The 72089-nt window shown below is 41.7% G+C and overlaps 1 protein-coding gene across 8 annotated transcripts; it reads right to left on the bottom strand.

Annotated features, from left to right (window-relative positions):
- Positions 1-17853: 17853 nt before the first annotated feature.
- On the bottom strand, positions 17854-47516 carry SLITRK2 (SLIT and NTRK like family member 2). Of its 8 annotated transcripts, XR_010838589.1 has the most exons (6): positions 43588-43939; positions 43321-43493; positions 40150-40190; positions 38161-38367; positions 37476-37576; positions 35550-36139 (listed from the first exon to the last, which is right to left on the bottom strand). XR_010838589.1 is itself a non-coding variant. In XM_067023276.1 (3 exons), exon 3 carries the CDS (start codon positions 43055-43057, stop codon positions 40520-40522), a length of 2538 nt encoding a protein of 845 aa, XP_066879377.1. In that variant the 5' UTR covers positions 43058-43493; positions 43588-43641; positions 47426-47516; the 3' UTR covers positions 39646-40519. The 8 variants fall into 8 exon arrangements, 6 of the variants coding, with proteins under 6 accessions (XP_066879377.1, XP_066879380.1, XP_058905850.1 ...); XR_010838590.1 differs by lacking the exons at positions 40150-40190; positions 43321-43493; positions 43588-43939 and adding exons at positions 17854-18125; positions 32103-32206 and having other exon boundaries at positions 35948-36139; XM_067023276.1 differs by lacking the exons at positions 35550-36139; positions 37476-37576; positions 38161-38367 and adding an exon at positions 47426-47516 and having other exon boundaries at positions 39646-43493; positions 43588-43641.
- Positions 47517-72089: the final 24573 nt, after the last annotated feature.

Genomic DNA, 72089 nt, shown 5'->3' on the forward strand with positions numbered 1-72089 from the left:
TTCTTTTTATTTTTAAAAATTGTGGTACAATATACATAACATTTAACATCTTACACTTTTAAGTGTACAGCTCGCTGGCATCAAGTACATTCACATTGTTGTCCCGTCATCAGCACCATCCATCACAGAACTCTCTTCATCTTGCATAACTGAAACTTTGTACCCATAAACAACAATTCCCCGTTACCCACTCTCCCTGGTAAGCACCATTCTATTTTCCATCTCTATGAATTTGATGACTCTAGGCACTTCATATAAGCGAAAGTATACAGTATTTGTCTTTTTGTTATTGTCTCATTTTACTTAGCAAAATGCACTCAAGGTTCATCCATGTTTTGGCATGGGTCAGAATTTCCTTCCTTTTTAAGGCTGAATAATACTTCATTGTATGGCTGTACCATATTTTGTTTATCCATTCATTCATCAGTGGACCCTTGGGTTGCAATGGCATATTTCCAAATTAAAATCAGATGATTCCTGGGCACTCTCTGGTACTAGGTTATCAAAATTGTATGCTAGAGAAGTTTCTGGGTTACCATGAAAGTCCTTTCATGACGGTTTAGCTTTCTGAGCAGATAACAAAAGAGACAAGACAAGCCTTGTGGTATAATTGCTCTTTGGTGGGAAGCAGTAACAGCACTCATTTAATGCATTTCCTTGGCTACTTGTGGTTTTGATAATATATTTTTTTATCAGAGCACTAATCATTAATTTAAAATGAATAAAATTCCAATAGCACAAGCTCTCAAAAACCTGACACGCCTAATAACTTCGTGCTTTTGATGGTATAAATTCCATAGGGTCACGTGGAAGTTTGCCTTGTAAAGATGTAGGCATTTGGTGTATTATGGGTGAAAAGTGGTGTTTTAATAGCATTACAATGAATGTTGCATACTTTACAAAACAGCTTATGCTTTAAATTTTTTTTTCCAAAATGATCTTTTGGAAACTTTGGAAATACCCCAAAAAAGTTCATAGTAGGCTAGCACAAGGATTTTCAGCTTGCTGTAACGTCATGTCCTGGCATTTGATGTCCTTTCTTAATCCCCTTCTTGTTTTCTCTTTCTTCTCTATTTCTCACTCTCCTTTCAGAGTCAATTTCCCCCCTTTCCATCTTCCTTACTCTTTTTTAGCCTTGCCCTACCTCAGCCTGCCCTGGACCTCCAGGTGTCTTCTTTTCTTTTTTTTAAACATTTTTATTGGAGTATAACTGTTTTACAATGGTGTGTTTGTTTCTGCTTTACAACAAAGTGAATCAGTTATACATATACATATGTTCCCATATCTCTTCCCTCTTGCGTCTCCATAAGCATTGCTCAGCGCTGCTGATGGCTCTGAGAGAAAGAGCAGCTGTCAGTGGATTGTGACACGCAGCTAAAGATCATTAGACTCCCTCACCCATGCAAATGGATACGTCAGAGTTACCCTAGACTATATTAAGTTACGATGAAGTATTATAGACATTCTTGCTCATAAAAGCAAATTTCAGGGCTTCCCTGGTGGCGCAGTGGTTGAGAGTCCGCCTGCCGATGCAGGGGACGCGGGTTCGTGCCCCGGTCTGGGAAGATCCCACGTGCCGCGGAGCGGCTGGGCCCGTGAGCCATGGCCGCTGAGCCTGCGCGTCCGGAGCCTGTGCTCCGCAACGGGAGGGGCCACAACAATGAGAGGCCCGCGTACCGCAAAAAAAAAAAAAAAAAAAGCAAATTTCAAATAGTTATTTTGTTCTTAAGAAGATTAATTGCTAGTTTGGATCTTCAAGGAATTTACATACTAAAGAAAGCAAACAGTTAGTGACAATTTAAATTCTACCCTATTACAGATATATGTCTGAAAAAGCACATGTTTTCAGTGAGGGTTTTCCTTGGATTCTTTTCTCCTTTGAGTCTCCTGGATCTTTGGATTTCTCCATGATCTTAATTGCAGTGAACACTGAAATTTGGATCATTCTGCATCTATGCCGATTCTGATGTGAAAATGCATGCAAATAACATAACAGCATTTGCCCACATTTTTAATAGCTATAGACTTTGGTTATAGCAAACAGATTTTGTTATATTCATTGAAGCCCTAAGTCACAAAAATACTAGCTTCTCAGTTGAAAGGAAAGGCTATGACTGGATTAATCTCTCTATCCCTCTGACTCTGTTTCTCTCTCTCCACATACACAGGGCTTCTTTCCACTTAAGCTGGGCAATTTTTTTAACATTTTATTGGAGTATAATTTCTTTATAATATTGTGTTAGTTTCTGCTGTATAACAAAGTGAAGCTGGGCAATCTTAAGCAATGCACTCTTTCTCCTCTCTTGCTCTCACTTTTTTCCCTCCGTAAAATGGAGAAGACTAAATGATCTCTAAGACGCCTTCCCACTCTAAGTGTCTTTATTTCAAAGTCTATGAATAACCATGACATTAATATCCACATTGCTACTTCCCTTTTAAATGACCTATACTCTGGGAAAGAGAGTTTGATGAATGTTGTAAAAATCACTTCCTGGAAATGCGACTATCCATTTTCATAATGGATCTGATTTCATGCACCTAGCTTTAAAAGAAGCAATTTGCTTGCCGGATTGCTAAATTGAAAATTATCGTTGTGATAAGGAAATTAATGGTTAACATTTATGACCATTTAAAAAATTCGCTCCACATTGATAAGTTCTCAAGCATAGCCTAGAGAATTCCATTAAAGTGTTAGATTTCTGTTGTACAAATGACTATCTTAAGGTACAAGTGAATTGAGATATAGGGCCATAGCTGATGTGTTTAAATTTAAATGTCATATGCCAGTATGTACTGAGCACACCATAAAGCTAGCTGCAAATGTTTCATTTACTTTTAAAGAGTGACATGGAAATTATATTTTTGAGCAAAAAGGGTTTATTTAAATGGTTGATGATGATACTCACCTCCCTAAAGTGAAGCACATCTAAAATATGTTTATCTTTCTGAGTCCAAACCAATAAAAGGACATGCTTATTTACTTGCTACATCAAGTATAGCCCATAGCTTTATAAACAGACCAAGATTAATGGTAGGAGTATCTGTAACCAAGATATTAAACTATTGATTTGGGAAGACATGTCATGCTTCTGACTTTATTATTTTCAATATATCTCTGAGTATAAGCACCATTAAACAAATAAAATGCAATGAAATGTGGGCTATGCTAAGTTATCTCTTCCTCAAACCTCCATTCATTATAGAGACTGGAAAACATAGAAAGCTCCAGACACTGGAAAAGAGAATCTCCACGATTGTGGATGGCTCCCATTTGGTGGTCTTCAAAGGGCATTGCTACCCAGGAAGAAAAATACACTGTAAAATGAGTCTGTTCAGTGAGTCTGAAGTGGCATGATAGATGCCTCATTGGCCTTTCTTATAAGTCATAATATTGCTCTTGATGTTTAAAATATAATGCCAATAAGAGCATTTTTAAAATGCACTTTTGTATTGTAGGAGTTAGCCTTGTGGGTAAATACTGATGTATATAGCATCTCTGGATTGAGTTTTGAAGGACTGAGAAAGTCTTTTTTATATTTATCTTTCTTCTTTCCTTTTCTCCTTCCTCTCTTACATAGTCAGATATTAAATATTGAAAAGAAACAAAAATGCATAAAATATGCCTTGGTATGAAAGATGAAAGGGGAAAAAGTATAGAAACAAAATGATCTGGTTCTGAACTAAAATTGCAGACCATGGTATTCTACACCTGTGCTAAGGATATAACCACACAATTTTCTCTAAGAGTCATAGCAGCCATTAAGAAAAGGGAGAATCTGTATGATGTAAAACCACAATATCCGTGGCACAAATATATCAATGATACAATGGATGTATAATTCTTGGTAGAGAGGCCAGGAAGTTTTCCCAGGCATCCACAGAAACAGTACTGGTAGTATAATGACTAAGGTCTCTAACACCATATATGTAACAATGACTTTCATTGGGTTGTTTCTTAACATGACTCTTAATAGAAGTTAATGGTACAGTATCATACCAAAGCATAATTTGGGAAAAGCCATTCTGCTGGAGAGCCAGTATAATTAAACTTATGTGGCTAAGGAGTGGGATTGCTGAGTCATGTGGTGACTCTATTTTTATTTTTCCATAGTGGCTGCACCAATTTACATTCCCACCAACAGTGTAGGAGGGTTCCCTTTTCTCCACACCCTCTCCAGAATTTATTGTTTGTAGACTTTTTGATGATGACCATTCTGACTGGTGGGAGGTGATACCTTATTGGAGTTTTGATTTGCATTTCTCTAATAATTATCAATGCCGAGCATCTTTTCATGATTTCACATTTTTAACCACCATAGCATATTGCCTCCTCATGAGAGAGCTTTTCTCATTATCCCAAAATGGTATTTCAGAAAGGAGCAGAGGGCCACTAGACAGCAAAGCATTTCATAAAGACAACTCAGCTACGATGCTGACCTTGGCTTACCCAAATAGAACAAGGTAGCACTCCCAAAGACCTGAATCCACTTTGGCCTGGCAGGCAGGGAAAAGAGAGCTGTAGTTGAAATCAGGTGACCTAGATTTTAGTCCTTCTGATGCCACCTTGACTAAATTTCTACTCCTCTTTGGCTCAGTTTCCCCAACTATACAATGAGGGTTTTGAACTCGAATGTGTGGGGTCTCAACCAGGGGAGCATAGTAATATCACCTGAAAAGCTTGCAAAGCACATTGCTCAGGCCCTGTGCCAAATTTACTGAGCAGTCAGTGTGGGCTAGATGCTGTGGAAGTTAGAGAGTTAAGCTGTCTTTCTTTTTAAAATTTATTTATTTTTATTCAAAAAATTTTTATTTTATATTGGAGCATAGTTGATTAACAGTGTTGTGTTAGTTTCAGGTGTACAGCAAAGTGATTCAGTTATACACATACATGTATTTATTCTTTTTCCTTATAGGTTATTACAGAATATTGAGCAGAGTTCCCTGTGCTCTACAGTAGGTCCTTGTTGGTTATCTATTTTAAATACAGCAGTGTGAAGAGTTAAGCTTTCTAAGACCAGCTTCTCCTTTGCAAAACGTCTTTATGGCTTGATGCATAAAGAAACAATTCTACCTGTACAGGGGTTTTGCTGTGTTAGAAGCTAGAGGTGCATATGTGGATCCAGCTACATCTATAAAAGCAGCAACACTGTCGCTCTTTCACGCTGGAGGACACTTGAAAAGGGGCCATGGGGAAAAGCTGAGGATTAGAGGCCAAACCATACCTATAAGGACCCAGGACAGGCTGCTGAAGTGAACAAACCCCCAGTATTGACTACTGGAAGCAGATCTAGCCACATTAGGAATCCCAATAAAGCAATGAGGAGGAAGGACAAGGCCACCGACTTTGCAGTCATGTGTGGTCACTGGAAATCACAGATTTGTGATTTACCAGCTCTGTCACCTTGGACAAATTGATTTGACTTCCCTGAGCTTCCATTTCTGCAATTGGAAGATGGAGATGAATAGTACTGGACTCATGGGGTTTTATTCTTGTTGTGCTGTGTGGTGTTATTGTTAACATTTATTGTATCCTTTCAACTTGCCAGGTGTTCTTCTAAGTGCTTCACATGTGTGATTTCATTTCATCTTGACCAAACCCTAAAGAATGTGTCCAAATCACCCACCTGGTAATCAGTCAGCCTGGATCCAGTTCGTCTGATTCCAGAGGACACGCCGTCTCTGAAAGAAGGTAGATGCTCCAGTATTACTCGTTCTGCTCTCCCTTCTTTCCGTTTAGCATGGACAACAGCTCCAAATGGACAGAAGCTACTAAATTGCCTCTTTATAAGCTGAGTCCATTAACTCCTCTCCATTATGAAAATGGCTCCTCTAATTCCAGAAATTGCTTTTTACAAGATTCATTAAACTTCCTTTCCCCACGTACATACATGTCATTTTATCAGGGTGTCAGAAGTATAGCTATTAGTGCCGTGGGATTTCATGGACTCATAAAATAACAGTGTTAAGCTAGAAAAGCCCTGAGGCATTGTTTTGTCTATTCCTCTCATTTTACACATGGGGAAACTGAGGCTCGGAGTGATTTAACCATGAAAACCCACCAAGCTTGTGACTGAATCAGAATAAAAGCCCAAGTTCTCTGTCACCTAAGTCAATGCTCATTTTACTTTATCACTCATTAATATCAGCGAGCAACCTTGCAAGCAGCTACCACTGGTGCCTCATTCATTCATTCATTTATGCAAGAGATATTTATTGAGCGTTTACCATGTGCCAAGCACCATGCAAAACCCTGGGGTGAGGAGAGTAAGCAGTGCTTGGCTCAAGCAACCCACAGTCTCTCTTACTGGAACAGGTGGGAGGGTGGGGGAAAGCAAGGGGAAACCTGTAAATCAGCAGTTCTTTACTCTGGCCTCATACTAGAATCACCTTGTAATCTTTAAAGAGTGATAATGCCAAAAATGTCTAGGGACACACCCTAGACAAGTTGAATAAGAATCTCTGCAGGTGGGGCCTGGGCATCTGTTGTGCCTGAGTGATAGTAATGAGCCCCTAAATTTGGTAACCTCTGCTCTAAGTGCATGATCTTCAGAAAGTGGTCAAGAAAAGTATAGAAAGGAGAGTGCTTACGCTAAGGCTTAGCAGGAAATTGCCTTTTGCAAGTTAAAGAAAACCTGGCTGGAGGGTCAGTGGCTCTAGGAACAACCAAAATATATTAAAGTGGAGCTCATAGCTTAGCACACTCAGGAGTGGGTCAAATCACACAGCATAATACTGGCTACTTTGTCATTCCTTATACTGACAGATTTTTTTTTTTAATTTATGAGTCAACAATTGGGTACCAAGCCCTATAAGAGACACTTTCACATATACGGGTGCAGTTAATCCTTATATCACTGTGAGGTAGGTGCTATCATTATGCCCATTTTGCAGTTGAGGAAACTGAGACTCAAGGAGATGAACTTGCTCGAGATCACAGAGAAAGTGGCAGAAGAAGGTTTAAATACATGCTTTCTAGGAGGAGCTTCAAGATGGCGGAAGAGTAAGACGTGGAGATCACCTTCCTCCCCACAAATACATCAGAAATACATCTACCTGTGGAACAACGCCTACAAAACACCCACTGAACGCTGACAGAAGACCTCAGACCTCCCAAAAGGCAAGAAACTCCCCCACGTACCGGGGTAGGGCAAAAGAAAAAAGAAAAAACAGAGACAAAAGAATAGGGACGGGACCTGCACCAGTGGGAGGGAGCTGTGAAGGAGGAAAGGCTTTGACACACTAGAAGCCCCTTCACGGGCGGAGACTGCAGGTGGCAGAGGGGGGAAGCTTTGGAGCCACGGAGGAGAGCGCAGTAACAGGGGTGCGGAGGGCAAAGCGGAGAGATTCCCACACAGAGGATCGGTGCCGACCAGCACTCACCAGCCCGAGAGGCTTGTCTGCTCACCCGCCGGGGTGGGCGGGGGCTGGGAGCTGAGGCTCGGGCTTCAGTCGGATCACAGGGAGAGGACTGGGGTTGGCGGTGTGAACACAGCCTGAAGGGGCTAGTGCACCACGGCGAGCCGGGATGGAGTCCGGGAAAAAGTCTGGAGCTGCCGAAGAGGCAAGAGACTTTTTCTTCCCTCTTTGTTTCCTGGTGCATGAGGAGAGGGGATTAAGAGCGCCACTTAAAGGAGCTCCAGAGACAGGCGCGAGCCGCTGCTAGCAGCACGGACCCCAGAGACGGGCATGAGACGCTAAGACTGCTGCTGCTGCCACCAAGAAGCCTGTGTGTGAGCACAGGTCACTATCCACACCTCCCCTCCCGGGAGCCTGTGTAGCTCACCACTGCCAGGGTCCCATGATCCAGGGACAACTTCCCCAAGAGAACACACGGCGCGCCTCAGGCTGGTGCAACATCACGCCGGCCTCTGCCACCACAGGCTTGCCCCGCATCCGTACCCCTCCCTCTCCCCCGGCCTGAGCCAGAGCCCCTGAATCAGCTGCTCCGTAAACCCCGTCCTCTCTGAGCAAAGAACAGATACCCTCAGGCGAACTACACGCAGAGGCGAGTCCAAATCTAAAGCTGAACCCTGGGAACTGTGCGAACAAAGAAGAGAAAGGGAAATCTCTCCCAGCAGCCTCAGGAGCAAAGGATTAAATCTCCACAATCAACTTGATGTACCCTGCATCTGTGGAATACATGAATAGACAATGAATCATCCCAAATTGAAGAGGTGGACGTTGGGAGAAACGATATATATGTTTTTCCCTATTTCTCTTTTTCTGTGTGGAGGACAGGCTCTTGGTGCTCCAGTCAGGCATCAGGGCTGTGCCACTGAGGTGGGAGAGCCAAGTTCAGGACACTGGTCCACAAGAGACCTCCCAGCTCCATGTAATATCACACAGTGAAAATCTACCAGAGATCTCCATGTCAATGCCAAGACCCAGCTCCACTCAACAACCAGCAAGCTACAGTGCAGGGCACCCTATGCCAAACAACTAGCAAAACAGGAACACAACACCATCCATTAGCACAGAGGCTGCCTAAAATCATAATAAGGCCACAGACACTCCAAACACACCACCAGACGTGGACCTGCCCAACAGAAAGACAAGATCCAGCTTCATCCACCAGAAGACAGGCACTAGTCCCCTCCACCAGGAAGTCTACACAACCCACTGAACCAACCTTAGCCACTGGGGACAGACACCGAAAACAACGGGAAGTATGAACCTGTAGCCTGCAAAAAGGAAACACCAAAAACAGTAAGTTAAGCAAAATGAGAAAACAGAGAAACACACAGAAGAAACACACAGACCTAACAAATGAATAGGAAATAGGAAGGGTACCTGAAAAAGAATTGAGAATAATGATAGTAAAGTTGTTCGAAATCTTGGAAATAGAGTGGACAAAATGCAGGAAACGTTTAACAAGGACCTAGAAGAACTAAAGAGCAAACAGAGACGAACAACACAATAAATGAAATTAAAAATTCTGTAGAAGGAATCCATAGCAGAATAACTGAGGCAGAAGGATGGATAAGTGACCTGGAAGATAAAATAGTGGAAATAACTACAGCAGAGCAGAATAAAGAAAAAAGAATGAAAAGAATTGAGGACAGACTCGGAGACTTCTGGGACAACATTAAACGCACCAACATTCGAATTATAGGGGTTCCAGAAGAAGAAGAGAAAAAGTAAGGGACTGAGAATATATTGGAAGAGATTATAGTTGAAAACTTCCCTAATATGGGAAAGGAAATAGCTAATAAATCCAGGAAGCACAGAGAGACCCATACAGGATAAATCCATGTAGAAACATGCAAAGACACATGTTAATCAAACTATCAAAAATTAAATACAAAGTAAAAATATTAAAAGCAGCAAGGGACAAACAATAAGTAACACAGAAGGGAATCCCCATAAGGTTAACAGCTGATCTTTCAGCAGAAACTCCGCAAGCCAAAAGGGAGTGGCAGGATATATTTATGATGATGAAAGAGAAAAACCTACAACCAAGATTACTCTACCCAGAAAGAATCTCATTCAGATTTGACAGAGAAATTAAAAGCTTTAGAGGCAAGCAAAAGCTAAGAGAATTCAGCAGCACCAAACAAGCTTTACAACGTATGCTAAAGGAACTTCTCTGGGAAGAAAACACAAGAGAAGGAAAAGACCTACAAAAACAAACCCCAAACAATTAAGAAAATGGTAATAGGAACATACATATCGATAATTACCTTAAATGTAAATGGATTACATAGTCCAACCAAATGACATAGACTGGCTGAATGGATAAAAAACAAGATCCGAATATACGCTGTCTGCAGGAGACACACTTCAGACCTAGGGACACATACAGACTGAAAGTGAGGGGATGGAAAAAGATATTCCATGCAAATAGAAATCAAAAGAAAGCAGGAGTAGCAATTCTCATATCAGACAAAATACACTTTAAAACAAAGACTATTACAAGAGACAAAGAAGGACACTACATAATGATCAAGGGATCAACCAAGAAGATATAACAATTGTAAATATTTATGCACCCAATATATGCGCACCTCAATACATAAGGCAAATACTAACAGCCATAAAAGGGGAAATCAACAGTAAAACAATCATAGCAGGGGACTTTAAATTCCCACTTTCACCAATGGACAGATCATCCAAAATGAAAATAAATAAGGAAACACAAGCTTTAAATGATACATTAAATAAGATGTACTTAATTGATATTTATAGGACATGCCATCCAAAAACAACAGAATATACATTCTTCTCAAGTGCTCATAGAACATTCTGCAGGATTGATCATATCTTGGGTCACAAATCAATCCTTGGTAAATTTAACAAACTGAAATCATATCAAGTATCTTTTCTGACCACAATGCTATGAGACTAGATATCAATTACAGGAAAAATGTGTAAAAAATACAAAAACATGGAGGCTGAACCATACACTACTAAATAACCAAGAGATGACTGAAGAAATCAAAGAGGAAATCAAAAAATACCTAGAAATAGATGACAATGAAAACACGATGACCCAAAACTTATGGGATGCAGCAAAAGCAGTTCTAATATGGAAGTTTATAGCTATACAAGTGTACCTTAAGAAACAAGAAACATCTCAAATAAACAACATAACTTTACACCTAAAGCAAGTAGAGAAAGAAGAACCAAAAAACCCGAGTTAGCAGAAAGAAAGAAATCATAGAAATCATATCAGAAATAAATGAAAAAGAAATGAAGGAAACAATAGCAAAGATCAATAAATCTAAAAGCTGGTTCATTGAGAAGATAAACAAAATTGATAAACCATTAGTCAGACTCATCAAGGAAAAAAGGGAGAAGAGTCAAATCAATAGAATTAGAAATGAAAAAGGAGAAGTAACATCTGATACTGCAGAAATACAAAGGATCATGAGAGATTACTACAAGCAACTCTACGCCAATAAAATGGACAACCTGGAAGAAATGGAAAAATTCTGAGGAATACACAACCTTCCGAGACTGAACCAAGAAGAAATAGAAAATATGAACAGACCAATCACAAGCAATGAAATTAAAACTGTGATTAAAAATCTTCCAACAAACAAAAGCCCAGGACCAGATGGCTTCACAGGCGAATTCTATCAAACATTTAGAGAAGAGCTAACACCTATCCTTCTCAAACTCTTCCAAAAGATAGCAGAGGGAGGAACACTCCCAAACTCATTCTATGAGGCCACTATCACCCTGAGACCAAAACCAGACAAAGTTGTCACAGAGAAAAAAAACAAACTACAGGCCAATATCACTGATGAACATAGATACAAAAATCCTCAACAAAATAATAGCAAACAGAATCCAACAGCACATTAAAAGGATCATACACCATGATCAAGTGGGGTTTATCCCAGGAATGCAAGGATTCTTCAATATAAGCAAATCAATCAATGTGATACGCCATAATAACAAATTGAAGGGTAAATACCATATGAACATCTCAATAGATGCAGAAAAAGCTTTCGACAAAGTTCAACACCCATTTATTTTTTTTTTATTTTTTATTTTTTTTGCTGTACGCGGGCCTCTCACTGTTGTGGCCTCTCCCGCCATGGAGCACAGGCTCCGGACGCGTAGGCTCAGCGGCCATGGCTCACGGGCCCAGTCGCTCCGCGGCACGTGGGATCCTCCCGGACCGGGGCACGAACCCATGTCCCCTGCATCGGCAGGCGGACTCTCAACCACTGCGCCACCAGGGAAGCCCCCCATTTATGATAAATACCCTCTAAAAAGTAGGCATAGAGGGAACTTTCCTCAACATAATAAAGGACATATATGACAAACCCACAGCCAACATCGTCCTCATTGGTGAAAAACTGAAACCATTTCCTCTAAGATCAGGAAATAGACACGGTTGCCCACTCTCCCCACTATTATTCAACATAATTTTAGAAGTTTCAGCCACAGCAATCAGAGAAGAAAAAGAATAAAAGGAATCCAAATCGGAAAAGAAGAAATAAAGCTGTCACTGTTTGCAGATGACATGATACTATGCATAGAGAATCCTAAATATGCTACCAGAAATCTACTAGAGCTAAGCAATGAATTTGATAAAGTAGCAGGATACAAAATTAATGCTCAGAAATCTCTTGCATTCCTATACACTAATAATGAAAAATCTGAAAGTGAAATTGAGAAAAAACTCCCATTTACCATTGCAACACAAAGAATAAAATATCTAGGAATAAACCTACCAAAGGAGACAAAAGACCTATATGTAGAAAATTATAAGACACCGATGAAAGAAATTAATGATGATACAAATAGATGGAGAGATAGACCATGTTCTTGGATTGGAAGAATCAACATTGTGAAAATGACTCTACTATCCAAAGCAATCTACAGATTCAATGCAATTCCTATCAAAATACCACTGGCATTTTTTACAGAACTAGAACCAAAAATTTCACAATTTGTATGGAAACACAAAAGACCCCGAATAGCTAAAGCAATCTTGAGAACGAAAAATGGAGCTGGAGAAATCAGGCTCCCTGGCTTCAGACTATACTACAAAGCTACAGTAATCAAGACAGTATGGTACTGGCACAAAAACAGAAATATAGATCAATGGAACAGGATCGAAAGCCCAGAGAAAAACCCACGCACATATGGTCACCTTATCTTTGATAAAGGAGGCAAGCATATACAGTGGAGAAAGGACAGCCTCTTCAGTAAGTGGTGCTTGGAAAACTGGACAGCTACATATAAAAGAATGAAATTAGAACACTCGCTAACCCCAAACACAAAAATAAACTCAAAATGGATTAAAGACCTAAATGTAAGGCTAGACACCATCAAACTCTTAGAGGAAAACATAGGCAGAACACTCTATGATATAAATCACAGCAAGGCCCTTTTTGACCCACCTCCTAGAGAAATGGAAATAAAAACAAAAGTAAACAAATGGGACCTAATGAAACTTTAAAGCTTTTGCACAGCAAAGGAAACCATAAACAAGACCAAAAGACAACCCTCAGAATGGGAGAAAATATTTGCAAATGAAGCAACTGACAAAGGATTAATCTCCAAAACATATAAGCACCTCATGCAGCTCTGTATCCAAAAAACAAGCAACCCAATCCAAAAATGGGCAGAAGACCTAAATAGACATTTCTCCAAAGAAGATATACAGATTGCCAACAAACACATGAAAGAATGCTCAACATCATTAATCATTAGAGAAATGCAAATCAAAACTACAATGAGATATCATCTCACACCGGTCAGAATGGCCATCATCAAAAAATCTACAAACATAAATGCTGGAGAGGGTGTGGAGGAAAGGGAACCCTCTTGCACTCTTCGTGGGAATGTAAATTGATACAGCCACTATGGAGAACAGTATGGAAGGTCCTTAAAAAACTAAAATATAACTACCATGTGACCCAGCAGTCCCACTACTGGGCATATACCCTGAGAAAACCATAACTCACAAAGAGTCATGTACCACAATGTTCATTGCAGCTCTATTTACAATAGCCAGGACATGGAAGCAACCTAAGTGTCCATCAACAGACGGATGGATAGAGAAGATGTGGCACTTATATACAATGGAATATTACTCAGCTATAAAAAGAAACAAAACTGAGTTATTTGTAGTGAGGTGGATGGACCTAGAGACTGTCATACACAGTGAAGTAAATCAGAAAGAGAAAAACAAATACCATGTGCTAACACATATATATGGAATCTAAACACCAGAAACAACCCCAAAAAAGAAAATGGTCAGAAGAACCTAGGGGCAAGTTGGGAATAAATATGCAGACCTACTAGAGAATGGACTTGAACATACGGGGAGGGGGAAGGTAATCTGTGACAAAGTGAGAGAGTGGCATGGACATATACACACTACCAAACGTAAAATAGCTAGCTAGTGGGAAGCAGCCGCATAGCACAGGGAGATCAGCTCGGTGCTTTGTGACCACCTAGAGGGGTGGGATAGGGAGGATGGGAGGGAGGGAGATGCAAGAGGGAAGATATATGGGGACATATGTATATGTATACTTGATTTACTTTGTTAGAAAGCAGAAACTACACACCATTGTAAAGCAATTATACTCTAATAAAGATGTAAAAAAATAATAAAAATATAAATATACGCTTTCTGACTTTGAGACCCTTTTCCATGACATCGTGTTGCAAAGGAAATGCCCTCTTATCAAATAGACAGGATATGCTCTTGGGTCCTGTGTGATTGAAACTGTACCCTCAGGATGCTGATCAATAGCGTGTTAGGCTGGTCTCCCCCCTGATTCTGTTTTCCCTCATCTTCCCTGCCTGCTTCCAGTCTGTCCTCTTGCCACACCAGCCAAAGGCGCTGTCCTGAAAAATAGAGCAAGGGAACACACTTGCCATTCAGCCTTCCCTCTTCCAGGAGGCACGAACACGTCATCTCTCATGACTTTGGGATCACTCCTTATGAGCTTTGCCATACAACAGGCACAAAGAATTGTGTCTTATTCTTAGCAAACATTCTCAGCAAGCCTTTTAATGATTCCCGTGGAACCAGTTCCATGCATGCTGTGTCTCTGTCTATACTGAACATTAGCAAGCACAAACAAACATTTCTCTAAAACGCTTTGAAATTAGCAGGGCAATGTTAAGCACATTCCTGCTCTTTTGTTGTTTTGAGAACTAAAATATGTATTTATTCTCTTCTGAAGTAACCAAAATTCTCAGACTACACTATGCTTGTCTGTTTTGGCTGCATTTAAGATTGAAAGGAAAGCACATCAGTTTGACAAACTATGTACTATGTACATACTATGTAGATTTGAGCCCTGGTCTGCAAGTATTTTCATCTGCTTCTCCGGGGTGGTGGGTAGAATGATGGAAGTATTTTTATTTCATCTGTTGGCAGCCCATTCCAACGTCCAACACGTTCAAGAGAAGTGTCTGCAATGCAAAGCCAGCATAGGGTGTCAGAAGAAATAAAAGGCAAACCAAATTTAAGCTTGGTATTTTTATGGGTACCGCGAGGGAAAAGTAAATGTCACAATGCTGCCTGCAAGATGCTACCATTGCATGCCAGCTTCCCTTTCCAGTATGACTTAACAACAAAGTTTAGCAGCCACTGACTGAGAAGCTTTCTAGAATAAAAACATGCTCACATACACAGCGCTCCCAAGACATTCACACGCAAGCGAGCACGGAGCCAATCTCCCAGCATCTGGAGTTTATACTGCAGTGTGGACTTTGGGGGGCAGGGGCATATGTAAAACCCACCGTACCCTCCAAAGTTATTGATGTTTAGGCCGGGGGTAGGGTGGGTGAGATGTAATCATAGTCATAAAATCAACTCATTACAACCAACAACTGCTATCGTTTCATGAGGCTCCTTAGAAGAAGGAGGAGGCCTCTGTGCTCAGGTTGCCAAATCTCTCACTCAAGCCCCAGAAGATAGGGGAACGTTAGTGTCTCACACAGTAATGTTGAGTTTCCTTTCACTTTCTTAGTGACTGTTCAGACCTGGTTTTAATACTGTATTCTGTTCACGAATTTCAAACATCATCTAGCATGTGGGCTTCCACAAGTGTTGTGTTGATACAAGCGCTTTTTAAAAGTGCTCAGGAAGACCAGGACAAGGGTGGCACAATAGCTGTGCTCTGTGGCTGCCTTGGAGCAGCATGTCACTATGTCGCCACCCTCACACGCTCCGGGTGAGCATCCGAGCTGTGGCCCGGCTTTCACAAAGAACCTGCTCTCGGGCAGAGGCTCTCCCTCTGTCGTACATCTCCCTAAGCAAGATGAAAATAGGAACAGCAAGCGCTCTGTGCCAGGCGAGGCCTGCCGGAGCCTGCACATCAGGCAAAGCGGTGCTCCCAGCGGAACACGGCAGCACAGCCGCCGGGGCTCTTGGCACCAACAAAATATTTCTTGGGCATGAAAGGCTGCCAGGCTGGGGCTGAGTGCCATGGTAAGAGAGGAGAGAAATGAACCAATCAAGGGAATTTCTTTTTCCTTTTCTCAGAACCTCAAACTAAAAATAAAACACAGGACACTATGAAGTACTAAAAATACAAGCCAGCACACCCACAGCCATGCACACACACACACAGGCACACACTCGCTCAGGGTGGGTGGGAACGTGGTCTGAATTAATACACGCAGAGCACTGCGAATATCGTATGACACAGATTAAGTTCTATGTAATTGTTATCATTATTACTTGTATGACGATGGGCCTATGTCCATATTGGACCACAGGAATAAAGCACCTTGAGATGCTCAAGATATTTGCTTCACAATCCAGTCTCGACAAGAATAGACCAAGTTGTATGGACCTAGAGTCTGTCATACAGAGTGAAGTTAAGTCAGAAAGAGAAAAACAAATACCGTATGCTAACACATGTATATGGAATCTGAAAAAAAAAAAAAAAAAAGGTCATGAAGAACCTAGGGGCAGAATGGGAATAAAGACACAGACCCACTAGGGAATGGACTTGAGGACACGGGGAAGGGGAAGGGGAAGCTGGGACGAAGTGAGAGAGTGGCAGGGACATATATACACTACCAAACGTAAAATAGGTAGCTGGTTGGAAGCAGCCACATAGCATCGGGAGATCAGCTCGGTGCTCTGTGACCACCTAGAGGGGTGGGGTAGGGAGGGTGGGAGGGAGACACAAGAGGGAGGGGATATGGGGATATATGTATACGTATAGCTGATTCCCTTTGTTATACAGCAGAAACTAACACACTATTGTAAAGCAATTATACTCCAATAACGATGTTAAAAAAAAAAAAGAATAGATCAAGTTGTAAAAGGACTCACCTTTGCACATTAAAATTAATACAGAAAGAGAAATGCAAGAAATAATGGGAGCAATTAGGATCATGCTGTGCACTGAAAACAAAAAGTCTAAGAATATCATAAGCAGAATCCCAGAGAAAAGCAGGTATCAGTTGACCCAATAAGAGCACCCGACTTTGGAAAACCTTTTTAGAACCTCCCTCCTCTTCCTGAGTATTAGGAGTCTTCTGAGCAGCCATGTGATTACAGAGGTTAAAGGTTCCCAGACTTACAGAACCCGAACACTGAAATTATCTTCCTATCTGCTTACCTTCTCCTGGAGGTCAGAAATGCCCTGCTTTAGTCAGTATGGTAGTCAGGCTGTCTATGTTTCTTTAACACAACTCAAACTGAACCTTCCGTGTTCGACATCTGAGTTCAGGAGAGGCTGTCTATAGTGGTAATTTGTGAATGGGCCCATCCACCGGGGTACTTCTCACACATAAGCCTAACTCATCACCCTATTCAATTTCCTCTTCAAGTTATCACCCTTGAGAAATATTTAGAATCCTGGAATGTGAGAGCTGGAAGGGGCCTTTGAGATCAACTGGTCCAACCTCCTCATTTTACACTCACCACTGATAACTGCATTCCAGTTTGTCACCAGTGTGGCTTCTGGCACGATGAGGGGTGCTAACACTGAGAAAATAGTAAGCGTTCCTCTTCCCCACATTCTCAGGAAGGCAAAGGTCATAGTCACCCCTCCCCCAGCCAGCCTCACACACAGGTTTCACTGTTTTCTTTCTGTTGCTGTGTGAGGCAGCTCACAAAGCAACAGCCCTTTGTTGCTGAGGGAAGAACAAAACCCTGGCCTCCCAGCAGTGGAGAGATTTATCAGAGCTCAAGTAAGGGCTAAAGGGTGAATTACCCTGTGACTTGTATGTAATCAGCATCTTTTCTAGCATACTACAGGATGACACTGATTACAGGGAAGGCAAAGGTGGGCAAGAAGGAGCGTAAATCATCACAGAAGATGAAGCTTGAACAAGTTATGGTCTTCATTTTTTATCAGTCTTTACACCGCATTCTGCTCAATCTTTTTTTGGAAAAGCATTTAAGAAGAACAAACATTAAAGAGTCTTTCCGGATTTATTTAAAAGTAGGAATAGGGAAAAAATAAAAGTAGGAACAGGAAATAACTTGATATTCTGTGCGATATTCTTTAGTTTTAGTCAAGAAAGAATACACCCATAATTGGAGAGAGTGGTCCAGAATTGAGAGCTGTAATTATTGAAGAATCACTTCCATTTGGAGGAAGCAGCAAAGGCTTCATGGAGGAGGTGGGACTTTCACATTTCTTTCTCCTCTTCCTGTTTCATTCTTTATTGTTTCCTTTCACAGATTTCTGAAAGAGTGTTGTTATATTTAGGAAAAATTAGGATAAGCATGCCTTAACTTCTGTCTCTCTCTCTCTCTCAATCCTATACATCATCCACAGAAATCTCAAGTGCCCATTGCATCCTGGGAACTTTCAGTGTCAAGTTAACCCCACCTTAGCACTCAGAGCACAGCACTGCAAGTGCTCCCTAGGACAGTAAGCTCCATGAGGGCAGAAACCTTGTCTGTGTTATTTACCACAGTGTGCCCAGCACAGAGAAAGTGCCCAATCAGTTGACTGAATGAATGATTACGGAACCAGCTCTTCGGAGAGCTATGTGGCTGTGATCTCAAATGCAACTGAGAAGAATATATTCCTAGGCAGAGTTTTCCCACATCCCCTTGACCTTTATAAGGGCCATTGCCCATCTGCCCCATCCATGCAGGATTCTGGTACCTAGCATGCAGCAGGCACTTGAATATTGGTGTACTGGCATACTGAATACATTATAGAAATCATTTAGTAAAGCCATCATCGTAGACCTAGACGTTTTAGGATAGCCCCTTTCAATATAAAATATGCAAGCCCTTTTAAGTAACAAAATTGAGGATCAAATGTAAGTAATAACTCAGTTATAATTCTTTACTTGAATGTTTTCTGATTGCTGTGTGTAATACATGACTGACATCCAAATTATATTGACCTTCCACCTAAAAATCATCCGAGTTTTACAATAAATTCACATGTTACCGGGTTCCCACAGTCCATACAGAATTTATATGCTCATCTAATCACCACATACATACATCTCCATTCTAAAGAATAGATACCAGCTAATGTTCATGATTCAGAGGAACTGTTAAAACATTCATTAATCGGGGCACTTATACATGTTTCTGATGGAAGTACAGCCATTTATTTGAAGCAAGTCATTTATCTACAAAAGGCCTTCAGTACATGTGAAGAAGTAAAAATGTCTGTGCTTCTCATAGGTACTTTGGAATTCCACACAAATAGGGATATGGGCTTAGTAAATGCTTTTTATGCCAAGACTTTATTTATTATACAAAGCTTTAGTTAAATATATGTGAACATCCCATACAATATAAACATACAAGATTCTAGAAAGATTTGACCCCTCCATTTTTCTCACCTTGCAAAGATAACTAATGATAGCTCCTCCAATTCCTTACCTCCATTTCTCATTGAGACTTCCATACCCCTACTTTCAGCTGCTCCAGCTCCTGTCTTGACTTCAAAATTGTTTTCCCATCTCTGGTTTCTCCCTACCCTAGTCCATTATTCAAGGCACCAAAGAGATTTTTCTACATAGAGATTTAATCTTGTTACTACCCTGCTCAAACCCACAATGCCTTCAGTCTCCTTAGCATGACATTCAAGGGCCTTCATGAGCTAACTGCAGCCTATCTTATCACCTCATCCTTGCCATTCTCCCTCTATGATTCAGCCTCCACTTAGTTCCACCAGATGTCTCACCTTGACCAAAACAGGTGACGCACTTGCATCCCTCTGTGCCTTTGAATCTCTGTTCCCTTTTCCACCATTTGCAGCCAACATAATTCTACTCACCCTTCTCAGTCCAGCTCTAGGGTAAATTTTGCTGGGTCTCCTGCTCAGACCAAGTTAGTGGCTGCCTCCTCTCTTTTCTCAATGCACTCTATGTATCCTTCTATTGTAGCATTTAGAGGTCTGCATTAGCATTCATTTTATGCATGACTTTCTGCACCACTTGATTGTGAACTCATGGAGGATTAGTGCTGGAGTTTTGCGCAGTGTTTAATAAATATTCGTTACATGAATGAATGAGTGAGTTAATGAGTTAATTACTTCCCCCTGCTATGGACATTAGTCAGCATTCAAAAGAGTCCTTTTTCATTTGGGAATCTCTTTATTTCCATTTGGTATAATGAGGTCTCTTAAGCCTACCAGAGATCTGGGAAAAGGAAATGTAATAGATGGGAAAATATTTTTAAGTAGGCATGTGTGGGCATTAGCTTAATCCCTTTAAAGACAGAAGTTACATGCCGGAATATATCATGAATGAGAATGTTGAAGAAATGCTTCGTTGAATAATAGCTAGGAGTGAAAAGTTCTTATCTTTAACACTGAGAGCAGTAAGGTGATAACACATATTTCAGTCCTCTCCCTCTACTCGCTCTTGTCAGTGTTTACCAGATGAAAAAAAAAACATCAACTTCTTTCGTCCAGATTTCTGGTCTCTAAAGAGTGAAAAGGAAATACTTTCATACTAATTGTTCTTGATTTTCAAATTTTTATGAAGATCAGGTGAATTTACAAACGTGGTAGTATGGTTTAAAAAATAAAATGCTGGATGAGACCTTCACGATGGCAGAGGAGTAAGACATGGAGATCACCTTCCTCCCCCAAAAATACATCAGAAATGCAACGACATGTGGAACAACTCCTACAAAACACCTACTGAACACTGGCAGAAGACCTCACACTTCCCAAAAGATATATATATATATTGTTCCTTTTTCTATTTTTGTGAGTGTGTATGTGTATGCTTCTTTGTGTGATTTTGTCTGTATAGCTTTGTTTTTACCTTTTGTCCGAGGTTTCTGTCTCTCGGTTTTGTTTTGTTTTTTTTTTTTAGTATAGTGTTTCGCACTTGTTATCATTTGTGGATTTGTTTTATGGTTTGGTTGCTCTCTTCTTTCTTTCTTTTTTTTTCTCTTTTTAAATTATGTTTTAATTTATTTTAATTTTAATAATACTTTTTTCATTTTTATTTTAATAATTTTATTACATTATATTATATATTATTTTCCTCTTTCTATCTTTCTTTCTTTTTTCTCACTTTTCTTCTGAGGTGTGTGGCTGACAGGGTCTTGGTGCTCCGGCCAGGTGTCAAGACTGTGCCTCTGAGGTGGGAGACCTGACTTCAGGACACTGGTCCACAAGAGACATCTCAGTCTCACGTGATATCAATCGGCAAGAGCTCTCTCAGAGATCTCCGTCTCTACGCTAATACAGAGCTCCACTCAATGACCAGCAAGCTCCACAGCTTGACAACCTATGTCACACAACTAGCAAGACAAGAACACAACCCCACCTATTAGCAGAGAGGCTGCCTAAAATCATAATAAGGTCAAGAACACCCCAAAACACACCACCAGATGCAGTCCTGCCCACCAGAAAGATGACATATAGCCTCATCCACCAGAACACAGGCACTAGTCTCCTCCACCAGGAAGCCTACACAACCCACTGAACCAACCTTAACCACTAGGGGCAGGTACCAAAAACAACGGGAACTACAAACCTGCAGCCTGCAAAAAGAAGACACCAAACAAAGTAAGATAAACAAAATGAAAAGACAGACAAAAACACAGCAGTTGAAGGAGCAAGGTAAAAACCCACCAGACCAAACAAATGAAGAGGAAATAGGCAGTCTACCTGAAAAAAAAATTCAGAGTAAGGATAGTAAAGATGATCCAAAATCTTGGAAATACAATGGAGAAAATACAAGAAATGTTTAACACGGACCTAGAACTAAAGAGAAAACAAACAATGATGAATAACACAATAAATGAAATTTAAAATACTCTAGAAGGAACCAATAGCAGAATAACTGAGGCAGAAGAACGGATAACTGACCTGGAAGATAAAATGGTGGAAATAACTACTGCAGAGCAGAATAAAGAAAAAAGAATGAAAAAAAATGGGAACAGTCTTGGAGACCTCTGGGACAACATTAAACACACCAACATTCGAATTATAGGGGGTTGCAGAAGAAGAAGAGAAAAAAAAGGGGACTGAGAAAATATTTGAAGAGATTATAGTTGTAAACTTCCCTAATATGGGAAAGGAAATATTTAATCAAGTCCAGGAAGCACAGAGAGACACATACAGGATAAATCCAAGGAGAAACACACTAAGACACATATTAATCAAACTATCAAAAATTAAATACAAAGAAAAAATATTAAAAGCAGCAAGGGAAAAACAACAAATAACATACAAGTGAATCTGCATAAGGTTAACAGCTGACCTTTCAGCAGAAACCCTGCAAGCCAGAAGGGAGTGGCAGGACATATTTTAAGTGATGAAAAGGAAAAACTTACAACCAAGATTACTCTACCCAGAAAGGATCTCATTCATATTTGACGGAGAAATTAAAACCTTAAAAATAAGCAAAAGCTAAGAGAATTCAGCACCACCAAACAAGCTTTACAACATATGCTCAAGAAACTTCTCTAGGAAGGAAACACAAGAGAAGGAAAAGACCTACAAAAACAAACCCCAAACAATTAAGAAAATGGTAATAGGAACATGCATATCGATAATTACCTTAAATGTAAATGGATTACGTAGTCCAACCAAAGGACATAGACTGGCTGAATGGATACAAAAACAAGACCCATATATATGCTGTGTACAAGACACTCACTTCAGACCTAAAGACACATACAAACTGAAAGTGAGGGGATGAAAAAAGATATTCCATTCAAATGGAAATCAAAAGAAAGCTGGAGTAGCAATTCTCATATCAGACAAAATAGACTTTCAAACAAAGACTATTACAAGAGGCAAAGAAGGACACCACATAATGATCAAGGGATCGATCCAAGAAGAAGATATAACAATTGTAAACATTTATGCACCCAGCATAGGAGCACCTCAATACATAAGGCAAATGCTAACAGCCATAAAAAGGGAAATTGACTGTAACAAAATCATACTAGCGGACTTTAAGACCCCACTTTCAACAATGGATAGATCATCCAAAATGAAAATAAACAAGGAAACACAAGCTTTAAATGATACATTAAACAAGATGGACTTAATTGACATTTATAGGACATTTCATCCAGAAAGAACAGAATACACATTCTTCTCAGGTGCTCATGGAACATTCTCCAGGATAGATCATATCTTCAGTCACAGATCAACCCTTGGTAAATCTAAGAAAATTGAAATCATATCAAGTATCTTTTCTGATCACAATGCTATGAGACTAGATATCAATTACAGGAAAACACCTGTAAAAAATAAAAACACATGGAGGCTGAACAATACACTACTAAATAACCAAGAGATCACTGAAGAAATCAAAGAGAAAATCAAAATAATTCCTAGAAATAAATGACAATGAAAACATGGTGACCCAAAACCTATGGGATGCAGCAGAAGCAGTTCTAACAGGGAAGTTTATAGCTATACAATCCTACCTCAAGAAACAAGAAACATCTCAAATAAACAACATAACCTGACACCTAAAGCAATTAGAGAAAGAAGAACAAAAATCCCCAGTGTTAGCAGAAGGAAAGAAACCATAGAAATAAGATCAGAAATAAATGAAAAAGAAATGAAGGAAATGATAGCAAAGATCAATAACACTAAAAGCTGGTTCTTTGAGAAGATAAACAAAATGGATAAACCATTAGCCAGACTCATCAAGAAAAAAAGGGAGAAGACTCAAATCAATAGAATTAGAAATGAAAAAGGAGATGTAACAACTGACACTACAGAAATACAAAAGATTAATAGAGATTACTACAAGCAACTGTATGCCAATAAAATGGACAACCTGGAAGAAATGGACAAATTCTTAGAAATGCACACCCTGCCAAGACTGAACCAGGAAGAAATAGAAAATACGAACAGACCAATCACAAGCACTGAAAGTGAAACTGTGATTAAAAATCTTCCAACAAACAAAAGCTCAGGACCAGATGGATTCACAGGAGAATTCTATAAAACATTTAGAGAAGAGCTAACACCTATCCTTCTCAAACTCTTCCAAAATATAACAGAGGGAGGAACACTCCCAAAGTCATTCTCCAAGGCCACCATCACACTGATACCAAAAGCAAACAAAGATGTCACAAAAAAAGAAAACTACAGGCCAATAACACTGATGAACATAGATGCAAAACTCCTCAACAAAATAATAGCAAACAGAATCCAACAGCACCTTAAAAGGATCATACACCATGATCAAGTGGGGTTTAACCCAGGAATGCAAGGAATCTTCAGTATACACAAATCAATCAACATGATAAACAGTACTAACAAATTGAAGGATAAAAATCATATGATCAAAAGGGAACACTCTTGCACTGCTGGTGGGAATGTAAATTGATACAGCCACTATGGAGAACAGTATGGAGGTTCCTTAAAAAACTACAAATAGAACTACCATATGACCCCACAATCCCACTACTAGGCATATACCCCGAGAAAACCATAATTCAAAAAGAGTCATGTACCAAAATGTTTACTGCAGCTCTATTTATGATAGCCAGGACATGGAAGCAACCTAAATCTCCATCAACAGATGAACGGATAAAGAAGATGTGCCACATATATACAATGGAATATTACTCAGCCATAAAAAGAAATGAAACTGAGTTATTTGTAATGAGGTGGATAGAACTGGAGTCTGTCATACAGAGTGAAATAAGTCAGAAGGAGAAAAACAAATACCGTATGCTAACACATATATATGGAATCTAAGAAAAAAAATGTCATGAAGAGATTAGTGGTAGGACGGGAATAAAACACAGACCTACTACAGCATGGACTTGAGGATATGGGGAGGGGGAAGGGTAAGCGGTGACGATGTGAGAGAGTGGCAGGGACATATACACACTACCAAATGTAAATTAGATAGCTAGTAGGAAGCTGCCACATAGCACAGGGAGTTCACCTCTGTGCTTTGTGACCACCTAGAGGGCGTGAGATAGGGAGGGTGGGAGGGAGGGTGATGCAAGACGGAAGAGATATGGGAACATATCTCAGTATATGTATAACTGATTCACTTTGTTGTAAAGGAGAAACTAACACACTATTGTAAAACAGTTATACTCAAATAAAGATGTTTTAAAAAAATGACACTTAAATAATAAAACATGCTCAACTACTAAAAAAATATATGATCATCTTAATAGAAGCAGAAAAAAGCTTTTGACAATATTCAACACCCATTTATGATAAAAACCCTCCAAAAAGTAGGCATAGAGGGAAATTACCTCAACATAATAAAGGCCATATATGACAAACCCACAGCCAATATCATTATCAATGGTGAAAAACTGAAACCATTTCCTCTAAGATCAGGAAAAAGACAAGGTTGTCTACTCTCACCACTGTTATTCAAAATAGTTTTGGAAGTTTTAGCCACAGCAATCAGAGAAGAAAAAGAAATAAAAGGAATCCAAATTGGAAAAGAAGTAAAGCTGTCACTGTTTGCAGATGACATGATTCTATACATAGAGAATCCTAAAGATGCTACCAGAAAACTTCTAGAGCTAATCAATGAATTTGGTAAAGTAGCAGGATACAAAGTTAATGCTCAGAAATCTCTTGCATTCCTATACACTAAGGCTGAAAAATCTGAAAGAGGAATTAAGGAAACACTCACATTAACCATTGCAACAAAAAGAATAAAACAGCTAGGAATAAACCAATCTAGGAGACAAAAGACCTGTATGCAGAAAAGTATAAAACACTGATGAAAGAAACTAAAGATGATACAAACAGATGCAGAGATATACCATGTTCTTGGATTGGGATAATCAACATAGTGAAAATGAATATGCTACCCAAAACAATCTACAGATTCAATTCAATCACTATCAAACTACCAATGGCATTTTTCACAGAACTAGAAGAAAAAATTCCACAATTTGTATGGAAACACAAAAGACCCCAAATAGCCAAAACAATCTTGAGAAAGCAAAACAGATCTGGACGTTTCAGGCTCCCGGACTTCAAACTGTACTACAAAGCTACAGTAATCAAGACAGTATGATACTGGCACAAAAACAGAAATATAGATCATTGGAACAGGATAGAATGCCCGGAGATAAACCCATGCACATATCATCATCTTATTTTGTTAAATCAGGCAAGAATATACATTGGAGAAAAGACAGCCTCTTCAATAAGTGGTGCTGAGAAAACTGGACAGCTACACATAAAAGAATGAAATTAGAACACTTGTTAACACCATACACAATAATAAACTCAAAATGGATTAAAGACCAAAATGTAATCCCAGACACTATCAAACTCTTAGAGGAAAACATAGGCAGAACACTCTATGACTTAAATCACAGCAAGGTCTTTTTTGACCCACCTCCTAGAGAAATGGAAATAATACAAAAATAAACAAATGGGACCTAATGAAACTTAAAAGCTTTTGCACAGCAAAGGAAACCATAAACAAGACGAAAAGACAACCTTCTGAATGAGAGAAAGTATTGTAAATGAAGCAACTGACAAAAGATTAATCTCCAAAATTTCCAAGCAGCTCATGCAGCTCAATATCAAAAAAACAAACAACCCAATCCAAAAACAGGCAGAAGACCTAAATAGATATTTCTCCAAAGAAGATATACAGATTTCCAACAAACACATGACAGGATGCTCAACATCACTAATCATTAGAGAAATGCAAATCAAACTACAATGAGGTATCACCTCACACCAGTCAGAATGGCCATCATTAAAAAATCTACAAACAATAAATGCTGGCGAGAGTGTGGAGTAAAGAGCACCCTCTTGCACTGTTGGTGGGAATGTAAACTGATACAGCCACTATGGAGAACAGTATGGAGGTTCCTTAAAAAACTAAAAATAGAACTATCATACGACCCAGCAATCCCACTACTGGGCATATACCCTGAGAAAACCATAAATCAAAATAGTCTTGTACCACAACGTTCATTGCAGCACTATTTACAATAGCCAGGACTTGGAAGCAACCTAAGTGTCTATCAACAGATGAATGGATAAAGAAGGTGTGGCACATATTACTCAGCCATAAGAAGAAACGAAACTGAGTTATTTGTAGTGAGCTGGATAGACCTAGAGTCTGTCATACAGAGTGAAGTAAGTCAGAAAGAGGAAAACGAATACCGTATACTAACACATATATATGGAATCTAAAACAAAATGGTTCCGATGAACCTAGGGCAGGAAAGGAATAAAGATTCAGACGAAGAAAATGGACTTGAGGATACAGGGAGGGGGAAGTGTAAGATGGGATGAAGTGTGAGAGTTGCACTGACACATGTACACTACCAAATGTATAATAGATAGCTAGTGGGAAGCAGCCACATAGCACAGGGAGATCAGCTCGGTGTGATAGGGAGGGAGATGCAAGAGGGAGGAGATATGGGGATATATGTATATGTACAGCTGATTCACTTTGTTATAAAGCAGAAACTAACACAATTGTAAAGCAATTATACTGCAATAAAGATGTTAAAAAGATTTTAAAAATAAATTGCTTGCTGTAGGTAAAAATTATTTGTTCAATTTACAAAACTGGAAATTTCTTCATCCAAAATTTAATTCACAAGTTTATTTAGTATAATTTCTAATCATGGCACAATTTGTAACGTAAGCCATAGAAGCATACATTTTTGAGCAAAAGAGGTTTTAGGACCATTTTTGTCCAATGTAGATAACAGATTTGGGGAGATTCTGATCTCATTATAACTTATAGAAAAAAAAGCCATCAGCAGTATGAGATGTTATGTGTGCAGAAAGCCACACAGCAGTTTTTAATCTACCAATTCTAGGGATAACCAAAAACAAATGTAAAGCAATCTTGATTTGTCTATTTACGCGTCAAGTAGACACATTTTGTACTTATTTTCCAAATCAGTCTTTAAGATTTATTTGTATGCTCTTTACTTTGATTGTTTATAACAATCATGAATGGAATTCAGTAACACTAAGGTTATTAGCTTAAAACAAAACAAATAATGCCAGAGATTTTTAAGTAACAGGCTAGCTCTCTACTGTGATTCAGCAACTTTTAGCAGTTGCAGAGCAAAACTTTCTACACCTGTAGCCATCTGACCCTTCCCAGAGCTCATCGAGAGAAGCTTGCGGTCGGTCGTTGAATCCACACTTCCATGAGGAAGCAAGGCAGCCAGCCCCACAGCAGAGACTGCGTCTCCTCTCGGCTCAGGGCCTCTGCACTACTTGACACTACTGAGATTTTGTCAGCCCACGGAATCAATGAGCAATGCGGTGAGTGCTTTTATTTAAAAAAAAAAAAATAGAAGAAGAAGAATGTAAGCCCCAAGTGTTGAGCCCAACATACAGTGTGGACTTTCCTAAGTCACACCCATGCCCACACTTCCCTTCAATAGTTGATGCGTTTGCATGTCAGAAAGCCCAAATACATCAATCAAAGGCACTGTTGTCCCTAGGGCTCATTCATTTGCATTCCAAAGAGACCCGTGGTTTGTGGATCAGATGTAAACAGGAGACTCATACGTGGCCCAATATCTCAGGCTTCCAAAGGCTCCGGGCTTCTCGGAGGCAGCTGTGAGGGTCGCCTCCAAGCTCCTCCTATGCGCCTGACAAACGCTTGATAGAAATCTGTGCATGGGCATCGGGGGAGGGTATTTTTGTACAATGCTGTCATGATGTGACCTTTCTCATTTACTATTTAAAGAGTTTTGCTATGAATAACTGTGAAAATTTATCTGGGCGCCAGTTAATGGAAATCCTCAAAGGCTTTGGAACAATTTCATTTACAACGAAGCAATAGAATTACAGTCAAAATATCCTGATCCTGTGAATCAGGCTTTCATCATATCCAGCTCTGGTCTAATTTACAGTGTCAAATTTCCCTAGTTCCCTTCCCCTCAAAATGTTTCTGTTTCTTTATGTTCTTAAATGGAGAAAATTCTGCTTTCTTCTTTTCCATTTCTTCTTAAGGCTGTTCTGTTGATGAATGAAACCTGGGCTCACTAGAAGTTATTCTTGCGATCACAGCTTAGATGGCAGAGGTAAATGGAGAGCTTAAAAAAGTACACAATTTCTTTCCCACAAAGCCTACCCAAATCATACAAAGCCATTTTTTTTTTACCTGCCCTACAAAAACCAAATTGCTCTTTTCACATTGCAAAATCATTTGACCGCTCTCACCAGCTGTACACCATTGAGATAACCACCACTGCCACTGCTTCAGTCCCAGATACTTTCACTTATCTTAAACACGCACATGCACACACGAACACCTTCTGAATTAGCGAAAAACTGTGTCAAATGTAAATAAAATATGTTTAAAAGGAGAAGCATGCACAGTTTCATTTAGTGTGAGACGGCATATGAGAGACACTTGGCCAGAAAGATGAGACGGGGCGGGCTGTTCAGAAGGTAGAAGTCCTGTTACTCACAGATCCACCTTAGGCAGGAGGAATTGGTGGAACTTCACTGAGTCTCTGGTGTCATAGACCCCGGACTAGTGACATCACTTGTGAGGGCCAGTGAAAAGTGAAAATGTAGGGTCTCTTGTTCAAAACTTCTTCATAATTTCAAGAGCCATCAGAGCAGCAGAGCATTAGACCAAGTGTGGGACACTTCTAGATACTTCCAAGCTTGAGTCCCAGCCCTGTGTGGATCTCCCACCCAGAGTCCTGTGCGAAGCTCGGGGAAGCCTGAAATGCCTCCCCAGGTGGCCTCAGGTTTCTCTGCTCATAACCAAGCCCTCTGAGCCTCTCTCCCTTCAGAATTCATGAAGAAACAGCCCTTTTTTCCTTACCCATTTTGCCTTATGCTTTTCCCTTAAAGAATATAAATATTATTAAACTAAGAATCTGCTGAAGATAAAGGATGGAGGTGTTGCTAAATATGGCTCTCTAAACCATCGGTCTGTACTCCCAGCTGGTGGAAGGTCTGCGGCTGAAAATAAGAGCAGGGTCCCTTGGCTTCATCTTCCTCCCATTTCCCTCATCTTGGACCACAGTCTTCTGTCTGCCCTAATGCTCAGATCACTCTTTCTCCCAGACGACTCACTCCTCTGTTTATCCAGGGAGACCCAGTGATGTTGTGGACAGGACATGGGTTTCAAGTCAGTCAGAAGTGGTTTCAAAGTACACCTTTGCCACCTTTTGTTTTGTTTAACAAACATATTTTAGTTTGCAAATATTAAGTCACTGATTCTCATAACCACCCCGTGAGGGCAAATATGATCATTGTCTCCTTTCAGGTGAGGAAACTGAGGCCCAGAGAGGTGAAGTGACTTGCCCAAGGTCACACAGCTGGTGAGTGGCAAAGCTGGGTTTCAACTCTCAGCACGTGGCCTCCAGAGTGCCTGACTGCTTGCGAACACTTCTCTGTGCTAACTTGTTGAACTAGGTGGCCTCTCCCTACACTCACTGGGTCACTGGGGCAAGTACCAAAACTCCCTAAACCTCAGTTTCCTCATCGTAACCCAGATATAATCATCTCAAATGCTAATAGAAATGCATGTGAAATACTTACAAGGCCCTATACAAATAGTGGCAGTTCTATTGATACAATTTTTACTTTGCTTGAAGAACGTTCCTTTATTTGTGGAATTGAGTCCAGATTTCTTACTCTGGCTTTCAAAGCCATTAAAAGGTACATCAAACCAGCCTTCCATGCTCTTCACTATTCTTCGCAGGTCTATTTCTTTCTTCCTTCCTTTCTTTTTTTTAAAAACTTTTTAAGTAGTTTTTATTATTTGTTACTTCTCTTGAATTTTCAAAGTAAATTGTTATATCATCTGCCATTATGGGCAATATCTTTCTCCCATGACATTGCCTTTTATTTTTTTAAAATTAATTTCTGTTGGAGTATAGTTGATTAACAATGTGTTAGTTTCAGGTGTACAGCAAAGTGATTCAGTTATACATACACATATATCCACTCTTTTTTATATTCTTTTCCCATATAGGCCATTATAGAATATTGAGTAGAGCTCCCTGTGCTCTACAGTAGGTCCTTGTTAGTTATCAATTTTATATATAGTAGTGTTTATGTATCAATCCCAATCTCCCAATTTATCCCTGCCCCCCTTTCTTGCTTGGTACCCATAAGTTGGTTTTCTTTGCAGGCCTATTTCTGTGTTTACATTTTCACGCTTGCCGATTCCCCAAGCCTTTCCCCAATTCAAGGCTCTTGTTTTCTGCCCCGCACCCTCCCAGCAGCCTTCTCAGATAATTCCAGTGTAATCTGCACTGATCTTTTTCTTTTCTGAGCCTGACCTCTCCTATCCCTTTCAAGGATAAGTAGCACATCTTCCCAGCTTGGTTTTATATTCCCTGAGGCCAGGAGCCACGTCTTACTTCTGATGTATATGTTAAGCCTCCCCAACACACAGGAGCCGATTTTTTCATTTCCTCCCACCCCAGTCTCGTCCCAGCGCTGGGCACATGCTGGGCCTTCAGGAACACTTGTGGATTTGTTTTAGATGTGCACAGCCTCTGCTCAAGTGCTCACCACACAATGAGCACTCCATAAATCGTATTTTTAGAGACAATCTGTTACCATATAAGGACTACCCGAAATTACTCATACTCTTTGTGTAAATGGATTTATACAATTATGATGTTTAGGGGCTGGAATAAGGATGAGGGAAAGAAAATCATGAGACTGTAGTCCAAATGTTTTCACTGCTGTGTCACAGAACAGGTGTGAGGATTGTTGAAAATAATTTGTTATTAATGATAGTTAACGTGTCAAATTTGCAAGTGATTTACTACATTTTATGAATTGAAGTGGATTTCAGGTTTCCCCAGTAGTAAGCTGGTTTTTATTCAATTGTTTTCGTGACTGGCAAGGCTAAGTCTAACTACTTTCGTTTCCAGATGAGGAAACTGGGGCTCAGAGACGGGAGGGAACTGGTCCAGTGTCGCATGGAGAGTTAGCAGAGAGTGGAGGCTAAATCCGAGGGCTCCTTTGTTCTCTGGGAAATGGTCCCCCCCGCTGTTCTCAGATCCTCCTTTGTCAGCAAATCAGAAAGGATCAGTGTGATGGAAGACTGAAACAAAGCAGAACCCAGTAAAACCCACAGTCTTACTCACATAGGAAAATGTTTGGCTCCTGGTCAGGGATCAAGGCTTGAGAAAGATTTCTTTCAGAGAGGCAAGGCAAGAAGATTTAGTGAAACTCCCCGTTTCCTGGCCCTCTGTTATAAATCATTCTAGAAAGTATCTATTGACCCCTCTCTTCCTAAGATGTTACCTTGTCTTTGTACAAATATCCATCCTTGGGTATAGAAACTCAGAGAGTCGAGGTGGAAAGCAACAAACTGCATCAACACGGGTAGAGCGTCCTCCCCCTTTAATCTGTAAAGCAGAATAATTAGCTTATTTTTTAAATCTCAGAACATTTGAACTGTTTGAGTAGCAGAACTGAACAACTTTCTGATGAATTTGCACAAAACAAAACCTGAATAAATCCAGTTTCATATGAAGAAGGTTCCTTCAGCAAGCCCTGCTCCCAAATTACCCAGATTATTGCTTAAAATGTACTTGCTTTGCAGAGATCTATTTAGTAAATAAAATAGGTTTTGTTCCAAAATTTCAAGTTAAACATTTGAAATGTAATTATACTCTAAATCCTTAGTATCTCAGTGGCACCCTAGTTTTTAAATTTTTTAAGATGATGGCTTGGACAAGGATAGCCTACATTTCCTTTTTCACAGCCTTCTGTAACGTAGAAGAAGAAAACACAAAGCAAAGTGTAGCTGGATTTATCTTTCATTCACTAGCGTTTTTAATAAGCCCCGCAGACATCTGGAAAGCAGAGGAAGTTTTTGAATGGGTGTTTTTTCCTCTTTTTTACCCTTGTAAAAATTATGTCAGCTGAATATTACACGATTGAGGGCTTTATTTCTTTGTTTCCACTTAAAATCCATTTGACCAACTAGAGACGCATTGGCCCAGCAGTAAAACTATGGCTGAATTTTATGATCAGGAAGAGGCCAAACACCACTTGTCAGCTAAAAGCTTTGCTCACTGGAATGAATCATGGAATTTCTGAGGCTCAGCTGAGTTGTCCAAGGGTCCATCAGTTTCCCGGATGATAAGAAGCTTGGCAGAGCTGGCTAAAAGGGTGGGATGATGGACAACCAAAGGGGAAAACTGCTTTGTGCCCTGATATGTGATAATATGATCTTCCTAGATATATTCATAGCTTGACTTTCCTAATTATCACACGGAATAAACTCATCAACCCGATAGAAAATCCCCCTGCCAAACAGCTAAATGAAAATCCCATCACCTCCCTCCCCTCCCAAAAAGCAGTAGAATGTTGTGATTTACAAAGAAGTAAGAAAAATGATTTAAACATTTTTAAAGTCAAGTTTAGGAAGAGAAACTAACCCAAGTCAAATGGTACATTTGAATCCTGTAAAAAGTAAAATGAGTATGGCTATGTCCAAATTAGACACTAGAAAGGAGAAGGGTAAGAGATTTTCAGGCTTGAATTTCCTGAATAATTGCCTCGATGCGCTGTTTGTTTTGTGTGTAGCAGTCACTCCCCGAATAGCCTAGAATCATAGAGCATGTCCATTGAGTTCATCCAGACCAACACCGTTCCCAGGGAGGAAAGCTGAGACCCCAGTGAGAACTATGACTTGTCCTCACAGCTTTTTAGCTGCACGAAGATCAGAACCTCAGATCCTGGGACTCTTTGCTATGAAACACCACCTATAAGTTCTTATTTTGGATAAATCAGACTTTATGACACACTGTGTTCTGACAGAAATATGACTTAATGTAGTCTGAACCCAAAGAATTTCTCTCCTATCTGGAAGACTTAAGAAACAAACCAGATACACAGATCCTAGGAAGAACTAAATGATAAGGTCTGGAAGAATTCATCATTCAAGCTTGTCAGGGAGTGTATTTCCTCTCAACTAAGTCTCCCGATTCCAAAAGCCAATAACAAGTCAATATCAGCACTCAGCAGTAAAGCTACTTTTAACTCTAGAATGAGATCATTGGGTTCAACAGCCAGACTCAGGTATCACTTAAAATCGGGCCCTCAGGCATGTAATAAACTTGGATCTTGCCTGTGTGTCACCATAACTTCTCTGCCATCCTCATGGAGTGTGTGTGTGTGTGTGTGTGTGTGTGTGTGTGTGTGTGTGTGTGTGTTCTTCATAAGCTCTGAAAATGGCCCAACTAAATATTTGTTTAGGACTTCCTGGAACAGCTAAGAACCCATTCTAATCGCTTTGAACTTAGATCCTTCAGTTTTCCACCCTTCTTCAGTGTGCACATGAGAGCCAGAGTCTTATTCATTTATTCATTATGGAAATATTTATTGGAGGGTTATTAAGTTCCAAATCATTATGTCAGGTGTTAATGGCGTGAAGGTAAAGGCGGCTTGAGGAGTGAGGGGCTTGGCCAAGGATTACCCAGGGCAGACCCCATCCACCTCTCCTCTCTGCCCAGCAGTCACTTTGTGAGCCAGAAATTACCTTATACTTTATGTTGTAGCCAACATTCTGTCAAGATCAAATATGTCCAAAAATGCCAGGTAACTAGATCTGACAGATAATTAGCTCAAATGTTCCTTTTTAGGGTAATGTTGATAGCAAACATAAAATATTTGAAAACTAAAATTAATAAAAATGATGTATAACTAATCACATACTGGTTGCCCAGGGAAACACGGATCAGGTGCATTTCCAGACCCCATTCAGTAATGACAGCATCTATTTTGATGGTCTTTTCCCAGTATCAAGAGACACATATGACTTGCTGATGTCTTATATGACGTGTGTTCAGAATGGGAGCTGTACATCCCTTTCCTTCCCATTCCACTTCCGCGCATCTTTGTAAAGGACGAGGTAATCTAGTGTGCTAAGCAGCAACTCTCGTTCTTCAATAAAACACTCTAGAATGAGACTCTTTCGATTGTTTTACCAACTTGTGAAGGCCACACGAATAAACTGAATATACGGTGCATACAGCAAATTAAGAATCTCAAGAGAGGATAACTTGTTTCAAGTCCTCCTGTCCATCACACAAACCTCAAAACCTTTGTTACGTTATACATTTGTGAATGGAGCATACCTGGCAGATATATTCTGATGTTCAACCAATGCAAAAGCAAAATAAGTTGCTTTGCTATATAATATTACCACAGTTACAGCAACAAATGCATCTCTCTCCCTCTCATTTGTTTTGACTCTAGTCTTTGGGAATACAGTAATAACGTCTTCTTTAATGGATTCATAATTTCTATTCCTTGGATTTGCATGTCAATCCTTCTCTCATTTTACAGATATAAATTTATTAGATCACCTATTGTATTAGATAGAATTTTATAATGAAAAACAGTTGGCTCTTGTGTGGGTGGATGTGTGTGGTAGGGGGAGTGTGAAATCAAACTTTCTTTCAATTCCTAGAGAGACAGCTCTATTTGAATTGTTTTTATTGTTCTCTCCAGTTTTAACTTTTTAATGCTGATACTAATGGGCATTAATGGAAAAGTATTAATATGTTTTTAAAAGCACATTTTACCCGTAATATGTAAATTATATAAAGAAGACCTAAATTTGTAAACATTTGAACAGTATATATATCAAGGCAAAGAGGATGGTTCCAGTAATAGTTTGTCATGAATTCCTCTCAAGAGTGTAAAGAATTTTTCTAACTAATTCAAATGTTTATTTTTAGTGAATATTTATTTATTAACTGAAAGCTAACTACAGCACAAAATAACTGTATAAAGTTGATCCAATAAGATAAACTATCATTTGACCACATTTTCAATATTTCATTTTGCCTATTAACAGCCCAAAATATGGCATTCATGTTTTGAAACAATGTCACTGTTGGGCACAGAAGTCTATTTACACAAGAGCTCGTTTCATTTGCCATTTATTCCAATAACTTGAGAACAACTATTTGCAACTAAATCTAACAGTATTTGTACAAGTACTTGCAAGCTAAAATACTGCTCAAAAATTCCAACACACATGCAGTTTAATATGTTTACATAATACCATATATTTATTATAAAACCTGTGACTCTAAGTGCTTTATAGGATGTGAATACAGGAGTCACTCTACCCTCTAACGAATCATGGCCACGTCTGACAGAGGAGACGCTGCTGAGACGAGTCCTGTGTTCAGTGGAGTTGGAAGGGGTTGGCTATTCAGACTGCTCAGGAATGTTACTGCGCCATCATAGAATCGCCCCATAGCTCAAGTCACAGGAAACTGCAGCGGATTTTCAAGTACAAGCCCTTAGCAACCGAGAATCTGGTAACACAAGCAGCATTGGCAAAACACACTCTTATTAGGCAGGTGGGCTCCGTTTTAAGCAAAGTCGATATTGAAACTCCAAACATACAAAACAGATAAATTACAGAGTGATTATTTGTCTTAGAAAATGGTTTTCTGCTTTATAAAAGGATTCACAAGTTTCCTCTAACTGGCAGCTCTCCTAATGCATTTAAAATACAATTTAACTTACAAAACTTCAACTTACACATGACTTTTTGCACAACCATTGTGAGAAGCAAGGTACACCTATATATAGTACTTAATTTTTCTCTCTCAGGATTTAGGTAACCGTCTTATTGTCTCTGTAAAAGACACTTAAGCCCAAATGTTATATTTTAAGCCACTGAAATAGAAAGTAAATATTGCCTCTAAAGCATGGATATTCCAGAAAATGTAAGTACATTTGTGATTTTTGTATTTACAATTTGGGAAGCCATCTTTACAACGTAGATCGTTAGATAGCACAAGTATATAGCTATCTTCAGGCCATAATATTGGGCCCTCTTCTGCAGAAAGTTGTTTTATTTTATTTTTGTGGGTTTTCTCCCTTTGTAGCTGTGTAACTCTAAAGAGATGTTAATGGTGGTTACACAGTAGCTAACCTATGATGTATCAGTTTTATACTTCATTGCACAGAATCACTTTTAAAAACCCAACTTCAGGCATTTCACTGCTGTTCCCACTGTTTACTCTGGGTGATTGTCATTCAGATAACGTTCTCCTTTATTAGCGCTAAGCTCTCTGTGGGGGATGGTGGTGAGGAGGTGGGCAGAGAGCCTGTCTACTGTATCTCTGTGCCCCCTCAGCACACAGCACAGAGCCTGGCACCTGGGAAGCAAGCACTCAAATACATATTGAATGAATGGAGAAATGACTGGGTTAGGAGAACAGTCTGGAAGGCTTCCTTCAGTCTAGCCTCTAATCCAGTATGTTTCTGGAATGTGTCCAATCAAAATGGATTTCCAGAGTCTGAAAAATCACAGAACCTCCCTCTTTTTCATTATACACTTTCTGTAAAATCCATAAAACATTGAGCCCTGGATGACATGGAACTATTTAGAAAACTCAAACCACCTTAGAGGTCAGAGGACAAAGCAGAGGAAACTGAAGGGTCATTTCCTTACTCACCAACTGCTGGAGGGAAGTAACAAGGCACACAGGTTGACCAAAGTCCAAAACCAAGTTAGACTTTTGGCAATTGTGTCCAGACTGAGAAGTGGTGCTTTTGAGTGTTTTCAATACAAACTTAGACACAGGTATATTCAGAAACAGCGGAAGCCACTAATTAAGAGCTAGAATCAAAGGGAATTACCATTTGCCAGACATATAGATCTGTTCCAGGCAGGGCCAGGGGAGATCGCATTCTGTTGGCCGGAACCATTTCACTGTGCTGATGCTCATACCCATTACAAGCTGCATGTGAAATAAAAGTGAAATAGCAAAATCCAGCTGTAGGGGATAAAAATAAAAACCCTAAAGTAAAATCTGTTTGAAAGCACTTCAGTGGGTAAAGCAAAACAATATAGTCAGTGGGGATGCTAATACGTTAATCAACTTAAAGTGTTTGTGATGGCATTAAAAACGAAAGCTTCACAGTATATGGTGTATTATGCCTTTAAATGAAATAATCTGGACCGCATTCAAACTATTTCATCTGAAAACCTAGTACAGACTAAAGTACAAATCTAGGAAGCATGATAATCTAACATTAAACCATAGTTATGAAGCAAAAGAGTTTATGAATCTGAGTTCTTCCAGGAGGCCTCTTTAGAGTCTTGTAACTAAATCAACAGTAAGCTATCTCTGCTCACAAGTAATGAATTAGGTTTTTTATGGATAATGTTGTTTTACAGGAATGACTTCATTTTCAGGAGAATACGAACACTGGAGTGGAATCGCCACATCAGTAGTTCTAGTGACAGAATGTCAACCAAAAAACTATCTTAACAGAATACGTATACTAATTTACCTTCATAATCATTTCCCCAAATACCTACCTCTGTGTTCTGTATTTATCATTGCACCAAATGAGAGCGGCCACGAGAGGATTTTTGAAACTCTTACATATATAAGAGGAGGTGGGTTCCAGAAGCTATGTCCAAGTTCAACTGGTAAAATACTCTTGCTCCTCTTCTATGAAATGGAAAGTCTCTGCACATTAACTTTCCTGTCGACCATTTCAGCCCACCATTTTCAACTTCAATCTAATGGATTTAAATAAGAATTATGATCTCTAATCAAAGAATGAACATGTTAGCTTGTCACTGTAGATATTCGGAGATTTTAGGGTATTAAAGGCATTTTTTTTCCTGAATGTACTTTACATTTATATATATATATATATATATATATATATATATACACACACACACAATTACCTTCTATTGTAAAGTAAAAACTATTTTGCACCAGTAGTTATTAATCCAAATCATTTGGATTTAAGTAATTTCTAATTGAAAGCCTATCTCATGAATTGTTTATAGTGACAGATAATAAACTATTAGTCATTTTAAAGCTTTAAAAGTAAGTTATCAGGATCCACTTCAATCTCCACATGATAATAAAGGATTATTATGTGCAGTAACCTATTTATGAAAAGGAAACAGTGTGCTTCTTTCAGACGCCATCAATTGCTTTAATAAGGAATTGAAAAGCTGGACTACTTTATATGCAGATCACCATTCCAGTTGCATAAGGATTTACAATAGACAAAACAAAACTATGTTTTTTTGTAAAGAAGGGCTGTTTGTTTAAATCACACAATAATATTTGCATCTAAAAATTATTTACAGGCTAATAAGGCTTCATAAATGTTATGCAGACTTGGTTAGTTAAAATCATTTTAACGCTAAAACCAAAACCAAAAGCTTGCTGAAGCTGACAAGGAAAAAATTCAAGTAACCCTTGCCTAAAGAAGGCTGGAAAAAAAGGATGCCTACTTTCTTGGTTTAGGTACTTATTAATCAGGTTGGAGATGCAAAGAGTACATCATTTGATAGCACCCTGTTAACGCTTCCATAAGCTCAAGAGGAAAACGCTGCTTTCTCTGAAAATGTGAACATTGAGAAGGATTATGAGTCTAACCTCTAATCCTAAAAGAAACAGAAATTAACGTACACATTTGTCTCTGCTGCCTTGAGTTTGCAAAGAACTTACTTGGGAAGTCTTAATCTCACCTTTGAAGTCTTCCTTCAAGGTATGTAATGGCTCATATGTCTTTATTAAATGAGGTGTGTGGCGGCCTCTACTGGTGTGTGTTTATAGAAAATGTCTCAATAGGCAGAAAAAAATACTAATTTCAATTAAAAAGTTAGAAATACAGACTCTCATTTAAATATATAAAAATATCTAATGCAGAAAAAATATATTACAAGTTGTGTAATGTACTCTTAATTAGGAAAATAATCTGAAACAAACACTGACCACGTTAGTGTAAAATAACGATTTACGGAAGGGCATTAATTGTTCAATTCACTCTGATATTGGGTTAAATATATTTTATTAATGAATTACTAATCCCAACTGAGGCATTTTATTACCTCTAGTCCACTGTTAAGTCCCCTTAGTTGACTTAAATAAAATCACTTAGAACAAACCCAAAGGAAAGGAAATATTTTACAGTTAAATCTATAAAGTCCTAGAACTAGAATCATTTGATGACAGGCTGGTTTCTATAACTCAAGCAAACTGTACGTTGACTTAATATAGCTGACATTTCGCTCTATTTTACAGTGTTTTTAATTTTAAAAATACAACACATTAAAATATGTTCAGTTTATCAAAGCTAAAAGCAACATTTAAGTAATGTACTTAAAGTGCAAAGGCACTTTAACACGAAGGAGTGATGCCTAGTTACTATGCTTGGTAACTGAAGACGGAAATACCATATATCATTATTTACAAAAGAATTTATAGTCTCAAAAGATCTTTGGAGATCTTCTACAAAATACACTAAATATCCATTTTCATTTGAAAAGTTTGCTTACTCTTTCTTCATTCACTATAATCTCCTCTTCCCATTCCCACACTGGAAAAATAAAAGAAGAAAAAGGAAACAAAACCATAAACAAAATATATGAAAAAAAAAATGCACTGTAGAAACATTCATGTTCAATGATGATTCCTAAGGAGAGAAGGAAAAGAAAAGGTGGGGGAGGGAGGAGAGCAAGAGAGAAATAATTTAAAGGAAAACTTGAAAAAGCAGTATCATTGCTTCGCCCCATCCCCCAAACATCTTCAAAGTCCCCCACTGAGGCTGGGAGAGGGAGAACACAAACACACACGAAAGCAAATGCAGTGCCTCCACCAGTTTGGAGCGGCATCCTTTGATGCCAGAGGGTTGTAAATGATTTCCCTTCACAGCTGACTGATTGCAGTTTGTTTCTCCAGAACTTCGAGGTAGTCTGGTTCTGATTGCGGCTTAGCTTGCAGTAAAGGGTGGTCTGGTTTTGACTGCCCCACAAAGCATTTCCTGGGAGTTCCATATAAAACGGTTTTATTGATTCTGTCTTGGTTTTGGCGTCGAGATTCATACGAAGGGGCGAACTGCCTTTTAGGTAAGGTACAAAAGTTATAGTGGACGAGCCCTGCACTGGGGAGTTCCTTGACGCGCTCAGCGATGTTCTGATACAGCAGCTCGGGCTCTCTTGGGGTGGCTTGCTTTTCTAGCAACTCGGTGGCACTTATAGTGTAAGCAAGTGTGGCTGGCTCTTCTTTCTTCTCCTCCAGGTTGCTGTAGCTGAATTCTTGCAGGTTTCGGTAATAGGCCACTGGGTCCCCTTGCTTCTGCATGTAGATGGGGTTTTGGCACATCTGACCCACGGGTGGGGGGATGTAGTTATAGACGTGGCCGTCTGCTTTATCCTGAGTCTCAGCGTTATAAGACCCGTACTGTAACTGGAAGGAACTTACATCTAAGCTGTTGGCACTCCTGGGAACACTTGGCACTGCCTTTCGGCGTTTCAGGACAAAGACGAATAGGCCAGCCCCAAAGCAGACAGATAAGATAAAGACAACCAGCAATCCTAAAATTAAGACGGAAAGTGGAACTTCAGTGTGTAGCTCAGGGTAGGAGCTGGGAGCCACACTAAGCGAGCGGGGTGTGTCTGTGTTGTGATTCATTGACAAAATGGTTCCGTCTGACAAGTTTGGACCCTCTGGACAAATAGCCTCCCTGCCCAGGAACTTCAGGATCTCCCCAGCGTGTTTAGCGGGAGATTCACAGGTCACCTCATTGATGATGACAGGGGAGCTGGCATGCTCTGTCCAGTCCTTTAGTCCCATGATGTCACAGGTGCAGTCCCATGGGTTCTCTTGCAGATCTATCTGGATAAAAGCCGGAAGCTGGTCCAGAACCCCTTTCACAGGCAGGTGAGAAAAATGGTTGTTTCTCAGATTCAGCCTGGTGAGGGCCGTGCCCCCAAATATATTATCAGGTAAGGACCGCAGCAGGTTGTTATTCAGAAACAGTAGCTGTAGGTTAATCAAAGCGTCAAAGGTCAGCGGCTTAATTTCCTTAATGACATTATACTCTAAATAGAGATATTGCAAGCTCTGCAGTCCGTCAAACATCGCCGGATAAAGCACTTCAAGGTAATTGCCATTCAGATACAGTCTGCGTAAACTGGTCAGGTTTGTGAAGGCACCTTCCTGAATGACTGCGATCCTATTGTTTCCTAAATGCAAGAGATCCAAAGAACTGTATTCTAAGAGGTCGTTCTTATAGACAGTTTGAAGATAGTTCCCTGTTAGGTAGAGTTTCTTTGGACTGGTGGGTTTAGGCTGCAGGTCGGAGATGTTAGTGAACTTCCTTTCTTGGCAGTTGACATTTAGACCGTTGTCTGAACTCTGAGAGGTGCAGACGCAGCTACTGGGGCAGGTGAGGGGCACCGGGGACTTGGTCTGGTACACCATGATGGGTCCAAAGCTCTGCCTGTCTTTCGACACTGTGACCCGGGGAGTTGGGCGATTTCTCATTTTGGGTGGCCGGCTGGCTTTTGCAGCCCTGGTTGGGTTGAGAGCCGGATTCATGGTAGGTGACAGCCTTTGGACATGTGTGTCGGCGTGGCCGCCCCTCTGGGCGGAGTCACCGGTACTTTTTCTGGGACAGAGGTCTTGCCTGGTCAGCTGGGTCACATCTTTCCCATGCAATCTGAAGGGAGTTTCACAGACAATCTCTCCCACGAAAACGGTTATGGTGTCCAGCCAAGCCTTGAGAGGAAGTAAGTCACAAGTGCAATTCCACGGGTTTTCCTCCAGCTGAATCTCCATGATGCCCCCGATGTGCTCGAGGACGCCGGCGAAAGGCATCACTTTCAGCCGGTTCCCTCGCAGGTCTAAGTGGGTCAGCAGGACGAAGCGGAACACATTGCTGGGCAGAGACAGCAGCAGGTTGTCGTTCAGGATGAGCACTTTCAGCTTGTTCAGCTTGCTGAAGGCCCCCGCCTCGATGGCACTGATGTAATTGTAGTCGGCCTGGAGGTACTCGAGGCTCTCGAGGCCCAGGAAGGTGTCCTCCCTCAGCACCTCGAGCTTGTTGTTGTTGAGGTGCAGCCTCTTGAGGGTTTTCAGGCCGCTGAACGCCCCGGTTCGGATCTCCTGCAGCCCGTTGTTACCCAGGTGGAGAGTAACCGCGTTGGAGTAATTGACGAACTCGTTGGGGTACAGCCTCGTCAGGAGGTTGCCATTGAGGAAAAGCTGATAGATTCGATACTGGGGGGGCTGGAGCAGGCTGACAGTTGTAAATCCTTTGTTTTCGCAGTTAATGTTCAGTACGTTTTCCTTCTCTTCGCACAGGCAGCGGATCTTGCAAATGTCTTTGGCAGTTTTGCGACTCTCGGTCCGTAAGATCCCGGCCACGGTTAACACACTGAGGAACCAAACGCCGCTCAGCATCTTTAGGCACCGTCGGTGTCAGCTCAGGTACCTACAGGCAAACCTTGGGGAGGGGGGCGGGGGAGAGCGGGATGCGGGGGAGAAAGAAACACGGAAGCCCAATTAAAATGGCAAAGCGAGGGGGCGGAGTGGGACGGAGGAAGAATGCGGGGAGTGGACAGCACGGCGGAATGAAATCACTGCGTTTTTCAAAGCGGTTTCTGCTCTCCTCCCCTCCCCCGCAGCCCGCCCACACACGCGTCCCGGAACACACATGCTTGCACCTGATTTCCCGGCGGGTCGCAGCCAGCCGCGGAGTCATTAGTAACCGAGTTGTCCTACTAAATCCAGCCCATCTCCTCCTCCTCCTCCTCCTCCCCTGGGGTATCTTGAAGAGATCTCGGGCGGCTAGCCCGTCCTGGGCTCCCAGCAGAAATTGCTTTACTTTTTTTTTTAACTGCGCAAAAAGGGGGTGGGAAAATCAGGGGACTGGCGGCGGGGGAAGGGAGAGGGTGGAAGAGCAAAGACAGCGCGCGGTGGGGGTTACTCACACATCAGGGGAAGACGGGACCCCTCTCCTCTGCAGTCCGGCGGTAGTTTAGCATCTTCGGAAAGAGAGGGAGAGCAAGGTAAAAGGAGACGCCGCTTACGGAAGGATGCCCTGCTTTCTGTCGGTGGATTAAATTTTGCTGGGGGGTGCGCACAAATTAGGAATCCGGCAGGCGGCAGGAGAAGAAGAGGAGGGTTGGAGCGGCGGGAAGCTGAGCCCACGGGGACCCGTGGGGTTCAGCAGAGCAGGGAGGTCGCGAAGCCCGCCGGCTGGGTCGGCGGCCGGCGGAGACGACCGAGACTGGGCGCGCACTTCCAACCCGGCGGCAGTGGCACCGGTGCGCCCGGCAGTTTGAATTTGAGAGGCTTTGCAGGTTCCCCGGGACGGGGCTGGGGTGACGTCACGGGGGAGGGGGAGGGGGCAGGCTGGGGATCGAGGGCGCGCAGTGGGGGAGGGAGGGGCAGATGCTTCCCTTCCCTGCGAGTGGCTTTGCAAAGCTCAAATCCCGGCTGCGTCAGTCGCTTCTGAACTACTCCACCTCCAGCCCGGCGGGCGGCGAGTGGCTGGCGGAGCTCCTGGAGAGGGGGTTCTCCAGGAGGGGCACCGCCGGGACTCCTCTGGCCCCTCCGAATGGTTTCTTCCACCCGCCCCTCCCTCCTGGCTCTTCCAGCGGGGCAGTGTGTGTGTGTGTGTATGTGTGTGTGTGTGTGTGTGTGTGTGTGTGTGTGTGTGAGTGTGCGTGCGCGCGCGCGCGCGGGGGTGTCTCATTCCAGATTCTCGAGCAGGGGTCCAGATCCTTCCGAGTAAGGGGTGTGTGTGTGTGTGTGTGTGTGGTGTGTGTGTGTGTGTCTGTGTGTAGATGTGTCTCTTTGCTACAGGACTGGGGCCCGGCTGCCAAACTCCTAGCTCACATGCTCTTGGTGTGGAGAGGAGAGTGGGGTGTGTGTGCACCGGTGTGTCTGTGTGGGAGGGCGAGGAGTTCTTTGGGGGGATTTATGCTTTACATACAGAGCTTTGTTTCAGTGCTGAGAGAATTACTTTCTAGGTGGTGACTGGCCAGATATTTGCTGGGAATCTGAAAGCCAGCTCAACGTTAGCTTATAGACTGAGATAAACAACAACAAAACCCTCCTCCCCCTGAGGTTTATACTTCGCCAGATAATGAGGTTTAAACGTGTGCTTTTTGCCTGAAGGAAGGAGAAGAGAAGTGGGTGTCAGACCGGCACTGCCAGGCTGAGCTTCAGCTGGGAGTAGGAGCCCAGGAAAGGGTGCTGAGCCCTCCAGGCTGCAGGGTCAGGGAACCAGGGAACAGAAGGCGGAGATGCAGGAAGACTGGCTCCTGAGAAAGAGGAGGAATGAAAGGAGTCCTGGCCTGAGACTCGGGAGACCTGGCTTCGGATCCAGCTCTGTTGCCAGGTGTCACCTGTTTCTGGATCTTCCCATCCCCATGGGCAAAAGGGGTGGACTTATAAGGGCCCTCCCAGCTCTGACATTTAATCGGATTCAGATAACCTTTCGCCGGGATTATTAATGGCCAGGTGTTGGGGTTTTGCCTTCGGTATCTCATTTCTCCTTAATTATCTTAAGGTCCCCTGGACCCAGGAGTCTCCCAGTTGGAGTCCATTTGCAAGATGGGAATGTCTACTGGTGCCCGAAAGGGCCAGGTGCTGCCTCTGGTGGGCATGGGGGAGATGAGGCAGCAAAAGTAGGGGGGTGAAAAGAGAAGGGGAAGAGGAAATGACCAAGCGATGTGCCAGTTCCGCCAGACACTTTAGTTGGCTCTTCCCGCCGCTTGGTCCCGCCTGCCGCAGTCGACACAGGGTCCCACTGCTGCACCAAGTGTGGCAGGGGGGCAACCGCATAGGCAAGCCGAGCCTTCGGAGAGCAGAAAGCACCCTGCTTCTCCCCTCCTCCTTCCCTGGGAAGCTCAGGTCCTAGGATTGTTCCACCCATACAAGTTCTTTCCTCCCCAAGAAGGGCTCTCGTGGTTTATAAACTTCGGCACCAAAGCAACCTGTGGCACTGGCCTTGTCCTCCGCAATTTGTCACGGGTGTTCTTCTGTCCCCCTGCTTTTCCTTTGGGGAAGAGCCTTGGGCCAGACATCAAGAGCCCCTCCCCATCCAGTGATTCTTGCTTCGCCTTGGGCAACATCCTTTCCTTCCGGGCCCTCGAATTTCCCTTCCCTGTGCCAAAGGGCAACGGGAGAGGGACTGTCCACAGAGGTGGAGGGGGCAGCCCTGCGATAGTCTCCCACCTCCCATGGCAACTGCATCATTAGATGCGAGTGGGGGGATGCAGTGGGAGCACAGTTACGCTTCCTTTCATAGCCAAGGGGCATTTGTTTCTACATATTTCCAAATAATAAATATACATAGTTCCTAGAGAGATATGGTTTATTCACTCGGTCATTCATTTAACAAACATTTATTAATTAGGTTAATATTTCATTGAAGTAGACTGCAACACGAGAGCTAGACAAGACTTTTGAAATCAGATTCATTTTATCGATGAAGACATTCCTCAACCAGGGCAAGTGCTGACTTGCTTAAGTTCAAGAATCTATAAAATTAGAAACAGAACCCAGAAGTTCTGAGTCCCAGGCCATCAGTTCTCCAAAAACACCTCACTCCTGCTTACTGTGAATTAGACAACTATCTACCTAAACTTCAATAGTGGTGGTGTTTTTACTTAAATGTGTTCTTTTTTAAAAAATGGTATTTGAAAGTGAAATACCAAATATGAGTTTCAGTTCTCAAATATCGTAATTTCCTTCAAGACACTGACGACTCTGTCAATACTCCCTGAGGACAGAGCCTATTAGGAATTGGGGGGGGGGAGAGACAGATGAGGGGGCGCTTGAAATTCTTGATACTACGGGGTGAGGGAAACGCAGCGGTGAGGGCTGCCGACACGGGTCCGTGGACCCTCCCACCACTCCTGCGTCTCCCGCTAGTCCCTGAGCTTCCGCAGCCCTTTCCCCAGACACAGTTACTGGGAACAAATCAGCCTCCACCCCGATAAAGCACTTTAAGGAAGTTTCCTCTGGCCCCGCGTCTCTGGAGGAGCGGCCGCGGCACCGCGCCGGGGAGAGCGGGCTCCTAAGGCGGCGGAACGGTGCCGGGTGAACACGGAGCCCGCGGGAGGCAGAGGCGGCCGCTAAAATAAGGCAAACGCTCCCCGTCCTCGCGGGGGCGAGGGAGGTAGAAACGCGAACTCCGTCGCCTTGGTCTCACTCGCATCTTCCCGAGTGAAACGGGGCTCGGGTCTCCGGGGCGGCCAGCGGGCGCGGCGAGTGAGGGCGGGCGGGCAGTACCCCTCCGCCCCGGCTGCGAGGGGGTTAACGGAGCCCGGCCGGCCCGGGGAGGGGGCTGCCACCGCCCGCTCGCCGCCGCCTTCGGCCGCCGCTCCGGAGCCCCCGGCCCTGCCCTTCCCGAAGGGTTCTTCCGGGCGACCCGGGGGCCGGGCGAGTCCCCCGTGGCCGGGCCCCGGGCACCGACAGCTCGCGCAGCTCTCCCTGCCGTCACCCCACACCGCCGCGACGGCCGCCCGCGCCGCCCTCTCCCCCGGGCCCGGGCGCCGCGTCCTCGTCGGGAGCGGTGGCCGCGGGGCCGCACGACGCCCGGAGCCGGCCAACGCCCGCGCGGACCGTCCCGAGGCCGGACAGCCGGAGCGGGGGCGGCGGTCCGGGGCGGCCGCCCGCGCGCGCTCTTTGGAGGATCGCGCCGTCTGCCCACGCCCGTTCCCTCCGCCGGGGGCTGTGGCCGCGAAAGACAGGGGCCCGCGCGGAGCCAGCCAGTCGGCCGCGTCGCCGCGGCGTCCCCGAGTACTCAGAACTTACCCGGCGAGCGCGCCGCCCGGAGCTTCCCCCGGAGGCGCCCGCGGCATCCGCGACCCGGGGAGGCGCGGGAGGCTGCGCGGCCTCGGCCCGGCGCGGCCCGGGAGCGAGGGCTCGGGGGCGAGCGCGGGCGGCGCCCCCAAGGGCAGGCAGATCCCCACTGGAGCGGCTCGCCGCCGGGCAGCGCTTCTGGCAGGAAGGAGGGAGGGAGCCGCCAGGGAGGAGGAGAGGAGGGCGGGAGCGGGGAGGAGGAAAGAGAGGGGAGGGCGGGCCGGCGGCCCCTCGCCCGCACTTATCAATCACCCCGCAGATCAAATGTCCCCGCGGCGCACCAGGGAGGGGGATGGACCGGCCCACAAAGGAGCCGCTGCTCCGTTTCTCTGACCAGCGCCGCGGAGCGCTGCTCAAGCCTCCCGGCCCCCCTCGCCTGGAACTCTGCCCAGTCCCTGCAGCTTCCACCGGGGGCTGCGGATCGGACGCGGTCAAGTGAAATAAGGATAGCACTCGGTCGGGACCGTTTGCTAGGGTACACTGAGACCACAGGGTGGAAGTTACGGACAAGTGAAAGCAGCCAGCCCTCCGAGCCGGACACGGTCCGGGACGGCTGCCTCCCCTTAACTAGTCAGCGCCCGGTCCTCGCAGCTTGCGGGCAGATCTGTAAGGACCTCCTACGAGGACGGTAAACACGGTATTTCCACATAACGTAGAGCCAGGCGAGACCAGTGCAGACGCTTTAACCAGAGACAGCCCTTCGCAGCATTCCAGTCCCTGTTTCCGTTTGATTCTTTTCATTCTTCATGACGTTGCCTGGATCTACTAGAGCGGACTTCGGGCCACCCTCCTTTCCCTTTTCTCCTTTCTTTGCCCTCCTTTTAGTAGTCCAGGTGGTTGTGTTTCAATGACGGGAAGGCGCTCTGGGCAAGAGTCACTGTAGTTCTAGAGGGAGGTGCGGTTTTCGGCCAGAGCTTTGCGGTTCCCTCCAGACCCGCTTTTCCCAGGGCCTCTCCTCCCCTCTGCCAGGGTCTTAGGGAGAAAGTTGCAGTTGTATTGAGACAGGAGCACGGAGTTGATTTGATGGCACCGAGACATTTACCCTTCAGTCGTGGAGGAGAGCAGCCTTAATTAAAGTCGTCACTGTCCCCTGTCCTTTTCATACCCCCTACGGAGTCTGTAAAACCCCAATTCTTGAGAATATCCACCAGCTGGGTGGCGGAGAATAGGAGGGGAGGGGAGGGGTGCAAAATTAGAGCGAAAACTAGCTCTGGGGCTAATGAATCTGCATTGGGATTTGTCTGTTTCAAGGTTATTTTCTGTACGTTTAAACGACGTTCTCCCGGCACCGACCTCTACCTCATTCTTCTCCTTACCCTGGGGAATCTTTTGTGCTTCTTCTTTCTCTTCTAGGCTTTCTTTTCATAATGGAGACCATGCTGGGCCTTTTTAATAGAAAATTACTGATACTCTTATATTATGCACATATGAAGAGTTTACCTTAGTAATAGTCCAAAGAATTATCTCTTGTAATCATATCTCTGAGGTTTTAAGGATCATTACTGTTCCTTTTACTTCAGTCCTGAGAATGCCTTTTTGAGATCTCCCTGCCATTCAGATAAGTAATTTCAGAATAACACGGGTCTCACATATGCACATGGGCAGGCTATTTTACAGTTACATATTCAGAAACATTGCCTTTCTTTATTAGTATCCTTATTTGTGTAAAACATCAAGCGTGCTATTCGCTCCAGACTATAGCAGCAGCCTGGGCACATCATAGTATTACTGAGAGCAGTTAATACTGTTTCTTCTGTCTTTACCTCATTTCTGACTGTGTCATCTTTTCGTGTAGTTATTTAATGGGGCTATAAACAACCCAAAACACAGAGCTGAGGGGCTATTCAAAGGCAGAAATAATGAGACAGTCATGCTGAAAAAAAGGAGACAGTTTACTGAGAAGGGTGGTGTGTCCCTAGCCAAAGGGGACACAAACAAAAGCCATAACATATACAGATTAGATGAGGAACATGCTATCAATGATACAGACCGACATTTTATTTTGATCCAGTAGAAACTTGCAAAATATGGCATGCATCCATTTTAATTAGGCTTGTAAGCAAGTCTAACATGTTTATCAGCCTTCAGAAAAGCATTTAGCAGCCTGCCTTTCTGCACGGGACCACACTGATAGTAAGATTTAAAAAAAAGAGCAGACTTTTCTTTTTGTCGGCATAACATTTTCAAGTAGGTGGGTAGCTGTTTCAAAGGGTGTCCTGAATGCACGCACACACACACAAATGATGAGCAATACAGAACTTTCTGTGAGGGTTGTTGCATAGATAATTACAGAAGAGAGCTTGAAGTGTGTGAAAGTTTTAAATGTACCAATTTATCTGAAAGCTGCTTTATACTGACTTTTCAAAAAGTTTCTGTGTTAGGGGACAAAAATCCTGACATAACTGAATATCAAGGACATGCATTTTAATGTACTTCTGTGAATGAATAAAAATGGCATTCTTAATTCTTTGGTGAAGTGGCATTGTAAAGGCATCTCTGTGTTTGTGTGCTGGTCTCTGTACTAAAGGGCTTAGAGATCCCTGTTTGCAATGCTAGTGGGGCAATACAGAAATAAAATTAAATTTTGCTTGGGCTTTTATAATTTCAATCTAAGTTCAGGAGAAAATCAGAAATTTCATCTAGGATGAATTTTTAAAATGTGTAAACGTTACTGAGACAATGCAAATGTTGCACAGTTACTGTGTAGTACGCAGTTTGCCTGAGAATGTTGCTTCTCCACCTTTTCCACACCTATCCAAGGCTGGGAAGCTTTAAAAAAAATTACAGAATAAGGCAAAGTAGAAACCTCATGCAGAGTCAGTAAGTCTAAGACCGATCGATGTGAGTTGTTTTCTGGGAATACTGTCCATTTGAACCAAAGGTTTCAAAGAAGAGTTCAGACAGAGACAGACAAATTCCTAAATAAAGAAACGAGACACAGAGGACATGCCGTTAATACCGGTAATTATAGTTTAAAGGATACTGTAGACGTTGGTTCTGTGATGCTATTGAAAGTGTGGATATTTTTCAAGTCGATTCAATTATTTTGATTATTTTGGCAGGCTTGGTTGGAAGAGTGCTGGGCCAGGACCCAGAATAGTTTGTCTTTTAATCAAACACATATCCAAACCCTTGGAGACCAGTGACCTGGGTTCAAATCCCAAGCAGGCGCTGACCCTCTCTAAGTTTCCTCACGTGTAAAGCTGAGTACTAACACCTGCCATATGGCGTCAGTAGGGATGGGATTCATAAAAAACCCTTGAAAGTTGAGAAGAGGTACACATACGTACTTCTTGAAATGAGGAATTCTTAAATTCCCTTCTTAAGTAAATGATACAAAGCAATGATTTTCGTTGAGAAAGCATTGTTTTAATTGAAATTGGATAATAGAACCCGGATTAGAAAGTTATTTACTATTCTGGTTGGAGCTCTATTATGTCAAACATTCAAATGAAAACTTGAAAGCACTTCATCTTTTCCCTAGATTTTTCCCAAATCGCTGAATAGGTGTGTATATCAGGATTTCTAAACCTCGGCACAATTGACACTTTGGACCAGATCAGTATTTGTTGTGGAGGGCTGGCGTGTGCAATGTGGGAGGTTTAGCAGCAACCCTGGCTTCTCCCACTCTCCACTAGCACCAGTATGCCATATATTTATATACATACACTATATGTATACTATATAGTATACATATACATGTTTTATGTAGGTAGAGTGTGTATATGATATGTATATGTGTGTATAAACGCCTTATGTTTATTTCACACTTAAACAAATTGAAGGAACATAATGTACATGATGACTTAAGACAGAGCAAGACCAAGATTCCAGGCTCACCGATGCCCTGCTTCATGCTCTGCTACACCCTGCAGCCCGCCTGCCACCTCTTCTACCCCAAGTACCGGCCGTGGAGGCAGACAATGCATACTGGGGCTGCTCTCCGCAAAGAAATATATTTTCTATCATGACCCAGGGCACAGTCAAGGGTGGAAACCAGAGTTTCTGAAACAATATTACCCTAGTCATAGCCAGGCACCCTAAAATATTCTATCGTAGTTGACTTTAAAAACTGCTGGCTGTGGCCTGCTAAACTGATTTCGTGAGGGACTAACAGGTCGTATCTCACAGTCTGAAAAACACTGCCATACTGGATCTAGCCAAGGAGGAAAATGGGACAGAACAGAGAAAGGGGGCAGTAAAGCAAAAGGGGGAGACTAGAAATAGAGAAAAAAGGAAGTGCGTATGGTGCAAAGTTATAGTAAAACTTATGGCTCTCAACCGACTGTATTCAAATCACATGTCACTTAGTGGTGGGCCCTGCTCCCTGAGGGTCCCAGACCTCCCTCTGTGGGGATTGAGCGGAGTAATTCATCAGTTAGGACCATATTTAAGCTTACTGGACCCGGGAGTGAATATACATGGCAAAAGCCATAGATTTTACAGATCAGACTTAGGATAGCATTAATAGGTATTTCAGTTATCCTGACACGTTCTTTCCTATTAATCTCACTGCAGCTGGAAGTTATGTTTTGGTCTGGAGTTACAACCTAATGCACTCAGGAGGAAACCAAATTTACTGAGTTTGACACTGTACATTATTGGAACGGTATAATGCAGTAGAGCCTCTGTACTAAGTTCTGTTGATTTTATTTATGTATTTATGTTTGGCTAGTATAAATATAAGGTAAAGTATGTGCTGTGGCAGAGAGTTTAATGCTGACTCTGCTGGAACATTCAAAAGTGTCTGCACACGAGGCCCCCAGTTCTAAAGAGCAGCTACTAAGGATTTGCATTAAGTATTCCTGATTTTTAAAAAAGTCATCATTTGTGAAGAGGACAAGCCCATTAATATTCAAAAATAGCAAGGATGACACACTCCAGATCTACCCTGAAGTGATTTGCACAAAATGAAGCAGGGTTTACACATTATAGGTTCAGAGGGGAGGTGAGTAAGATTTAGAAAGTAAATAAAATCATTTCCAAGTAATAGCTGGAGGCAGCATTCAACCATCATTGCAAATCAATGAGAGGAGAAAGGATTTTTTTTTTACCTTGAATCTTGATGATTTATTACTCAGATGTGATATCAGTTCATTTTTATTTTCCTTCCCTTTTTCATCTCCCCGGAAGCTTGCCTAAGTGATATTAGAGTGCCACCTGGCACACACCCCAATTCACCTGATTATTGCAGGTGAGGTCACCTGATTATTGCAGGTGAAGTCACCTTTAAGTCAAATGTAATGGCTCCAGGACATATCAAACAACTTTTGCAGTTGTCTGTGGTTGTACCATGGTTCCTAGGCAAATTAAAAAGAAAAAAAAAAGCTTCAAATTTCATGACACTTTTGATAACCTAAATATCCTTGAAGATCTTTCAGAGACATAGCCTGATATCTATCTGGGGTGGAGGAACCATATGGAGTTTCTCAAAAACATCACTTTGGGGCAACTCCAGGAAAGCATGACCAAATTGGAGGCATAACCATCACCAGATTTGTCCCCCACCCTGGACATCACCACAGCAATTCAAGTAGTGTAGTAGGGTCAGTGTCACTTTAGTAATATTTTGAAAGGAGGGGAAAGCAAGCTTGTTTTTTGCTACACATCATTGCTTCAGAATAATGAGTTCAGTATGCTGACCCCTTAGCTCTTTATATATTGATCTAATTGGTACAGGTCAGGAAACAGCACTATTTGAACTAGACAACTTATTTGCCATCATTTAATCATATTGAATATTATATTTCAATATATAATATTGAATATACTGAATATTATTTTAATACATTTTTTCAATAGAAATGCTAATATTTAAGGGGACGTGTACAGTATTGCTAAATGATGAATGCTGGCTATTATTTGCAGCAAGAAAGGACAATTGTCAAATTAATGAATTGATGTTCTGCTTACAATTTTTATAAAATGTAACCACTCAACCTAAGATAACTCCTATCTCTCGAATACAAATAAGTAATACAGAACAATTTGGGGTAAGCCTGAGTCGAGTCCCTGATTTAAAGTTTCAGTTGCTTAGAATTCAAATATATGGTTTACTCAAGGGTCAGAACAGATCTGCTGTGATTTACATTGACAACATTGGGGTGTATTGGGCAGCAATGGAATTGTTCGTTACCCCTGCTATGGCCCTTAGCCAAATTCAGTCTTGGGCTGTAGTGATGATATTGATCACAGGCTACCTGGCTTCATCAAATTGTGCTTTTCCACTGATTTTTAAGTAAGTGGTTTGTCCAAAATGATTCCCAGAATGCTGATGAACCATAATACCTATATGGAGTTAAGTTATCCAATTTCTTGATCCATTTTCAATATCAACATGCAATAGCGCCTTAAGTCATTAAAAAAACTGCTATGATATATTAATATAACAAATAATTCTATGTAGAAAGATCTCAAAATATAAGGGTGTAGGACGAGTGATCTACAGTTAAACCACAGATTTACAAAACTGCTTTCACGCATGTTCAATTGTTATCTTTCATTGAAATACCAAAGTAATTAGTCATCTTGAAGAATTTTCTAGTTGCAAAATGTCAGGGATTATTTTGGGTATAAATGTTGACTAAAAGCACTTGATAGCCTAAGAATTTGTGTTGTGTATGTTTGCCTGCCTGCTTTCCCTCCTTCCTTCCCTTCCTTTTTTTCTTCTGATTTGGGAATTTGTTCATCCACAATTAGATATTTTGTCAAAGAAAACTATTGACACCTCAAACAGCAGTCTGTATCCTGAAAAAATGATTATTTGAAATGAGCCAACATCACATAGAGGTTTCTGTGAGAAAGACACCATCACGACTGCTCTTTTTACTGAATTTTCCATAGACTGGGAGGATGGTAGAGCTGGGAGGGATTTAAAGTTAGAGCACTTTAGCGTGTGGTTTGTGTGCGCCTCCAGCATCTACATCTCCTGGGCCCTGGGTAAACAGGCAGATTTCTGGGGCCCACCTCAGACTCATGGAACGGAACTTTCTGGAGGTGGAGTCTGAGAATGGCATTTTTATAGGTTTCCCAAGGGACTCTGATGCAATTTGCTGGGCCAATTCTAGTCCAACACCTTCATTTTATAAGATGGGGAAACTACAGCTCAGAAAAGTGGAGTGACATTCAAAGTCACATAGGCAAAGCAAGAGTCAAACTCAGATCTCCCAAAGTTCATGCAAATGCTGGGTCATTTTGTGTTTTGATACTTTAGTTTTAGAATTGTATTTTTCAATGACAATCAGCATTAAAATTTAATGCAGCACAGTACACTCTGCTTATGAACCATGTTACAATATGCCCATAGAAAGTGGCTTGCTGGTCAGCCACAAGAAGCAAAAACATTTTATTTCTAAAGTCTTTTGACTAAAAGTTTATTGCTATTCATTTTTTTTTGGGTGATAAACTATATAAAATGGAATAAAATGCTTGATAAATATTTACCGAATTGAAAAAAATGAGCACTGACTTCGGTATTGAATTTGAAAAGATTTACTTTATTATGGGCATAGAGATGCTAAAATGTCAAATTTAATGGAATCTGAAGTAGCTTACATCTCATATTATCATTTACTAGGTCTACTGAATCATTCTGAGGATATGGCAGGGAGACCAGAGTCTATAATAATGGGCTTTTTTTTTCATTTTGCTTTTTTCTTCATTTCAAAATTTTGAGTAAAGTTACATAAACCCTTCAGAATAAGCTTCATAAGTGTAGGGGCTGAGGATGCTATCTTGAAGCTCTCTTGACCTATAAGTGTCAACTTCAAGAAAATTTCTGCTAGAAACTTTTGAAGATAAAATAGAACATCTAATTAACATTTAGAAGAGTAAGATATATCCATTTCAAGTAACCTGACCTGGATTTCAGCAGCAGGATCTCTTCTTGACACATTTGTAACTTATTTTAATTGCTAATGGGTACTGTGTGTACACGCCCAAGGCAAAAGGGGACTTAACCTCTTAGAGTTACAAGAGCGAATTAACTTGAAACTAAACAATACATTTTTGTGAAGAGACATTCTGTTGGGCATAATCTAATACTGAATCAAATGCATGTGATTGACAAGAACCAATTTTCCAAGAAAGTTGAAAGGACTACTGACATTTTTATGCCCCATTTGCATCACTATAATTATTTTCAAGGGAAATCAGGAGATTTCATGGGTATGAAGTGGGGATAGTAGAAAATGTGTGGGCTTTGGAGTCATATAGACCTAGGTTTGAACCCCAGCTCAACCATTTAACCAAGAGTGTGAGTACTGGGCAAGTTACTTAAATTCTCTGAGTCTCACTTTGCTTTTTTGTAATGTCTGGGTCATTTACAAAGCCTGGTAACGCTGACTTTGTGAGGGTGTTGTGAAAAACATAAAAAGTAGATCTAAAATGTTTCATACTGTGTGCATTTAATAGGTGAAGCAGGAACCACGTTCTCCTTCCAGTGTCCTTAGCTTGGTCCACAGAGTAAGAAATAGCATCTTCTCATATTTTTTGGAAGTAAAAGAAGAGATTTCCTTCTCTCTCTCTAAGAAATAGCATCTTCTCATATTTTTTGGAAGTAAAAGAAGAGATTTCCTTCTCTCTCTCTCTCTCTCTCTCTCTCTCTCTCTCTCTCTCTCTCTCTCTCTCTCTCTCTTTCTCTCTCTCTCTCTCTTTCTCCCCCCCACCAATCCCAAAAGAGAAATGACCTTGCTAGTGACTTTGAATGAAGAATCTGACCAAGCTCAGCTCTGTGCCTTTTGTCTTCTCTTTTTCAGGGCCACCTACCCTCAGAGTGTGCCTAACACTGCCTGGGGTGGGGTGGCTGCATCCAATTCAGAAGTCTTCACTGGGGAGTCCAACTGTGGCCATAGACCAAACAAACTTATTCAATTCAAGCTTAATAGTATGAAGCTGGTATTTTGATCTCCATCTATATGATCTCCATTAGTTGTGAACCCACACTGGATTTAAAGGAGGGAACAGCTATCACCCCGAAATCCCCAAAAGTGGAGGGTCAATAAATTATGGCTACTCTTATCTTTTTTTTTTTTCCTTTTTTGCGGTACGTGAGCCTCTCACTGTTGTGGCCTCTCCCGTTGCGGAGCACAGGCTCCGGACGCGCAGGCTCAGCGGCCATGGCTCACGGGCCCAGCCGCTCCGCGGCACGTGGGATCCTCCCGGACCGGGGCACGAACCCGCGTCCCTTGCATCGGCAGGCGGACTCTCAACCACTGCGCCACCAGGGAAGCCCTCATGGGGGGTTTTTGATGGCATCTTCATTCTTTTCTTGTATCAAGACGGTCACTACTAAACTGCTTTCAGCTATGCATGACCATGTGGCTGAGTCCTGGCCAGTGAGAGTGGAAGTGTCATTTGGGAGTTCTGGAAAGTCTCTTTAGGAGGAGAGGTGAATCCCCTTATTCTGCCCTACTTTGCTTCTGTTCCTACAGTCATCTTGGAGCATAAGGACTAAGGTTACCCTCTAGACTGGTGGAACAGATTCCCAGAAGCTGCTTAGGTCCTAAGTACCACGTGGAGCCATCATACCAGCCCTCAATTTTTGACCTGTGGTTTAAAAAAAAATGTGAGAATTAAAAGTCTATACTCAGGTGACACTAATCCAAACAGATATATTTAGCTAAAGCAATACCATCCTAAGAATCTTGCCGTTTAAGAAAAGAAATCTGGCACAGGAGCTGTGTAAACCTGAGCAACTCATTCTTAGGACCGATTTTTTTGTTTTTTTTCTACAAAGCAACAGGATAAGCTTAAGAATATATAAGATCTTTGTCTACTAGAGAATTCTGTGACCATATCTAAATACAATCACTCTGGACTGTTGAACTAGTATTTTAGTAAGAAACAAAGCCTTCTTTACAGTTTGGCAAAAGCTCATTAATTTGATTTGGCGGGGGTGGGGGGGTGAGGGGATGATTTGAGTGCCGTCTAGGCTGAAGTTTATCTTTATACGATCTAAAACAAAAAAAATTCCTCAACAAATCTGCAGGGTAGTTGCTGGCTTACTTAGAAACCAACTGCTTTCTAATTGAAAACTGGCAGCTTCCTATTTGCATCGAAACAGTTAATGTACTACTTTTAAATGATTTTTAAAGATCTATCTACTAAGAGTCTGGCGAGACCTTATTAATGTTACTCATATTGTAGTAAAGGGGCCCCAAACTGAAACTCAATATTTCTGATTCCGTGATGTCTAGTATCAGGGATAAAACTGCTTTTCGAAAATTACAGGAAATTTACCTCCTGAGGCTGGAAGAGTGAAAGTGGGAATGTGCCTTGGGAGTAGGTAGTCTTTCTCTTTGTTCTAGAAGGGATTAAGCTTTTTGACATGCAGAAGTAAGCTAAATACTTATTCTTTGTTTTCTGATATTGGAAGTAATCTAAGTGTAAATAACTCCATGTGGAATGCTAACTTATTCTAGTAATGCAAAAGTTTACTTTTGGTGGGGGGTGGAAGGGTGGAAATCCAGGCACTCCTGGATATCTAGGGATTTCCCATTTCCTATGGCATGCTCTGGGACAAAAGCTGAAGAGCCTTGGAACTGGGGAGAGAGACATGATGGGAGAAGAAACTCTGGCAGCTGGTCTGCAAGAGACCTTCCATATTGGAGTGTGTCCTATGGATTTGGGGAGCAACAGTGTCTGATATTGAACCCAATTTTCCTTTTCTGCACTGTAATCACATTTCCAGCACAATGTGTTAACCACCACACCCTCTTGGGTTAGTACTACCTTGGGAAGGGGAGGAAGGAGCTCTCTTTCTGTATTCAGAGGTTTTTGAGAACTGGAGTGGCTTGGCTTAGTGGTAACCAGATGGACCAAAATTAGAGTGATTCGGAGAAATTGGAGGCATCAGTTTAGAGCCAAGTGTCACAAGGAAAAAGCAGGTGTGGACTGAAAAAGAATGCACAATGTGAGAGTTGTGAGTTAAGTTTTATTTGGGGCAAAATGAGGACTATAGGTTGGGAGACAGCATTTCAGGTAGCTCTGAGAAACTGCTCCAAAGAGGTAGGGGGGAAGGTCAGTGTTATATACGATTTTAGTGAAGGGGGGGTACGTGCAGTCAAGCACACCTTTTGGCAGAAGCTTGCTGCCAGTCATAAGGAGCAGATGTCACTGTTAATGATTTTAGTGTTTTTCTAGATATGAGGCGATACAAGAATTGGGCTCATAAAATCTTCCCCTGAAAATATCTAACTAACTGAAGGCCTGTTCTGCCAGTTTTTCCCAGAGCACAGAGCGCCTCATTCCTGATCTCCACCCTGAACTCCTTTCCAGGGGTGTTGAAGGTCAGTGGCTGCAGCAGTTGGTGACTTAGTCTTTGTAGAGGCAGATGGCAAGTGCCAGTTTTTAGTTGGCCCAGGAGAGATAGGTTTATACTCCACAGGAATCATTTGAAATACTCAGGAGGCCTCTGTGTTACTCATGGTCACCTAGGATGAGTTCTCAAGTTATTTTATTTAGATATTCAAGAATAATGATTCTTAGAAGACTAAAAAACTTGGGCACTAGGGTTTCATAATAATACAACTACTATTTCTCTTGAATATCTACTCTAGTACCTGTGTAAGACATTCGATACACATGATCTCTTTTATTGCTCATAAAACGTGAAAGGCAGCATTATCTTCATTACCAGAGAGGCAAATGCTTAGAAATATTTAAATTGGAAATTTGTCTTATTCTATGTTATCGTAATAAAAGTATTTTCTTTACCTTTTTTCCATTAGTTCTCACTGATCTTCCTTGCACTTAATATGAATTGGTAACATTTTGGTAGTCAGATTACAATACAACTTTCATGAATTATCTATCAATAGGATTCATTTCCAGGAAGAACATGGAACTATTTCTGCAATTCCAGAGTTTTAAAAAAATAAGAATTATGCTTAAAATATCTAATGCAAGAGTTTTTGCAGCTCATAGTTAATATAAATGTTTATTTTTTATAATCACATATTTTGTTTTGAGTCATGATGCAAAGTAACAATGAGAATATTGTGTTTAATATTCTAGTATTAAATGACCGCAAATTACTAGTATTTCCTAATGAGCTTCATGAGTCACATTTTATTGCCATGTCCTAGAATGAATAGAGTTAGTGTTGCTATTACAGTATACTGTATGCAGGCTTACTAATGAAAAAATGCAGCAAAAATACAGGGCTATATTAGTAATAGATAATAAAGTCAGAGAAGCTCTTAATGGTGAGCAGTATTGCAGTTGCTGAGTGTGATGCTTTATTTTTTTTACTGTTTTACACTTTATTTACACTTTTACACCTTGTTTACTGTTTTACACTTTTATTTTTACTGCTTAACACTTATTTCTTCTTTTCTTCTTCCTTAACCAACTAGATGGTTAAAGATTATATGTAGAAATGCACTCAAGTGTAAGTGGAAATGCCTGGCAGTAAAAGTCGATTGGCCTTTCCTAAAATTGGAGAAATATTTATAGCCATTGAAAAAACAGAGTTGGCTGATTACAAAAGAGAGTAGAGTGTGAGCTTAAGTGAGCTCCTGGAGGGACCTTGTTGTCTCTGTCATATGCACAGTGGCACAGGACTGAGGTAGTAACTTAGTGTGATTTGAGAAAGGGGTGACTATAGGATCCTTATGACTCTCCTGCCCCTGTAGCTTCCAGCTCCTCATTGGGGAGCCCGTGGAGTTGGATGGCCAGTGTCAGGCAGCACTGTAGCCTGCCAAGCCGATTTGGATTCACGCAGAAGAGAGAGGTGGTCAGGCTGCCTGGAGACAAGGTGCGTCAGAGCATGGACAGAGCTTCAGCTAGAGGTGCAGTCATAGAGGGAGTTGGTGGGGACGCAGGTCCTGGCAGAAATCGAACCAAAGTCTTGTTCTTAGGCAGGAGGTGAAGCAGTTTCAAATGATTTGGCAGGTTGAGGCATGATCCCAAAGAAAAGTCTAGGCAGGATCAGTAGACAGGAGATTGTCAGGCTGAGCAGAAGGCAGGAATGAAGCGGGCCATGAGTCAGACTTTGGGATTCGGATCTAGATTCCAACAGGACTAGTTTCTAAGGAGTCTTGTGGCTGCTCTGTGAGCTTCCCAAGATGTAAAGGGTCAAAGCCTCTTTGGAGTAATTGTGTGGAATCTCCGGAGAAGGAGGTTAGATAGATCTCTGTCCTTTGAGAAGGTCCCAGAGCCCATTGCATGTAATGATACCACACTGCCTGGGTGCATTACGGCCTGGCCTTGGCTTGGGGGAGTGTTTTTGCTCTACCTGGATATGAATTCCTTATTGGGGTCATTGCCACCCTCTTCTTTACAAACTTCTCAGCCTAGGAGTCTAATTTTCTCCTCTCTCAGGTCTTGACAGCTAGACTCTTGGCAGTATGTTTTCTAAGCTGCTATGTTACTTGAGCCTAGTGACACCTTAGCTACATAAGAAATGGATTCGCAGTATCTCTGGTCACTGTCTCTGCCTCTCCATCTCTAATTCAAGGCCTTATACAAATGTCAACAAATATTTATTGAATGTCTTTTTGGCTATCTGACGTGTGTTTAGCAGTATGAGAGATACAAAAAGGCACATGTGATATAGTAATTTCCACTGAGGACCATTCAATCTTGGAGAAAGACAGAAAATACATCCACAAATATTTCAATAACAATTCAAGGCAGTTTGTAATTAGGTGCCAAATTAATGTGACAGCCAATAAATATTGATTGTGGTTTGGAGTTGTCCCAAACATTTCATGTAAGAGGGGAAAATCTCTAGGGTTTAAAAACTAAATGGGTAAGATTGAGATGGGGAAAAAACAAGGCAGTCAAATCTACTTATTCATCTGATAAAACTATATAATGCTTACTATACACAGGGGGCACTGTTTTGAGTACTTCACAAGTAGTAACTCTTTTAATGCTCACAACCTCCCTATGAGGGAGATCAAATTATTAGCAAACTCAGGCACAGAGAGATGAAGGAACTTGTGCAAGGTTGTGCAGCTGAGTCATGGAGCTGGGAGCTGGACCTAGATGGCCTAACTTGAGAACTGCACTGTCCAATCTGGTGGCCACTGGTGGCTATTTAAATAGAATGCATTAAAAGGAAATCAAATTAAAATTCATTTCCTCACTTGCATTTAACTACATCCCAGGTGTTCGATAGCCACATGTAGCTGGTGGCTACCATATTGGACAGCACAAATATAGAGCATAATTTCATCATCTAGAACTTTCTGGTAGACAGCGTTAGTTTACCATGTATTTATTTAACCATTACTCTATGCCATCTCTTCCTGGGGTAATGAATTGAGCGAGTATGTGGAGGGTAACTACACAGTTATGAGTCCTTGCATAGAGGGTTGTCTTGGGCTAGAACAAAGAGCAGTAGAAGACAGTTTTGCAAAAACAAGAAGTAGGGGCTGGTTTTGAAGGCCGGGCAGGGAATTGGGCTTAATCCCTTCATTGGTTTTCTATTGCTGGGCAGCAAACTACCCACAAATTAGCAACTTAAAACAACACACATTTATTATCTCACAGTTTACATGGGCCAGGAATTGAGGCATGGCTTAGCTGGGTTGTCTGCTCAGGTCTCACCAGGGTACAATCAAGGTGTCAGCCAGGGCTGCACTCATCTGAGGCTTGGGATTCTCTTCCAAGCTTGGTGGTAATTGGCAGAATTCAGTTTCTTGAGGCTGTAGAACTGAGGCCCTCAACCCCAGTCTGCCTGCTTCTAGAGTCTGCTTGCTTGTAGCATCTGCCTGCCATTCCCAGTCACATAACCCTCTACCTAACATGGCATTTTGCTTCTTCAAGTCAGCGGGAGAATTGAATATCTGCTACTCATACTCCTGTCTCTGAATTCCAGTCCCAATTTTAAAGAGCTCTCCTGATTAGGTCAGGCCAACCCAGGAAAATCTCCCTTTTGATTACTTAAAGGCAACTTAATAGAGACTTAAAAATATCTGCAAGTAGCTTCAAGATGGCAGAGGAGTAAGGCGTGGAGATCACCTTCCTCCCCACAAATACATCAGAAATACATCTACATGTGGAACAGCTCCTACAGAACACCTATTGGATGCTGGCAGAAGACCTCAGACCTCCCAAAAGGCAAGAAACTCCCCACGTACCTGGGTGGGGCAAAAGAAAAAAGAAAAAACAGAGACAAAAGAATAGGGACGGGACCTGCACCTCAGGGAGGGAGCTGTGAAGGAGGAAAGGTTCCCACACACTAGGAAGCCCCTTCGCGGGCGGAGACTGCGGGTGGCGGAGGGGGAAGCTCCGGAGCCGCGGAGGAGAGCGCAGCCACAGGGTGCGGAGGGCAAAGCGGAGAGATGCCCGCACAGAGGATCGGGGCCGACCAGCACTCACCAGCCCGAGAGGCTTGTCTGCTCACCCACCGGCTGGGACAGTTGCGGACTGGGAGCTGAGTCTCAGGCTTCAGAAGTCAGATCCCAGGGACAGGACTGGGGTTGGCGGTGTGAACGCAGCCTGAAGGGGGCTAGTGCGACACAGCTGGCCGGGAGGGAGTCCGGGAAAATGTCTGGACCTGCCGAAGAGGCAAGAGACCATTGTGTCAGGGTGTGCGAGGAGAGGGGATTCAGAGCGCCACTTAAAGGAGCTCCAGAGACGGGCACGAGCCGCGGCTGTCGGCACGGACAACAGAGACGGGTGTGGGACACTAAGGCCGCTGCTGCCACCACCAAGAGGCCTGTGTGTGAGCACATGTCACTCTCCACACCGCCCCTCCCGGGAGCCTGTGCAGCCCGCCACTGCCGGGGTCCCGGGATCGAGGGACAACTTCCCCGGGAAAACGCGCGGCGCGCCTCGGGCCGGTGCAGCGTCACGCCGGCCTCTGACGTTGCAGGCTCGCCCCACATCCATGCCCCTCCCTCCCCCCCGGCCTGAGTGAGCCAGAGCCCCCGAATCAGCGGCTCCTTTAACCCCGTCCTGTCTGAGCGAAGAGCAGAAGCCCTCGGACAACCTGTGCGCAGAGGTGGGGCCAAATCCAAAGCTGAACCCCGGGAGTTGTGCAAACAAAGAAGAGAAAGGGAAATTTCTCCGGGCAGCCTCAGGAGCAGTGGATTAAACCTCCACAATCAACTTGATGTACCCTGCATCTGTGGAATACCTGAATAGACAATAAATCATCCCAAAATTGAGGTGGTGGACTTTGGGAGCAACTGTTGACTTGGGGTTTGCTTTCTGCATCTAATTTGTTTCTGGTTTTGTGTTTATCTTAATTTAGTATTTAGAGCTTATTTTCATTGGTAGATTTGTTTATTGATTTGGTTACTCTCTTCCTTTTTTAAATATATGTATTTTTCTTCCTTTCTCTCTTTTTGTGAATGTGTATGTGTTTGCTTCTTTGTGTGATTTTGTCTGTATAGCTTTGCTTTTACCATTTGTCCTAGGGTTCTGTCTGTCCATTGTTTTCGTTTTTTTAATATAGTTTTTAGCGCTTGTTATCATTGGTGGATTTGTTTTTTTGGTTTTGTGGCTCTCTTCTTTCTTTTTTTAAAATTACTTTTAAATTTTTTAATTTTTAATAATTATTTTTTATTTTAATAACTTTATTTTATTTTTCTTCTTTTTTTCTTTTTTTCTCCCTTTTCTTCTGAGCTGTGTGGCTGACAAGGTCTTGGTGGTCCGGCCGGGTGTCAGGGCTGTGCCTCTGAGGTGGGAGAGCTGAGTTCAGCACATTGGTCCACTAGAGACCTCCCGGCTCCACATAATATCAAATGGCCAAAGCTCTCCCAGACATTTCCATCTCAATGCCGAGACCCAGCTCCACTCAATGACCAGCAAGCTACAGTGCTGGACACCCTATGCCAAACAACTAGCAAGACAGGAACACAACCCCACGCATTAGCAGAGAGGCTGCCTCAAATCATAATAAGGTCACAGACACCCCAAAACACACCATCAGATGCAGTCCTGCCCACCAGAAAGACAAGATCCAGCTCCACCAACCAGAACACAGGCACTAGTCCCCTCCACTAGGAAGCCTACACAAGCCACTGAACCAACCTTAGCCACTGGGGGCAGACACCAAAAACAACAGGAACAACAGAACTGCAGCCTATGAAAGAGAGACCCCGAACACAGTAAGATAAGCAAAATGAGAAGACAGAGAAACACACAGCAGATGAAGGAGCAAGGCAAAAAACCCCCAGACCAAATAAATGAAGAAGAAATAGGCAGTCTACTTGAAAAAGAATTCAGAATAATGATAGTAAAGATGATCCAACATCTTGGAAATAGAATGGAGAAAATACAAGAAATGTTTAACAAGGACCTAGAAGAACTAAAGAGCAAACAAACATTGACGAACAACACAATTAATGAAGTTAAAAATTCTCTAGAAGGAATCAATAGCAGAATAAGTGAGGCAGAAAAATGGATAAGTGGCCTGGAAGATAAAATAGTCGAAATAACTACTGCAGAGCAGAAGAAAGAAAAAAGAATGAAAAGAATTGAGGACAGTCTCAGAGACCTCTGAGACAACATTAAATGCACCAGCATTCAAATTATAGGGGTCCCAGAAGAAGAAGAGAAAAAGAAAGGGACTGAGAAAATATGTGAAGAGATTACAGTTGAAAACTTCCCTAATATGGGAAAGAAAATAGTCAATCAAGTCCAGGAAGCACAGAGAGACCCATACAGGATAAATCCAAGGAGAAACACGCCAAGACACATATTAATCAAACTATCAAAAATTAAATACAAAGAAAACATATTTAAAGCACCAAGGGAAAAACAATAAGTAACATACAAGGGAATCTGCATAAGGTTAACAGCTGATCTTTCAGCAGAAACTCTGCAAGCCAGAAGGGAGTGGCAGGACATATATACACTACCGAATGTAAAATAGCTAGCTAGTGAGAAGCAGCCAGATAGCACAGGGAGATCAGCTCGGTGTTTGTGTCCACTTCGAGGGGTGGGATAGGGAGGGTGGGAGGGAGACGAAAGAGGGAGGAGATATGGGGATATATGTATACGTATAGCTGATTCACTTTGTTATACAGCAGAAACTAACACACCATTGTAAAGCAACTCTACTCCAATAAAGATGCTAAAAAGTAAAAAATAAAAACATCTGCAAAATCCCTTCACCTTTGCCATGTACATAGCATACTCACATAATCATGTGAGTGAAATCCCATCACATTTACAGGTTCTGACCACACTCAAGGGGAAAGGATTATACAAGGTTTATACACAAAATAGGTGTTTTAGATTCTGCTGCCACAATTCTACATTTTAAGAAAGGAATGAGTTTTCCTGGGGCAGAAGTTACAGGTGGAGCTGTCATGCTTTCAAGAGGCTGTTTATTTCCTCTTAGTTAGTTGGCCTCCAATTAACATATGTCAAATTATAACCTTGATCTTCTGGTCCAACCATGTTGTCTATTAATATCCATTCTCAAAAGGAATATTTACATGCTTTTGAGACCTCATTATGCTAAAAAATCAAAATAATAACTTTTGAGCATTAATTTTTTAAGCATAAAAGTAACACGTGCTTAGTGTTTAAAAAATAAGTAAAATGATACAGAAGCCCATTGACTCTACCGTAAAATGTAAAATTTACCCATCTCCTACCAACCCCCCTTTCCCACTCCCCAGGGATATTGTTTCAGATTTTTTAGTAAGCTTGTACAAACACACACATTCCACATATTTATTTTTACACTTATTTTCTGCAGTACAACATGGATAGAGACATTCTTCCATGCCAATACCTACAGAAACTCCCTACATATAAATATATAAGGAGTATATATACACATATACATATAAGTACAATTGACAAAATGTATATTGAGAGATGATATAGATATGGATATATACATCCATATACATATAAAATTATGAATGGAAAGATTGAAAGAGAGGTCATTCTAAAGGAAAAACTATTATAAAGAAGGAATGCCTAGATACAGCTGCTTATCTTATCCCTGTAATAAATTGTTGTTTGGTCTAACTCTGGTTTTAGCCTCCTTAGAACTAAGGAGAACCCATCTTTAAACTCACCTGAATCTTTAATCTTTGTTTTATGTCAAGAGCTATTTTCAGACCATAATCACAGCTCTGGAGCTTTAAAGTATCGAAGCAATTCGATATCAAAAGGATTTGACTTTGTTCTTTCTAGGGAGGCAGACAAAAACCCCTGCTTGAAATAATCAAATGGCAGCAGAGCTGGATCTTTCTAATCCCCTCTTCCTCCATGGATTAGGGAGGATGAAGAAGAAATTGTTCAAGAAGAGAAATTTAGCATCTATCTGAAATCTTCTGTCTGTAGCCATTTCTATACCCTTGGCCTGTTCCAGGGACTCAGTCCCATCTCTGGTCCTCGCACCAATCCTGTTCCTTAGGCAGGGAAGATGGACAAGCTCTGAGCCAGATGTTTTACTATAAATCAGCTTTTTTGTTGATGCTGATCTGATGACTGAATTCTAATAATTGGCTTATTACCTCTTTCCTTATGATTAAGGTGCCATTTGGGGACATTTTTTTAAACGAAAAGGGATGCAACTTTGCTGTACAGTAGAAACTAACACAACATTGTAAAGCAACTATACTCCAATAAAAATTATTTATAAAATAAACAACTTAAGGTATAAGATCAAAAAACAATGAAAGGTATAAGATACAACATTATGTAGCTTATGTGAATTGCAGGCTTTTTAATTACTTCACGATATGGTAAAAATTATGTGAAAATGCAATATATCAAATAATGTATGAAATATTTCAATTTGCTAAAATAAAAAAATAAAATGCAAAAATCAGGTGCTATTAATAACTAATCCGGGAAAGCAGGTATAAGCCTAAGCTGCTCTGTGCAAACTGGACATATGATTTCTCTACTTATGATCAAATAATACCTGATCCTACTGAATGATAATAACCTTACTGCACTTTGATTGAGTACTTACCAGGCACTAGACTAAGCACTTTACTTACAGTGTCTAATTTAATCCTCACAGCCAACTCCCCTACCAGATCAGTGCTGTTATCCTCCACATTTTACAGATTAGGAATCCAAGGCATAGAAAAGGGAAGTGACCCAAGTTCCCATTGCTAAGGTCCCATTGGCAGAAACAAATTGCAGGGGCTTGGAGAAGGTGAATGGGAGAACCAGTTAGCTTGAAAATAAGGAGCCCTGGGCTGGAACGAGGGCACGAGGACAGATGAATTCTACAGATGGTGTGACAATGTCAGCTGAGATGCTTGGGGGTTGGACGGGTTTCTTAAGGAGGCTAGGAGAGTACGGGCTAACGGACTATTTTTGTTGTGCTCAGTGATTCTTTTCTGTATGACAGCACATCAGCGTGGTGATGAAAGGCACCCATCACCCCTCAGCTCCATTTGGATGTCCAGGGATCTCATCTGTAACACGCGAGGCCTGCAGCACACAGTACAATAACAGATAACCCAGCTGTGTCAGCAGTTCTCCAATGCCATCCTCCTGTACCTACAGAACTCTCTATTAGGAGCAAGCTAGGTCCTGTAATTTCTGTCTGTTTATGTGGTCAGAATTCCAAGAGCATTGATCCTCTGTATCCCTCACTTTAGCTCTAAACTCTGTCATCTTTTATTACCCCCTAGGCATTCCTTGTGTAAGCCTTGTCTCGTCAAGTAGATGGTGAGCAACTTAAAGACAGGGACCAAACCATTTTGGCATCTCTCTGTGACCATCACTGTGCTAAGCACAGAGAGATATTCAACAGGATTTTTTTTTTCGTAGATTTGTTTTCTCATGCTGTTGTAATACATTACTACAAACTGGGTCACTTCAAACAACATGAATTTATTATCTTACAGAAAGTCTGAAATGAATCTCACTGGCCTAAAATCAAGTTGTCTTCAGGGCTGTGGTCCTTCAGGAGGCTCTAGGGGAGAATCCAGTCCCTGGCCTTTCCCATCTTCTAGAGGTGCCCACATTCCTTGGCTTGTGACCACCCCTTCCTCCATCTTCAAAGCCAGCAGCAGAACATCATCAAACCTCGCTGATTCTGACCTCTCTCTGCTTCTCTCTTCCACTTTTAAGGACCCTTATGATGACATTGGACCCATCCAGATAATCTAGGGTAATCTCCCCATCTCAAGGTCAGTTGATTAAACAACCACAAGTCCCCCTTGCTGTGTAACACAACATATTCACAGTTTCTGAGGATTAGAACATGGACATAGTTGGAGGGCCTACTGCACCCCTGCCCAAGTGGGAAGGGGGTAAGATGCATGTTTCTCGCTGCATTAGTTTCCCATTGTTTTTTATTTTTGGCCTTGCCACACCTTGCTTGCGGGATCTCAGTTCCCCTACCAGGGATTGAACCCACATCCCCTGCATTGGAAGTGCCGAGTCTTAACCACTGGATCTCCAGGGAAGTCCCAGTTTCCCATTGTTGATGTAACACATTGACAACAAACTTAGTGGCTTAAACAGCACAAATTAATTTTCTTACAGTTCTGGAGGTCTGAAGTCTGAAATGGCTAAAATCAAGATTTCAGCAGGGTTACAGTCCTTTGGAGGTGCTAGCACAGAATTCATTTCTTCACCTTTTCCAGCTTCTAGAGGCCACCTGCATTCCTTGGCTCATGGCTCCTTTGCACATTTTCAAAGCCAGACATCTGTGATCGAATCGTTCTCATCTTGAACCATTATAACCCTCCTTCCAATATCACGTCGCCTTCCCTGACTCTCACTCTCCTGCTTCCCTACTGTACTTATAAGGACTTTGTGACTACATTGGACCTACCCAGACAATCCAGGATAATCTGCCCGTCTCAAGATCAGGTGGTTGGCAACTTTCATTCCCTTTTGCCATGTAACCTAACATATTCATAGGTTCTCAGATTAGGATGTGGACATCTTTGTGGGGCCTGTATTCTGTCCCACATCTTCTACAAATTTTCCAAAGATATGTTCAAATATGCACAAAAGTAGAGAGGCAGAGTACCACAAATCTTCATTTACTCATCCCTAGCTTTGCACTTAGTTCATTTTTGAGGCTTATTCTGTGAGTGGTTGTAATATTATTTCATACGACGAATACTAGTTAACTTTATTTCTACATTATTTTTATTTCTTGTATAAACATTGAGATTATAAAGTATTGTCTAAAAGTTATTTTGTAGATTTTATTTACTACTAATAATGATTGTAAATGATATAAAACAGTTCTTCTAAATAGCCTTAAGGCAGAATATTGTATTTATAAATCAGGAAAAGTAGAAAGGACACAAAAAACCTAATATTCTGACACCCTTCTGTACAAAAGAATACCTCTGGCCAATATTCTAACACCTTGTGTCTAGATAGCAATTGGGGTTAGTTTGGACATTTCCTAGTATCATCTGGACCAATCTTCTGCCTAGTGGAAAATGGAACCTCATTAATAGCACTTTTCAAGTCATGGACTAGTGTGGCATTATATTATTTTATGGCACTGAAAGTGTTTTGCTCATTAATGAGTTTTATTCACATTAAGTAGCATTTTTGCAAAATATGCATGAGCTATAAAACTAGAATACTTAATATTCATGCTTGTTATACTTTAATATCTTGCCTAAGAGTTCAGAGAGGAAATGGCATTTGTGTCCTGCATATGCCAGTATTTCTAAACTTTCCCATTAGTATTCACATTAGAGGTAAGTGAATGAAAATAAAAATTATCTGGAAATTGAAATGTTTCTGTATTACATTTGAGGTTTTCATTTTCTATAATATATTATTTTATGATTTCAACTCTTGTAATCTTGTTATTACCATGTGGCCAATACATAATACATAAATTATACACGTGGAAAGATTTGTTTCGGGGGGGTTGGAGTGGGATAGCAAATGGAGAATAAAGAAAAATAGACACAAGTTCTGTGAGATTATTCCTTCTTCTTACTGAAGGAGCATGAGAGCTCTCCCCAGGGCTACAGGGAGATGAATACTGTTGCTCCATACTCATCCTGTCAGCTCTGAGCCAGCTTCTGCATGTTTAAGTTGAAAAGTTCTTGAAGATCTTGGTTTTCCAAGCTTTTGTCAAAAATCCTTCCTGTGGTTACGTTCTTCCATTGTAGGCTAGTGTTTGTCCTCGCTACATTGATAGAAAAGTGGTGTACACATCTTATACCACTTCTAGGGCATCGTAGGCACTTTGGGATGCTATACATTTACAATAACAACCACAGCAACAAAATAACAATGATAACAAATTATCATTGACTTGTTATCCATTCAGTTATTGACTATGTGCCAGCCACTGTTCAAAGTAATTTATATATATTAGCTCATTTATTTCTCAAAATAATAGTCTATCTCTTATGTTCCCTTTTAAGAAAATCTTCCCAGAAGCCTCTAGCAGATTTCCCCTAAAGTCTCATTGGCCAGAATTACATCTCTTGCCCATGCCAAACCTTTAACTCTCCTAGGCACTTATGGACACCAAGGTTTATATCACCCTTCTTTTGCCCTGGTTTGAGGTACAATCTTCTTCCTTGTCTTCTGTGCATAATCCCACCCAGTTAACATTACAGCAATTCTGTCCCAGTCAACCCAGGCATCTGGGACCACCACCAGTTTGCACAACTGTGGGAGTACCTGTGAAATTTGGCGATCTTGGAGGAATCTCTTTCTCTGAGACAGATAGACAGAGACATATTTTTCCATATATAATATTTATTGTATGTATATACCCTATACAATTGTTTCTTAATTTTCACCTACCATCATTCTCAGCTTGTAACTGTGTTAGATTTTCCATAAAGCTTTCTGGACTTTGCCTCTTGCCCTGTGGCCAATACTGCATCTACATTCTACCTCCCTTGACTGCCAGTATTCCCAGATCCCTCTTCCTTTATGAGTTCATCTCCCTTGCTCACAGGTGACCAATCAAGCACCATAATGTGTTTCTGTCCTCAGGAGTCACAATTGACAAGACCCACTTTGTCCCCAGAGGGCCTTACTCTCTCCTTGTGGACACTATCCACTTATTTTGGGATGTTGACCCATTCTACTTTGGAATCACCTTCCCATCTATTTTTCCAGGAACAGATGAAAATAATGTCATTATTTTCTCATCAGACATTGCTTTTGACTCAAAGAATAATATCTAGGTTGATCATTTACTTTTTTTCTCCAGATTTAGCTTCTAATGGCATCTGGCATTTTCTGGAAAGTTACCTTCAAAGGATAAAGATCACCTGATGAATATTAAATATACTTTTGAATAAAGAATGCTGGGGGTGTTTTCAACTGACTATTAGGATAAGAGAGTGCTAAGGGCTGAAATCTACTCATTGTGGAAGGTCCTGTTTAAATCCAGCCCACATCCCATAGAGCGGTCCCTAATCATTGCCAGAAGTGATAGTCTCCTCCTTGTGGATTACTCATAAGGCACTTAATTATTTGTATGCAAAGTTTCATGCAGAAGCAGGGCTAATCATCGCTAGCCGACCCGAGCGTTCAGCTCGTGTGCTCTTCAGTTCTGCACCCTTATGCGCAGGCACAGCGCAGAGGCAGAACTTACAGGAAATACACACACCCGAGCGCTCCCTGTAGAAGCTATTTTATACAAGTGGATTTTTATAAATAACCACAAGCTCTATATATCTATCAAATCTCGACACCCAGCCTCCCCTGTTTTCCCTGGAGACGT

Source organism: Kogia breviceps, chromosome X, assembly GCF_026419965.1.
Source record: "Kogia breviceps isolate mKogBre1 chromosome X, mKogBre1 haplotype 1, whole genome shotgun sequence".
NCBI lineage: Eukaryota > Metazoa > Chordata > Mammalia > Artiodactyla > Physeteridae > Kogia > Kogia breviceps.

Excerpts from the sequence above, each read along its gene's own strand:
- SLITRK2 (XM_067023276.1), bottom strand. The coding sequence starts at position 43,057 with ATGCTGAGCGGCGTTTGGTTCCTCAGTGTGTTAACCGTGGCCGGGATC.